This window comes from Erigeron canadensis, chromosome 7, assembly GCF_010389155.1.
Source record: "Erigeron canadensis isolate Cc75 chromosome 7, C_canadensis_v1, whole genome shotgun sequence".
Taxonomy (NCBI): domain Eukaryota; kingdom Viridiplantae; phylum Streptophyta; class Magnoliopsida; order Asterales; family Asteraceae; genus Erigeron; species Erigeron canadensis.
In genome coordinates this window covers 37,969,944-38,022,093 of record NC_057767.1, presented here as the reverse complement: position 1 = coordinate 38,022,093, position 52,150 = coordinate 37,969,944, and the positions used below count along the sequence as shown (strand labels likewise).

Here is a 52,150-nt window from a genome sequence, read left to right as displayed (position 1 = left end):
TATAAAGAAATTTGAAAAAAAAATACTCTACGTACAAATGTAAGTGCAATAGAATAAATTATATGTTCGTCGTGTTGGTATTTGGAATATAAATCAACATCCTATATAAAAAAAATGAAATTGTAATGAGGTTGTCATATTTGTAGTTTAAATGTATATGTTCTTTTTTTTTTCACAAATTAATTAACGACTAATATGTAAAAAAAATAATGTAATGACTCATGTATATTTTATTTTTATTATTGTTGTTGTTATATAGTATGAGTATGATATGATATTATATTCGTTAATTTATCCATTTGTTTAACGTGGATAATTCCTAGTCGTTAATTCCGGGAATCTTACGAAATTATTCCACCCAACTCTCAAATCTCAATGTATCTTAAAGTTCTAATATAGTCCTCCATCTATTTCATGTTTTCTATCACGAGCATAATACCCGCGCGATGCGGCGGAAATTTGTTTTAAAAATGAAATAGATTCGGGGGTAGTTTAATCCAACTGTAGAGGTGGGTATAGAAATATGTATTAAGGTGAGGGGCATTTTAGACTTATCAGGTTCTTAATGACTTAAAGCTAGTTTGCTTTATAAGAGAGTATAGATATTATTATCTATATCTATAAACCCTTATAAAGGGTATTGGGATTAAGTTTTAAGTACCTTTTTTTATTCTCATACTACCCTCCTTAATTACATTATATTTTACATCTTCTCCTCTAAATGCCAAAATTATCCTTATCAAAATTTAAACCCACAAAAAAAACCATATCAAAAAAATAAATAAAAAAATCACCTTTTCCAGCCGATCTCCCTATCGCAACCATTGCCATCAATTCATCACCATCAACAACTAAATCACAACCCTTCTCTTTCCGGATTCATCGCCCCAACCACCGCCGCTGGATTCCTCACCATCAACAAGGGTTTTTCTAATATTGACAACCGCCTTCTAGCCATCGCAATGCGCGGACATCAGGCTAGTCTCTTCATAAACTTTTTGTTCATTACAGGAGAAACAAGAACCAAAGACTTAATTAAACTAAACTTAAACCACCTTAATAAAAGTAGAAATATAAATGAACTAAGAGTTTTTTCATATGAATATAGATGGATAAAGGGGATACACTAGTTGCATTCAACTGCATATTTATCATTGCAGTTTCAGAGACAGAGATACATAAAATTACTATTTTACCTTTTATAAATTTTGATATTTAAAAAATTACTTTTCTATTTTCAACACAACTGATAGGTGCAGTCTACTGCATACTTTATTTTTCCATAGATAAATATATAGAATATGATACTTTTAGCCAAAGTAATAAAAACTGTATATTTGTAACAACAAAAATTAAACATACGTTTGACTTAACTAAGAAAAACCAATGGATGGACCAAGTATTTGAAGTGAATACAATTTGTATATATGGTATATTTAACATATCATAAGAGTATAAAATATATAGCCAAGCGAAAATATATGAAATATATCACTAAAGATGTAAGTTATAGCACTGATTTACATTTAATCGCAAATTTCCGTAGAACTTATGTTTTAACATGTTTTATTTTTGTATTTCGGTTACTTTTAATAATTAAGAAACCTTTATTTACACTTCTTATATGTTAATGTTTTGTATTACTATCAATAATCAAGCAATGCTTATTAATTAAGAATGTCAAAATCAATATATTCTTATTCTTAAGATATAAATTCAAATATTGTCTAATTCATATTTACAGAATATATGACACATATCTCATTGTCTCATTTCTATGTAAATATTTTATTAGATATAGGTTTAAGTTTTAACGCACATTTCATTCTAGCAATATCATTAAAAAATAAATGAAGAATATATTTTACATCTTACGTTTCTTTCAATTTTCAATTTTAAGTATCAACTTTCTTTTTTGTTTTTAGCATTCATGTGACATGTATTAACTCAAACACAAACAACAATATTTGTATATCAATTATCCAAACACAAACAACAATAACAATACACAGTTTATCAAAGGTGAAATATGGGAAATATACAACATCAGGGGGGTCTTAGGCATAAGGTGAAGTAGACAATCGACCGAGGTTCAACTTTTTAGGGGGTTGACTTTTTAATTTTTATATATATATATATATATATAACATATATATTGTTAAGTAAGCTTGTTACAAATTTTAATAAGTGTATAAAAACTAAACAATAGTACTTATCACGTACTAATTTGTTATAACATTTATCATTGTTTTTATATTTTAGTTTATATAATTATAATTGTTGCACCTATCATTCGGGCTTTTTTTTTCTCGGCTGAAATTCATAAATCTTTTAAGACGGCAGTGGACATCATAAACAGTCATATCAAGACAATATAAATATTGTTTAAAAAAATAAAACTTTAACCTTGAAACGTTTAAAATGTGAGTATTTCACATAACAATATTTCAGAGGGTGTAATAGGAAATAAGTAAAACCAAAAGGAATAAAGGACTACGAAATAGACAAATATTGGGGGGTTGAGAAGACTTCATCTTTCCATCTATATGTATAAACTCCATTAAATAAATCACAAACACATTACTTGAAAGCAATAAACTTTGTCAACCATTTAATCTTCTTTCTGGAAATTGTTTATTGCCAATCATTATCAATACTTCTTACACAAGGTATATACTCTTTCTTCATGTAGTTTTTGATAATTTTTATGATGAATCTGAATAGTAATTACGTTATATATATATGTGTGTGTGTATTTAGCTAGTTTTTGTATTAAGATTTATGGGTTGTTATTGATATATAATTATAATTGTTGCACCTATCATTGTTATTGATATATCATGGGTTCTTTTTAGATTTATGAACTATGCTCAAAGTTTTGATCTTTCTTGAATACAATATGTGCAGCTGATGTATGTTTATTTATAACTTTGTGTTGTTTGACTTTTTAGTTTTAAGTAGTTTTTGCTCCATGATTTGTGAATTAAAGATTTTGTTTCATCAATTCATTTGTTGATTGATTTTTTTTTTTCGGGTGTATTTTAAACAACCTATGTTTCTTAAACTTGTTTTCGATATCTGAATTTTATCAAATTACATCTTAGTATCAAAAATTGTAGATTTTTAATTGGGTTTCTGTATTTATGTGGATTTATGTATACAGTATACGTAATACGTATACTCTATCTCGAGAACTCATCAATAGTCCTCTGGGTGGTAAATCTCTGTTTTGTTATTCATTTCAAGTCTTAGTACAATATTCTAGACAGTCTTGTGATCAATATGAGTATGTTTTAGTTCAAGAATTAGTTGCATACTACTTAATAATGGATTCTTGTATTTAATGTATAATGAATTTAGAAGAAGTTTGTATTAACACACTTCAGGCACAATGAGTGGAAGAGTGGGGCTCATCTTTGTTGTCTTGCTGGCTGTTGGCTTGGCATGTGACGCTCGGGATTTGACTGCCACCTCAAGCAACAAGTTGTCTATGGTCTCAGGTATTTCCTTCAATTAATTTCAGTATGTTTGCAGTTTATCAAGTTTAGTAATCAAGTAATGTGTATTGGCCGTTTCTGGTATTGTTTATATCATTCCCAATATAATGGTTATACCATAAATTTTGTATGTTACACCACTTGTAGTACTAATATTAAATTGTAAGTTCTAATTATGGTACCTTAGAGTTAGATTGGGAGGTTATTTCACCTCACGATAGTGATAAGAATCATGTGGTCAAAGCCATGCTTTGAGAAAAGAAAAGGAATTGTTGAATGCATTATTAGTTTTCCTTATACGATCTACTTACTGACGTAATGATGCCTCTAAGGGGAATTTAGCTCTAAGAAGCGTTATTACTAATTTTTACATAATAAGTTGAGTAATTTGTTAGATTTTTGAAATACTCACTTCTTCATCCATCTAGTTTTGCGGTCAAGTGCTGAGAAGAGATTTAAAGTATTGGGAAACACCGGTAAGAATGACAATTTGTGCAGTTTGTGTGAAGAATATGCTAGTGAAGCTCTCATGTACCTTAAACAAAACAAGACCCAACATGAAATTATCTCCATTCTTCACGAATCCTGCTCCAAATTAAAGTCATTGACGAAACAGGTGTGTTTCTTAGTTATTTTATTTTATGAAGTTGACACGTTGTCCGAGCTTCATAAGGAAAACTTGTTTATGATATTTGATTACTAGTTGTGACATAAATTGTACTTCATCGGCTCATTATCGATCATACATTCAGAATAAGTATGGGGTGTTCTTGGGGGCAAATGTTGGCCGTTCTACCAGGGAATGCTAAGCTTTGCCATAACTGATTTTGTATTACAATTACGATCTTTATTTGTCCATTTTTAAATACCAAAAGTTTTTTTTCAATTTTTGCATGTGCCTACTTTAGGCACCAATGTAGGTATCATAGCAGTGGCAAAAGGGTGGGTTATACGACATGTAAAATGGGTCTGTTGGGTTGGGCATTGACCCACCAACACCTTTCAGTTTCTATTTGTAATCGATATGTTAAACATAATTGTATAAACTATATTATTACAATATTAATCAGATCATCTTTAATGAAGCGATTTAGGAGCTAAATGCATTTTAATACTATATGGACGTCTTTTGATCCTTTTCCTGAGCAGTTAAATCTTTAGCTATGACCCTATATGACAACAAAAACCAAATAGCCTTATTCAAAGATAAATGAGTCGAACTACCTCTAAAAAAATTGTATTAGCTATTATTCGTCTAAGTTTATTAGCTATAGCTTTTAGAAACATGCATTCGCATTAGTGTTAGAAAAGGATACTTTACGCATGCTAAACATTGATCTTCCTTTATTGCTTTTAAGTCGTAAAATCTCGATTGAAAGGTGCATTAGCTTTGTAAAGACTGTTTAGGAAAGAAAACATATGGTTTCCCAGTCAAAGCTTGAAATTGATGATATTCCATTCCTTAAAAGACGTTAACTAAAGTTAGTAATACGATAGCTACTAAAGCGTAAACTGCTCATTTGCAATGAAACACACGCCTTTAGGAACTCTTTTGTATATCTTAATAGAATTTGTATTATTATTTTAACAAGAATGCTTAAGTTTTTAAACATTTTTTGAATCAAATGAGCTTTAACTAGATGGGCTAAAAAGTTCCTATACACTATTTTTTGTCATTGACAATATTGGCTCTTAACATATGCATCAAGCATCATATGTTTTGCATCTTTTGAGGATAAAATAATTCACTTCTAATATGATATTATTTGGGTTTTGATTTGTTGCAGTGCATCACTTTAGTAGATTACTATGCTCCTCTATTCTTCCTTGAGCTCTCAACCATCCAACCTGCAGAATTCTGTGGAAAAGTTAATCTCTGCAGTGGAGTTGTTGCATACGCTCAGAAGTTCTCACAAAACAGCTGTGACACTTGCAATATGGCTGTTTCAGAAGTGATTAAGTTGTTAAAAGATCCTGATAATCAGGTATTTAGAAACAAATACTTCATACTATTAATTTTCATACGTCGGTAGGTAAGTAGGTTTGATTATCTGTATCAATACACTTTAATTGGCTTTGCTTAATTTATATAAAAGTTACAAATAAAACCTTAATTCAGCATATTCATCATAGTTGTTTTGTTATATGTCAGTTGACAATCTTGCAGCTGCTCTTGAAAGAATGCAAAAATGTGGAACAGTACTTGCCCAAGGTTTGATCGATTCTCAAAACTATCCTTGCACATATATAAACATTTATTCCTAGTGCTTTTTAGAAAGTAATGGTCGATATGTTGAACCCTTTCCATCATGTGTTTTGTTGCAAATCGAAATTGGCCATCCTTCTTTCCTAAAACTCATATATAGATGTGTTGGTTTTGTTTTGTTAGTATCTCTAACAAGTTAACTGGGTCGAAATTTTGGCTTTAAGTGTACTTTTAATCCATACAACTGCCAAGATTTTTTCATTTAATATATTAGGGTCTTCTACTCTTCTTCGAATAATATTCTTTATGTATACAAATTTTGTTGTAGCACATTAATCATTTATAAAAAAAAGATCTAATGGGCAAAAAGTGTTTATGGGGTCACCATCTTAACCTAACCGACGTTAGCACATACTAATTTGTCAATCTAACTGTACACGTTTTGTCCTGTTCTCAATCTATTCTTTTTCTTTGGTATAGGAATAGAAAGAAGAATAAAAAAACATTAGTTGGATCGATCGGTGTAGTTTTAAGATTTTGTATTTGGTGTATGAGTTTTGTATCGCCATCTTGGCTTACATTTGTGAATAAAAGTTACCTTGACTAATGAAATTGTATCCTTTTCAACAGTGTAAAGTGCTAGTCTTCGAATACGCTCCCTTGATCCTCACAAATGCAGAGCAGTTTTTAGAGAAAGAAGACTTATGCACCAAGCTTCATGTCTGTGATCCCCATGCATCATCCGTTGAAGAGGCTTCTTTGGTTTCTGACAACTAAATTTGATGAACACGGCGATTGATCCTTATGTGATTTGTGGAATGGATTTCATTTTCTTTTTATGTCATATAAACTTGTACATTTATGCTGCCAACTTTACTTTTGAACCAGATAATTACTTTATTACCAATCCTTGTAATTAAGAATTTATAGTTGTGTTTGCCAAGACGCTTGTTTCAAAAATATTTTCTTGCCCCTTTATTATGAAATCTAACTACCAATGGGTTGGTGACTCATTAGTAAGGTTCAGAGCTTAGAGAAATCTACCGAGTTTGAGTCTCACTTCTTACATTTATAGAAGTGGATTATTAAGGATTTTTTGAAGAGTCCTAATCAGTTATACTATTTTAGTATACACATGGGAAGGTTAAGGTAACGACATTAAAGTGTGAGAATAAATTTTCTTTGATAGTATTTTGAAATTTGTAAGATTAGAACTTGTTTAGGGAGATCTGTTCTTGACATTTGTTGGTAAAAAATAAAAGAGACCGGGTAACTTTCATATTTGATTCAAATGTAGCATGATCAAGTGGGTAGCACTAAACACTCTTGTTTTTGGAGGCATAGATTATGGTTAATACTTAACACTTTCAACTTTCTCGTCTTTGGAGGCATAGATTATGGTTAATACTTAACACTTTCAACTTTTTCTAACTAAATTTTCGGTAAATTTTTTTTCTAATTGTTTATTTCTCATTTATTTCTTTGACTCGATCTATTTGTCTATTTTATATTAAGTGTCTGATTGCGATTCCATACTAATATATGTGTGTGTGATGAATATTTTGATTTTTAATTTTCTAATTTTAATTATGGATGAATCTTCTCATTCTTTTTTTTTTTAACATCACATTCTAAATCAAAATATGTCTAACTTTATGTTTATTTGCTTTTTAGTTTATATATATAAAACTGTAAAGTTCATTGTTAGATGTTAAAAATAAGGATGAAGATTCCTTAAAGTTAGAAATAATTTTAGGGGTAAAGTTGAAAGCATCTTAACCTTTAGATTGAAATCAAGGGGGTGTTTTGTATGATGGAATGTAAAGGGAAGAAATGGAATGGAAAAGACTTCTTTTGTTTGTTTGCAATGAAGAAAAAGAATGATAACGGAAAAAGGGGAATCAATTCCATTCTCTCCATATTTGTAGAGAATGGCTAAGAATGAAAAAAAAAAAAAATTTCAAGATGTTATATGTATTTAATTTATTATTATTTAAAATTTTATTTTATTTTCATATATCCATTCTCTGTGGGTACCAAACAACATAATTCATTCTTTTTCCAAATACTTATTCTCTTTTTCACTATTTCCATTCTCTATTACATTTCCATTTTCTATGATTCCTTCCTACCAAACACCTCCCAAAGGTCAAGATTCAAAATCTTTGACCCTTGATTTTAATTCAAGGGTTGAGATTAACAACTTTGCCCCTAAAGTTATTTTTAACTTTAGGGAATCCCCATCCTAAAAATAAACACCTTTGCTAGTTTTTTTAATAAAAGGTTTGTTTTTTTTCATAAAATGGATGATATGATTCTTTAATATTTTTTGATTTTTTTCTTTTTTACCAATTTTAATATACTTTTAGGTTCTATTGTTTAGTTTTTTTATTAAAGTGAAAGGAAAGAAGTGAAGAGGAAAAAAAATAAACTGTATTGTTAAGTTTTTTTAAGAAGGGGGTAAAAGGATTGGGAAGGAAAAAAATGACATGGAAAGGAAATGAGAAGAGAGGATAAGTGGGGAAAGTTATAGTTTTTTTTTATTCTGAAGACTTTTTTCTCTCATTTTTGAGGTGATTAGGAAGGAAAACTTTTTCTCCCTTTTCCTTTCCTTTTCATCCTTAGTTAACTAAACAATATAGTATTAGAATACTAAGATATAGTTAATGTGTTTAAACCAGGTTATGCAATTAGTATTAATTTCATGACATGACAATCATTGAAGGCAAAATAGAAGATAAAAAGAGCTCTAACTGAAACATAAACATAATCCTGGGTGTAGGAAAAGAAAGAAGAAGAAAAAAAAGAAGCAATTCAAACCATCCCAAATTCATATTGGCAACAGAATCCTTAAAAAAAAATTTCTAGAATGACTGTGCATCAAGATCTCTTGAAGTTTTTAAGGTGAGAAACACCGTAAACTCGAATAACGGGATAGAAATACGCCTTTGCGATTCCACCTGTCCCATTGGCATCTTCAACATACCGTTGAACCCGTAAGTATCCATTGTCTCCTACCTGTCTTCCATTACTATATAGCCAAAGTAAGCACCGCATGAGAAATCTCAGCAATCACGGGTTGACAGGACACCGCTTCTAGAAGTCGTGCTTCATCCCCCTTAACCCACCCAACTCGATCAATCTTGGCACATGAAGCTCTTTGCACGACATACTTGAATTAAAGTAGGTTCAGTCCTCAAAAGATAAACAACTCAAAACTCACAACATGAAAGAAAAGTTTGTTGTCTTGCAAACAGAAAAACACTGATAACAATGAAAACATATGGGCTACATATAGCCCTACAAAATATCACGGGTAAACATTGCAAATAAAAACTACCCAGGCCACTAATTAAAACTATGAAAACATATGGGCTACATATAGCTTACAAAACATCACGGGTAAACATTGCAAATAAAAACTACCTAGGCCACTAAATAAAACTACCCATGTTCTCCTAATATATATATTAAGTCACTTTCCAACATGCTTTTTTCCGAGCTTGTGAGACTCTGTCAAAGTATTGACTCATTCTACAACTTGACTGTCCCCAAGTAATACACCAAAATACTACAATACTCAATCTTAACACTCTATAACAAAGCCAAACATACTAACTATGAAAATAAAGCTTCTGAAACACAACCAAATCCCACTGCAGCATACACAGAATCTGACCAGTCAAATAAGCTAACAAACCAAATTACCTCACCACTTATTCTAGAACTACAAGGTAAAAGTAACAAAGTAAAAGTGCAAACCATGCCACATATATATGTTACTTGTATTATGATGCTCAACTTACCCCAAAGCTTTTACAGTTTCCCTGACTGTCACGGTCGTTCGGTGGATAAGCCGTTGGACTGTAAAGGCGTCCCCGGTTCCTATATACAATGTAATGCAAGGCCCTGTATGGAGAGCCCCAGCATCCCTTGTTTGTTATGTATCGATCATAGCAATCGATGACATGTTGAATGCTTAAGAATTGGTACGGAGAAGGTCACTTGGCCAGGTTGTTTATTGCCTCACACGTTTCTACAGCGGCATAGCATCCTCGTAGTCTTACGGACTGGAGGCAGGATTTCATCTTCACGCCAATCTTTTGACATGTTGCGTGAAAGAAAACATCAAAAAAAGCAAATAAAAAGTGGGCAAATAAAAAATACAGTAAAACATCAATTTATATTTTTAAATAAAAAGTAAATAAATACGAGTAGTTAATTTTCACCGAGCGGAAACGGATATAAAATTATCATATTTAATATCAAAATATCGATTTTTTTTAATTGGAAACTATCAAATGTGTGATTTTTTTAACACTTCATAATCAGTTTTATAGTTTTATGTATATAAACTAAAAAACAAATGAACAAAAATTATTTTTTTCTTTAGAATGTGATGATGTTAAAGAAAAGGATGATAAATTCATCTAAAATCAATTTTATTTTATAGTTTTATATATAAAACTTAAAAAGCAAATGAACAAAAAATTGACATTTTTTCTTTAAAATGTGATGATGTTAAAGAAAAAGATGAAAAAGTTTATCTAAAATCAATTTATTTTATAATTTTATACATAAAAATTAAAAAGCAAATGAGCAAAAAGTTGACATTTTTTTTCTTTAAAATGTGATGATCATTTTGATTTTATATCATTTTGGTATCAGAGCTCCAATCACCGGAGATCCGATTCCGACCACCACAACTCCGATCAAATATTTCGATTCTAAATCCGATCGCTATTGATTCTCTTCTCCTAAAATCATGGCACCGGAAGCTAGAAATAAGGATTTTGAGAGGTTTCCAAAGGAATTCGGGCAAAATCAGAAGGATACAACTTCAACAATGGAATCGATGATTAGTTTGCGAGGCGTCATGGATGACATGGCCAAACGATTGGATGAGCTGCAAAATTGACAAACCCTAAATGTTCATAACAACGGCGAACCAATAACAAGTAATAATAAGCTCACAAAGCTGGATTTTCCTCGATTTAATGGCAATGAAGTTGATCAATGACTGTATAAGCGTGATCACTTCTTCAATATTGATGATACAATTGAAACTCGAAAAGTCCGATACGCCGCCATACATATGGATGGCAGAGCATTGCAATGACATTTAGCATATATGAATTCTAGTGAGAGAAGGTGAATCTGGTGGCTGACTTGGGAAGGCCAAATTGTAGTGAGAAATTTTTTTTTTACCTAAATTCTAGGGAAAGATTTGGATTGTATTTGCTAGTTACCAAGATAGGTGTATTCCTCTCCAAATTCACTATTTTGTATAATATTTGTTTTTATTCATTTTTAGATGGTGTAATAGAAAATTAGTATTGTATACAAAACATAGCCAAATTTTAAAAGGTGTAATAGGAAATTAGTAAAACCAAAAGGACTACAAACAAAACTATGAAATAGACAACGATATGGGTTAAGAAGACACTATTTTTTCCTCTATATGTATAGCCAAAACTCAATTTAATCATCTTTTTGAAAATTGTTAACTGCCAATCATTATCAATACATCTAACACAAGGTATCATATTGTGTAAAATAGTTTTAGTAGTAATTGACATATATATACACCAAAAAGTATAGTGAGTTTTTTCTATAAAAAAAATGCTAGAGTAAGTTTGAGTAACAATCATTACTCGTATTTATTTATTCTTGAAAACCACGTGTAGGTTTTATGAAAACGGTGGATGACACATTACGACCCATAACACATTAACACCTACCCTGATGAACAACTTACCAAATCCCATATTATAATTTAGTCTTTATCTATCCAAACCTCTCCTACCCTCCTCACAAAAAATATCCTTATTTTTGCAACAAAATCAATCACCATATCATTATGTCAAATTCTGTGTTGCTATCTGTGCCAAAATAAAGAAGATGGTTTTTCGTTTTCGATTTTTACGACGGTAAACGAAATTGCCGATGTTGATTTTCTCATTATTATTTTTTTGATCTGTCGATGCTCATCCGATTGTGAAGATTTTATTTGTTCTGGGACCGTCCTCATTTTGCAGCCGCCACCGTCATCAGTCTATCCCAGACACCCACAACTTAAATTTGTTTATGAGATTCGAATGATGTTGTATTATATTTAAGATTGTTATTATTGTTGCTTATTATTTTTTTTTGTTTTTGCTATTGTTGGAGTTGATTTGGAAGGCTATTGATTGTTTTAGCAAGGGAGAAGTTCCGTCAGTGGCGGTGGTGGTTAACGACAACATCAGAGTTTAGCTTAGGTTCAGCGGTTTGGGGTAAATTGATCATGTGTGTTGGTTAAGGTAGGTGGCCGGTGATGTTGCTCTCCAAATTTGGACTTGTATATGGTCTTAAGAATGTTGGTAGTGGTGTTTCGTCGGCGTTTTTATAGATGCAGTTCAGGTGGTTATCGATAGTGGTGGCCAAAGTTTTTACCGGCAGTTTTGGTGGTGGTCAAGGTAGGTGGTCGGTGGTGGTGGCCTGAAAATATGAACTTGGTTGAAGGAGATTGAAGGCTTACAAGTAAAAAAAAAAAGAGGAAAGGTTGTGGCCAAGTGTTGACCGTCAAAGAAAAAGTAGAAAGAAAAAAGAATAAAAAAATTTTGAAATACCCGTTTGTGAGTTGCACGCAAACTCACATTATCCAACCCAACTGGTTTTAAGTTTTACCCATTATCCATGGACAAAAGCATTTTACCCATTTCAACTGGTTTTAAGTTTTGACACATTATCCAACCCAACTTGAACCACTTATTTTGTTAAGTTTAGTGACATGGTGAACTAAAGATCCATGGACTAAAGCATTTTATATGTGTTGATCCGGATGATCATTATATGATATATTATTTGAAATGGGTTCTGTCTTGATGCTCTTTATTATTAATGACCATGCCTGCCTGTTTGTTTATTATGTGTTTTAATGATCCTTACAAGGTAACTATCAACATGATTGTTGTACCAATTTCTCCGGCTTCTGAGAAAAACAAGTGGACCAACTACCATCACAAACCCCACTAGGAATCCTAATCCAATACTGGATCATTATAAGGATCCAGATCCAGTATGCCATGTTTAATATTGTTTTGCATCTGTAAAAGTTTTGTTTTAATTATTCCATGAAACCAATATAACATATTATAGCAGTATGCCATGTACCCTGCAAAAGCCAAAGCATATAGTAAAATATAACATCATTAGAGTTTAAATTGTGTTCAACTTTCGTTTTTTCTTTAGACGGCAAACTCAAGCACTCAACCATGCATATTTAACATACATATCAACAATATAAATTAATGTATAAATTAAGTAAAATATTATGGATGATGATCAGTAGTTTTTTAGTTGTACACCTTCAAATATAATTTATATATAATTCATAGTATTGTACATATAGTACAACATCTTAAAACATATTTGGTGTTACATGGCTAAATAATGATAATATACCGATAATCACCATTTCTGAAACGTGAGAAATAAATATTTACTAATAGACATCATATTCCAAATACATTTACATAAATATCGTCAAAGTTGTTCTTCACTAAATTGTGATAGAAAAAAATAAGCGATTTGGTACAAATTGTTAATTTATATATTTTTATAAGTTAATTAATTATTTCATCAAACCAACATTCAATCATATTAATCTTAAAAAATGTGAATTTAAACCAAAAATACTACTATTCGTATTAAGAGGATGAGTTCATCACTATTAGTTTTAAGAGATGATGAGTTCATTAGTCTTGATCAATCCAAACGACATATATAAGGTCATGAAACAAAATTATATAAAAGAAGTTTATTAATTTAATCACATACTTGGTGCAATCGGTCTTGGGGCTAAGGTAAGTCATGTTAACACCACATTTCCCAGAAAGGCCGGCAACATTATCAGGGTTAATGTTAGAAGTAGATCTATAAAAGTTAATTAGACAAGTGCACGATTGTTGTCGATCAGGAGTTGTTCGTACAACCCCGTTCAATGACTTGAGTCCATCACAACATCTTAAAAATGGATCGTTCTTGCACAAATCAATAAACTATAGGGACCATCCTTGTATTTAGCTCTAAAAACAAAAAAAAATTGTCTTGTAAAGGAAGAAAAGGAAATAGGGTTAAAACCTAACTTTTACTGAGTTTCTAGCCGCCTCCTTTTTTTACAATTATCTTTAGCTACATTCTCACTGTTCAAAAAAATAAAATAAATCTTTAGCTACATTCTATATAGGTAATTTTCGTTTTATAATTTTCTTACCACTTGCGGCTTCATCGCATAATTTCAATCTATTTTAATATTTTATCACGTGCTTAACATTTTAATTAATTAATGAAACCTATGTTTTATTGGCCTAATTATTTTTAATTAATTATCTTTAGCTATATTATATAGGTAATTTTCTTTTTATAATTTTCTTACCATTTACGGCTTCCATCGATTAATTTCAAAGTATTTTAATATTTTATCAGGTGCTTAATATTTTAATTAATTAATGAACCCTATGTTTTATTTCCCTAATTATTTTAATTAATTATCTTTAGCTACATTCTATATAAGTAATTTTCTTTTTATAATTTTCTTATCACTTACGGCTTCCATCGATTAATTTTAATGTATTTTAATACTTTATCAGGTGCTTAATATTTTATGACGTGCTTAACATTTTAATTAATTAATGAACCCTATGTTTTATTAGCCTAATTATTTTAATTAATTATCTTTAGCTACATTCTATAGGTAATTTTTTTAAAAATAATTTTCTTACCACTTGCGGCTTCATCGCTTCATTTCAAGCTATTTTAATATTTTATCACGTGCTTAACATTTTAATTAATTAATGAAACCTATGTTTTATTTGCTTAATTATATTAATTAGTTATCTTTTTATAATTTTCTTACCACTTGCAACTTAATTTCAATATATATTTTAATCTTTTATCATGTGATTAATATTTTTAATTAATTAATGAACCTTATGTTTTGTTTGCCTAATTATTTTAATTAGTTAATATTTTATTTAATTTCTATATTTTCTTTCTTTTATATATATATAAGGGAGATGTCGTCGAAGAGAACAAAACGAAAGACCAGACCGCGCTTGAAGATTTTTGTTTTGACTGGCGTAAAGATGATGCAATAACCTCGGTTAGGAACATAACCACAGGAACAGGAACATGAACATGCTGGGCCGCTGCCACGATAGGAGCATGTGAAGCGATCGATAAAATAGCACACCCAGAAAAGCCATTACAAAAGCTCAGTATACAGCATCTTATAGATTGCTATGACCGTTACAATAAGACGAAAGATGGGAGAGAGAAATCTTGGGGACATGCCTGTAAGGCCCTACAATATATAGTATTTTGCAATCATGGGGCCTTATACACGGACGTTGATTATCCCCGTGAGCAATTTGATGCGAAGGGGCCATGTGCCGCTGCAGGGGTATTTATTTCAAAAACTTTTGTATGAGCTCCAAAATAATTTTTCAATCATCATTATGATTGATTTTTTTGTTTTTGCAGTTAAAACAAGCAACAACAATCGAAGGGGTGAGATGTGTAGAGAATGAAGAAAACCTCTTGGAGATCATTAAAGGCAAGCCAGTCATTGCATTTGTACCGTATTAGATTTTTAATGGTAAAAAGGTAAAAATCCTTTTTTCAATATATATATATATATATATATATAATATTTGAATATTGATTTAAATAAATTTTGACTTTTTGTATTTTGCCATTCAAAATGTGCTAAAAAGAGCAAATTAAAATATCGTTATATTTTTGCTAGCAATTTACACTTATAACTTTGTTTAGTGCCAAATAAAAGTCTTTTGAAAAATCAATGGTTAATTTGATCTTTTCATATATTTCGAGTGGCAAATATGCTCCTTTTAGAGTTATAATAGCAACTTTGAGCCTCTAAATATATTAGTGACAAATTTGTTTTTTCACATATTTTAAATGACAAATTTAATCTTTTAACTGTAATTTTTCTTTTCCGAAGGCAGGGGACATTATTATGTATGCCGAGGTCGGTTTAGGCGGTGGCTTCAATAAGTAGGAAATGGTCTTCTTTGTCTATACCTTATGTAACATGTTTTCTTCCTGTCAAATAGACAGCAGTAAAGAAACCAGTAAAGCTGAAATTTTCCAACTTGCATTAAAATTTACCCATTTCAACTAGTATTAAGTTTTGACACATTATCCAACCTAATTTGACCAACTTATTTTGTCAAGTCTAGTGACATGGTGAACCAAAGATCCTTGGACAAAAGCATTTTATATGATATATTATTTGAAATGGGTGTTGTCTTGATGCTCATTCTTATTCATGACCATGCCTAACTTAATTTGGTTAATTTGGGATTTGCGATTCCAACTAAGAAGTGAAGAGAGTTACGGGATCAACGCACTACAATGAAGACAGGAAGAAAGGATTCTAAGGGGTGTTTAGTAGGAGGAAATCATAGCGAATGGAAATGCAATAGAGAATGGAAATAGTGAGAAAGAGAATGAGTATTTGGAAAGAGAATGTATTCCGTTGTTTGGTACCCACAGAGAATGAATATATATAAAAAATAAAATTTTAAATAATAATACATTTATTGCATATAACATCTTCAAAAAAAAGAAAACAATTTTTTTTTTTCCATTCACCCATTCTCTACAATTTAGAATGGAGAGAATGGAATTGATTTCTCGTTCTCCTTTCTCATTCCATTTCTTCGTCGCAAACAAACAAGGGAAACCTTTCTCATTCCCTTTCTCCCTTTCCATTCCATTATACCAAACACCCCCTATAGTATAGGTTTTGATTAGCAGTCGTATTAAACATTCTCTGCCTCTATGAAATTTCTATCTGGTGTAAAACTCTTTTATTAGTATAATCATTCAGCTATGTAGTTATTATTAGTGTTCTTTATGGTTTGTTCTTGTATATAAATTGGCTACATCACAAGCAGATTCTGGGTTAGATCCGTTTATTGTTCATTAAGACGCTTGTACATAAGTTTATTTTACTTGTACAGTGGTAAAATACCAAAAATACCTTTCCTAAATGCTTATAGAAGCAGCCCTTTTCTGCGGGCAAAAGGAGCAGTTAACTAAAGTCATTTGTGAAGTAGGTTGGTTATTCATTATTTTATTCTTTGAAGTTGCTATGCTGTCCGAGCTTCATAAGCATAACTTGTTTATGATATTTGATTACTAGTTTTGACATAAATTCTACTTCATCATTTTATAAACAATCATAGATCAGAATAAGTATGGGGTGTTCTTGGTTGCAAATTTAGGTCGTTTGACCAGGGAATGCTCATGCATTACCATAACAGATTTTGTCTAACAATAACAAGCTTTATTTGTGTTCTTAAATACCAGCACTTTCTTCTCCTAATTTATGCATGTGCCTGTGTTATCCTAGCAGTGACAAAAGGGTGGGTTGTACAACATGTAAAATTGGGTCTGACGGGTTGGGTATTGACTCATATGTATTTATTGGTAATCAACATAATTGCATAAACTATATTAATCTGATTTTCTTTGATTAAGCGATTTAGGAGCTTTAATGCATTTTATTGATTTTATTTTGCCCTTTTTCTAAGTAGTTAAATCTTTTAGCTATGACCCTAATTGACAACAAAACCCAAACAGACCTATTTCTAGATAAATTGGTCGAATTACCTTCTAAAAAATGTATTAGTTATTATCCGTTATAACTATTTTAGCAATTGCTTTTTTGAAATATGCTGTCATTTTAGTGTTAAATATAGGATATATTACGCATGCTAAGCGTTAATCTTCCTTTATTACTTTTAAGCTATAGAATCTTGATAGAATGGTGCATTAGCTTTGTAAAGAAACTGTTTCGGAAAGAAAAGCTATCGGTTCCCAGTCATCTAAATAGAACAATTTTGATCTTCGTTTTAACAAGAATTTTTAAATCTTTAACCATTTGAACAAGAATGTTTTAATCAAAATGAGCTTTCACTAGATGGCCAAGAAGTTCCTATACATTTTTTTTCTTTTTTGACCGGCTATCTATCCTACTTCTACTCCTAAATTATACGTAGGTCTGGACTCTCGAAAAACCCCCTATTAAACCAAGAAGTTCCTATACATTATTTTTGTCGTTGACAATGTTGACTATCAACATTTGCATCAAGCATCATCTGTTTCGCATCTTTTATGGATCAAATAATCCACTTTTAATATGATATTTATTTGGTTTTTGATCTGCTGCAGTGTGTCACTTTAGTAGATTACTAAGCTCCTCTATTCTTCCTTGAGCTCTCGACCATCCAACCTGCATATTTTTGTGGAATTGTCAACCTCTGCAATGGAGTTGTTGCCTATGCTTAGAAGTTCTTATAAAACAGCCGTGACACTTGCAATTTGGCTGTTTCAGAAGTGATTAAGTTGTTGAAAGATCCTGATACTCAGGTATTTACAAAAATAAGATACTCCATAATATAAATCTTCGTAAGTAGGTAAGTTCGATTACCTATATTAAGTTGTTGAAGGATTCAGTTGACAATCTTTCAGCTGCTCTTGAAAGAATGCAAAAATGTGGAGCAGTACTTGCCCAAGGTTTGATCAATTCTCAAACTTTCTTTGCACATACATTAACATTTATTCCAAATGCTTTTTCAAAATAATGGTCAGCATAAGATCTTTTATAAATGTGTTGTTGCAAATTGGCCGCCTTTTATAAATGTGTTGTTGGTTTTTGTTTCGTTAGTATCTCTAACAAGTTAAATAATGGGTCGAAATTTGGCTAAAGTGCATTTTCAATCCATACAACCTCCAAGTATGTTTTATTTAATAGATTAGAGGCCGGTGTTATTCTAAGAATATACTATGTATAATTCTTTTAGCACATTATCCATTTATAAAAAAATCTAATGGGCAACAAATGTTTATGGGGTCAGCATATCAACCCAACCCACTTCAGCACATACTAAATTTACCAATCTAAGTTTTGATCTATTGCCTTACCAGTCTCCCCTTTAATTGTACTTAACATCATGTTGGAATTCGTCATTCTAGCAACATGTGTTTTTTTTTTCTTTCACTTGTGCATTTTCAGAGAAGTGATCGTTTTGGTGATGACTGATGAGGAACCAAATGCTACTAATCAAAATATTCAATTCTTGATTTCTTTCTTTGACTTTAAACTTTATGTATTAAATTATGATGTAACCTTATGTTTTTCAACAGTGTAAAGTGCTAATTTTTGAATACTCTCCATTGATCCTTACAAATGCAGAGCAATTTTTAGAGAAAGAAGACGTATGCACCAAGCTTCATGTCTGTGATCCTCATACATCATCCGTTGAAGAGGCTTCTTTGGTTTCCGACAGCTAAACATGGCGGTATCTTTACGTGATTTGTGGAATGGAATTCATTTTCTTTTTACACAGTGTGTCATATAAACTTGTACATTTATGCTGTAAACTTTACTTTTGAATTGGAGAATCACTTCATCACCAACCTTGTAAATTTGTAATTAAGAATTTCTACTTGTGTGTTTGCCATTACGTTTGTTTCAAAAAGATTTTCCTGCTTTAATCTGAAATCTGACTCATCAAATTGTAAAAGGTTTATCTATCTAGTATAGTATTTTAAGAATAAATTTACTTCGATTGTGTTATGAAATTTATTAGAACTTGTGTAGGGAGATCTGTTTTTAACATATGTTATTATATATTTTTTAAAGAAGGAGCAACTCTATATAAATCTGAAGTATCCCGTATTTGATTCAAACGAGTTTTATTTTTATCCGTGTTTTACATTCGAATCAAACCAACTGGCTAAATGTTTAGTTCATAATAATAGGATACAAAAATAGTACTCGCATAACATGTGGTGGTTAGTGGTGGCTGGTTGCTAGTTGCCGGTGTTGTCAACCGTGGGTCTCGGGTTATTCAACACACCGGTATTTGAATTGTGTTTTTTGTTTGTTAGTGGAGTATGAAAATATTAAAATTTGAACAAACTATAATTTGATCAAATGATTCATGTTGTAACATAATTATTGTTTTTTTTTTAAAATTTAAAACCCTATAAAATGTGACAGATATTCAGATAACAAAGCAACTTGAGTCTTTTTCTTTCCTGGCGGTACTAAGATTTTAACGCGTTTCAAATTGGCACATTACATTCAACTCATGATCATCTTTTGAATTTTTTTTCTTCCTAAAAAATAATGAAGAAAAATGAAAATTACAAACAAACAAGGCAAGAAGAAACAAAAACGGACGTGCAATGTTAACATGGACAGTTGCTAAATCCTGCAAAATTTAGGCATTATACGATGTTTAGACATCTCAGACATTTGGCGATGGACTCGGATATTTCAATAACATCATCAACTAAGGTATTATCTTAAAGTTATTTGGTATATTTTGTGGCATGGCAGGATGTTATTAAAACTAAAAATTTTATTTTTATGTCATTCTAAAAATAGAAAGGAAATATACATCGTAGGATTCAAGAGTGGAAATAAAAGTTAAAAGGGGCATGATTCTATAATCTAAATATAAAACCCAACTTAACAAGACCCGAAAAACATAAGTATGACCAAATTTCCAAGCTTAGAAGTGCAAATTCTATTACCCAATCCGTCCCGTTTGCCAATTCTATACATTGTTATAAAGCTAGAGTAGCCGAGTGTACAAAAGGCTTGGTTATCAGAAGTGTTTGGTATATTTTCTTTGGTTAAAATGAAATAAAATCCCACCATTACAAGAACTACCATTAGTACAAACAGGAATTGCACCAAGGCCTTCAGGGCTCCAACCCATGACCCTCCACTCTTCACAGTTTGCTCCAACGCAATGTGTAAAAGTAAGAAGTAAATGGACCTGCAGGTCACTTGTATTGATTGGTGTAAGAGAAAATGTAATTAAATCTGGCTAATAACGAAGAGAGAGAGGAGGATACAATATATGCATCCAATATTCTAAACTTTCCTCCAAACGAGGCTCATTCATTTCCACTTCAGAATAGAAAGAAACAAGTCCCTCATCGTACTCATCTTTACGTATTTTAAGTTCTTCCTTTTTCTCTTCGTTCATATGACCAAACAGACTGTACATCTGGGGTGGAGTATAGCCCACCAACAGCTCTTGTGGTTGATGCACTTCCTACTTCAATTGAAACTGGAACAGCCCTCTCTTTACTGTTAAAAACGAAACAAGCGTAATCAAAATTAGAACACCCCAAGAAAGTAATGTATATTGTAATAAGCAGGCCGAAAAGGAAACATTATATACGTTACACATGTATATGATAAACATATAGATTTATACATAAAATCGGCTTTCACTTTAGGCTTAATTATCTCCCAAAATTAAGAACGTCCTTGCAGAGATGTTCAATTATGGCTGTGTTGCATCACAAAGGTTGACGTGCTAATAATAGCAATGGTGGACGATATGGCATTTGCACAGATCTTAAATGATGAACAATACGCGGTTAGCTGTTCTGAACTTTTGCTAAAATACTTTTGCGACAAAACAGTGAGTTAAGAATAAAAAAATTAAAAAAGTGAGCTACTTCGTATAATGATGCACATGCAGGCCAGATACAACTATACAAGGGCCTTGAACTATTTCCCGTTCTAAATGGGGATTTGGAGAGACCACCTTCATGTGCACTCATTATTGGTTTTTTCATACTCATGCATGCATTTTGAGATGAATTCTGGGAATTACTCTATTGATATTCCTGGATTGAACGATACAAGCCACATGTTCAAAGTAGTCTTCTAATAAAAAATAATTTAACTGTCACATAGATGTTTCTATTGTAGTTTAACAGCTAACAAGTCCCAAAATTGGTTTAAGAAAACTGTAAGTATATTGATTTAATACATGCAGAGTTGTATATATTCATATAGAACTATATAAGTAGATATACGAGTATAAATCACTTCCAAACTATTTGCATTATCAAGGGTTCTTTACTTGGATAGAGGGGATTTGAACAGCTATTTGTTATACACACGGTTTCATGGAATAATTAAAACAGAACTTTTACAGATGCAAACAATATTAAACATGGCATACTGCTATATATATCTATTACGAACAGATCCGGATCTAGATCCTTATGCTTTCCAGTCTATCCCTAGGTGTTTAAGAATCTTATAAGTTCAATCATTTAGATTGTGAAAGTAATGTCACAAATCTGAAAGCATGCTGGTGATGAAGATGAAGAGAGATGACATATGAATACAAATTATGTACAATAGATTAAATGATTAATGTGTGTTAATCTTGAATAGTGAGCTTCCTTTTAGACTACATTCTATCAATAATAGATGTCGAGTGAGATTAAAGCAGTGATGGTACTAGTTCAAATTTGATGGGCGGTCTCTGTCAAAGTCATGACTCATGACAGTGGGGAATGTAACTACAGCTTTCTTATCTAATTTTGCAATACTTCCAATTCAAAACAAGGTAACTTGGTTTAACAAAAACTTATAGTTTATCCTAAATATAGCTTTTCATCCGAAATAATGAGAGTGGCAAAGTTATGATTCTTACTTGGCCCAAAAATTGCCTTGAGACAGCTGAAATGGATGGTTAATAGCAGATCCATTCGGACTCCCATAAACCAATTCATTCCGAGTAGTATGCTTGTCACTTTCAGACATCGAGCCATAAGTCATTGGCATCCATGGATCATCATCTGTACCAGGCACATAATGGCTGTATGTTTTTTGATCATCTTTCTTGAACAAGGAAGCCATAGTTCTTTGAGGTTGCGGTCCAGACAGCTCTGCAGGTAAAAGCCAGCTTGAAGGGTCACCTGCAGAACCAAGACTATCCCATATCTGCCACCCTCTTTCACTTGCCTGACCTTGATCTTCAATTGATATACTGTTCATATCTTGAGCTGTCTGTGTACTGGTAGAGAAGAAAGAATTGGCATGCCTCTCAATGGGCGATGGCTTACTCACTTCAGACAAATCGGACATATGTTTTATTGGATGTGGCTTCTGAAACCCTAAATCAGGTACAAACCCAAGCGACTCTGAAACTGGTCCAATCAATGACACGGGATCAGGAACATAACATGGGTCTTCAAAAATATCTGATTCTTCAGGTAAAAATTTATCAGGAGCTTCTCCAACTCGAGGAAATACAGAATTGGATGATAGCTGAAGACCCGTATTAATAAAAGGATCTTCACAAGCAAAATTTGGTAGAGTATTAGGAAGTCCAAATGTAATGGGGTTATCAAATCCCTGAGTCACTGAAATATGAGATGAAATGGGACTCTGAACCTCTTTCTGGGAATTTCCATTAGGCCTACTTATGACATTTGTACTAGAAGATGACGGAACAGTTGATGTTCTTGTAAATAGCTGCTGCCATGATTTTTTTGGCCCTGAAGGCTGGGGCTCAACCTGTACCTGCAGAAGTAAATATCAACTGAGTAAATAATAAGGTGCAATGTATGAAACATCCTAGGACTGTAGAACTTATATACTGTTAATTAAATTGCAACTGCGTTGCTACTTTAGACTATTGGCCAATATGACGTTTAATTTACATTTATGGAAATAGTATTATGAATCAAAATTTACTTATAGCACATTTGTATTTAACTTTATCATCAAATACGATCTCACGGGTGGACTAAAATTATTGTAACTTTTTTGAAAAAGAAAGATGAGAAACGATAATAGAACCTCCACTTTTATATCACATTCTATTTTGACATCAAGAAATAAATTATAGAAATAGAAAAGAATGTTAAAACTTCAAATTAAATAAAGTTAAAAACTTATAAAATAAAACTATGCAAGAAGAACTTACTGGACGAGCAATGTTCTTATCATCTGTAGAAGCATTTGATTTCCCAGGTGGCTCAGACTGAGTAGGGTCTCTCCTGCTGGAAGTAGTATTCTGTACATGATCAGAAGCAACGCTAGATTTGAGTTCTCTAGTGCTACTAGTATTTGCACCGGTGCCTTTACCAAAAAATCCACCACCAGTAAATGCTCTAGAGGATGATAAAAAGCTACCCCTCATTCGATCCAAATATCTGGTGCCAACGCTTCCAATGTTATTACTTTGTGTAGTACCTTTTTGATTTTCCCGGCGATCAGTTTCAAGTTTCTTGTTTCTTTCGCTTTCCTTAACTGCTCGTTTTTCAAGTTCATCTGCATCCGAGTTGCTTTTACTAGATCCCCTGTCTTTGTCTTTCTTTTTTTCATGTCGTTTCTTTTCAACTTCTCTTTTATTGTTTTTTTCACGTAGTGATACTTTACACCGATCTTTTTCAGCTTCAGTTATTTCATCTCTTAACTTCCTACGTTCTTCTACCAACCGAGCAACCTCCTCCCTTTGTTTTCTTTCTTCTTCCTCCAATTGTTCCTTCTCTAATCTAGCTTGTCTTTTCTCTTCGGCTTTTCTTCGTGCTTTTTCGCTTTTACTTTCATTACAATTCATTCCATTTTCACCTTTTTTAGCCAGGTCCCTCATCTCTCCATCTGACAATGCATCCTCATCAGATGAACCAACCCTAAATACCTTTCTCCAAATCCACATAATACTCATGAAAACCGATGCTAAAATCTTGTATATAAAAACAACAAAACTTGAATAAGACTTCTCCGCAAAACAATTGTCATCGCCACCACTAGAATACCCATTATTATTCCCACGAAAACCAGACTTCCCCGAAAAAGACCCACCAACCCAACTCCCACCATTCTCCAACCAATCCTGCCCACAAACCCAACCATTATCAGACCAAACCTTCCCATTCAACATCTTCCCACCTTTCCCAACCAAATCTTTCAAAATCCCACCGTTCGTCAACCCACCCAACCCAGGGGGTAAAGGCAAATCCAAAACCGGTCTCTTCGACACATGCCCACAATAGCAACACATAAACTTCCCACCCCCTGGGTTCTGATCCCGATACGCCGTCAAGCAATTCCTACACCTCCTCGTCGCCGTTTTCCTAAGCTTCTGCATTTCGATCGCTTCAAACCTCTTCCTTTCCCTCAACCTCGCATTCCTCCTAACCCTCCATGCCGACAACTGCGGCATCAATATCTCGTACCAAAACAACGTAACCAACAATACCAACACGCATGCCAACCTCGGCGACGTAATCTCAAACCTAAACGCCGGTGGCAAGAACTGCGACAATAACCATAGTCCAATCAACGGTATCACTAACCACGGTAACATCGTAGCGATTTTCCGTGACCACTTCTGAATCACACACAGTATACACATTATCCTTCACAATTCCACCCTTAATTTAACCCCACCACGATCCCGGCCCACCCAATATCCACTCAAAACCTAAAACCCCTGATTCCAAACCCTAACCCTAATCTCATAATTCCCCCAAATTCTCAAATTAACCTAATATTTCATCAAATTGAAACAATAATCAGTTACATAATACATTCAATTAGGGTTTTTGAAGCTCATTAACCTAACTAATCACAACAATACATACAGATACATGTATATATATATGAATATATATCCATGAAATTGAAACAATAATCAGGTATACAATACATTCAATTTGAATAATAATAGATAAATTAGGGTTTTGCTAGCTCATAAACCTAAGTAATTGGGGGAAAATATATATAAATACATATATACATATACGTACAGATATATGTATGTATAGGTTTCTTTATAAGGAGAACAAATAAATTAAAAAGGGGGGCAAATAAAAGAGTTGAAGATTAAGAGATTTATAGTTAATTACCGGTGGATGAAAACGTCGTCGTTTTTTCAGTTTGTGACGGTGATGAAGATGATATGAAGATTTTATAATATTTTTAATAATAATTTACAGAAATGAAAATGGATAAAAGAATACAGAGAAAGGAAAGAACCGGGTTTGATACTTTTATCTCTTTTGTTGATTTAAAAGGAAATAATATAAATTAAAAAGCTTAATAATCTAAATTCTAGAAATCTTATTAAATGATTATGTTTTTTGCTAGATTTTATTTTATGTAAGTATGAAATGTTAAATTTTTCCAGAACATTCGGTCGGTATTCGACATCAGGGAAACCTCACCGTATAATGGTGAAACCTTACACGTATCCTAGACAACGAGATGTTGACCATGGAGAGTTACAAGTATTTAGAGGAAAAAACTCCAAAACTTGTCATCCCTAAAGATCGAATTCAAGACCTTGGTAAAACATGAGATGCCTCTGACCAGTTATACTAGTCTTCATTGGCTATATAATGTTAATTAATATCGATTGAAGGTTAATAATTTTGCTATATTCAATGTGTATCTGTAGTAAGTTTCATCACATTAAGTTAATCATCATCTTGTAACAATTTACGTATTACAAAATACTAGATGGGTGTTTACGCGTTGCAACCATTTAAAAAGCGATGGTTAAGTGTGGTGGTGATGGATATAAAAGGTGATGGTCGGGGTATCGGTGATGATGGACACTAACACATTGTCACACTGTAAAGTGATAGTATGAAATAAGAGAATGAGACAAAGAAGTGATGTGAAATAAACATATGTTACTTAATTAGAGTTAGAGGTATTATAAAAAATGCTTAATTCTTAAATCTAATTCTCTTTGTAAAGGTTGATTATAGATAATAGATATAGATATAGATGATGATTAAATGTTATATTCTAAATATCGTCGCTGGAGTTAAAATTGATAGGATAAAAGTAACACGTTTAAAGAAAATATTTTCATTACATTAGCTTGTCGCTTGTGCAGGCTTTTTGAAAATACGAAAAGCCTTAACAAAAAAATAATATACATACAATGGAGAGTTAAAAATATTATACGAGTATCTTTTTGTTTGGCTTATTTAATTACAACTTTGTTTACAAAAGTAATAGGTATATAGGGGTGGGTTATTTCGAGAATTATCAAAAAAAAAAAAACGCGAGAACCAATCCTGGCCATTGATTTTCAAATGGTTTTATCTCACAAACCGTACATCGTTAAACGAAAAAAAAAGCATGGGTAGTCTTAAAATTTCGTGCTCTTTCATTAGAGATGCGACTTGATATACTTTTGACAAACTTTTAAATTTCGATTTTTTTTTAATTTTTTTTTAGCGATAATCCTACACATGTGTAGGATGTATATCCTACACATGTGTAGGACGTCCTACACATGTGCAGGACATGTGTAGGGTATACATCATACACATCCTACACATGTGCAGGTAAAAAAAAAAATTCGAAAAAAAAAAAAAAATTCGAAATTTAAAAGTTTGTCAAAAGTATATCAAGTCGCATCTCTAATGAAAGAGGACGAAATTTTAAGACTACCCATGGTTTTTTTTTCGTCTAACGATGCACGGTTTGTGAGATAAAACGTTTTGAAAAATTTGGATGAAAGTGATAAGAGAGAAAAAAGGAGATGAGATGTGTGGCCCAGATTGATTCTCGCGTTTTTTTTTTTTATGGTTCTCAAAATAACTTTCCTCTATATATATAAACTCATACTTTGATTTAAATTCAAAATTTTTTTTCTAGATATACGTATGTCTATAAATATTATAAAGCAGATTTCTTTTATATTTCAACATTGAACTTAAATTTACAATATTGATTTTAAATATCTGCCCAAAATGTCCCTCATATCTATTATATATTTACCTAAAATAACTATAATACACTTTCTCTCTCCTCAAATTTCAACCAATCATTTTTTCCCTCTCCTCCATAAATCATTTTATTTTTTTAATTCATTTAAAATCTTTTGTCTCAAAAACCGTACAGGCGTACATCGATAAATTATAAAAATTATATGGGTGTTCTTAAAATTATCTCTTTCATTAGAGTGGTAATTTAATATACTTTCAACGAACGGCAAAAGACGGAGCCCGTCAGATATATCACCCAATAACTGCCACCGCCACCGCCGCTATTACATCACCACTCCGTCATCACCTACAGGCTACATCACCGCCGCAACGTGGGAGTACCGTTCTCGTGTGTATAAAAATGTGGTCCTTAAAAAGTTGAAAACCTAAAGACTTGTTTTAATAGTTTTACGTTTGAGACAAACACATATCAATCGGTTCGGTTTATACTAGTATTGAAACCTTTTTCTTTTTTTTTTTTTATGTTTGGGACAAATATATCAGTTGATTTCGGTTTGTGTTAGTTCTTTAAAATTTTTGTGGCATACAAAAATAATATATACATGCTATTAAGTATTAACTAACATAAATATAAGGATCTTAAATAATTATTAAAAATATTAAAATATTTATAAATCATAATCTTAGTCTCCATGTGCAAACACTTTGTATCTTTAAAATAATTTCGCGTGCGCAAGTGCAAGTTTTAATCATTTATAAATTCTAAATACTTATAAAACTAAAGTAAAGTATTCAATCAATGTATACGAATGCGTAAAAACTAAGTGGTAGTGTCACTATATTACCATATGTCCCATATATAAAGGTTACAGGTCAATATATTGTGAAAATGGTAACTTATCAAGCATGAATGTTCAGAATACCAATACTCTTCATAAGACCAGAGGTATCTCACCTATTTACCATTTTGTTTTATCAATATATTGTTTAGTTTTTTCCATGTCATGAACTAAAGCTAGTTGATATATAAGGAGAATGAGATTGAGATCGATGGCCGAACTCAACGAATATGATGCCAATTTATAGCATTATATAATAAAGACATTATATACATCTAAGTACAATATGTGATGCACTTTTATCATTCATGTATCTATTGTTAGTTGTTACTTATATATTTTATAAGATTTAAATTTATAACTTCTGGTTTTTTATCTCCCACAGACACATCGACAGTCTTTTTCTGTTTTTATGCATTCAAGGTCATAGTCATTGTATCCTGCAAAAGCCAAAGCATATAGTAAAATATAACATCATTATTTTAAATTGTGTTCAACTTTCGTTTTTTCTTTAGATGGCAAACTCAGGTACTCAACCATATATAACATACATACCAACAATATAAATTACTGTATAAATTAAGTAAAAAATTATGGATGATGATCCGTGCATCAGTAGCTAGCTAGTTTTTTAGTTGTACATATAATAAAACACCTTAAAACATATTTAGTGGCATACGGCTAAATAATGATAGTATACATATAATTACCATTTCTGAACATGAGAAATAAATATTTACTAACAGATCATGACATCATATTCCAAGTTATACATCTACTGATCTAGATGAATATCGTCAAAGTTGTTCTTCACTAAATTGTGATAGAAAAAATAATCGATTTGGTACAAATTGTTTTATATATTTTTATAAGTTAATTAATTCATCATGCCAACATTCAATCATATTAATCTTAAAATTTGTGAATTCAAACCAAAAATACTATTCATCATATTAAGAGGATATATATATGGGTTCATCACTATTAGTTTTAAGAGAGGATGAGTTCATTAGTCTTAATCAATCCACACGACATATATAAGGTTATGAAAAAAAATTATATAAAACAAGTTTATTAATTTGATCACATACTTGGTGCAATCAGTCTTGGGGCTAAGGTAAGGCATGTTAACACCACATTTCCCAGAAAGACCAGCAGCATTATCAGGGTTAATGTTAGGAGTAGATCTAAAAAAGTTATTTAGACAACTGCACAATTGTTGTCGATCAGGAGTTGTTCGTGCAACCCCGTTCAATGACTTGAGTCCATCACAACATCTCGGTGGTACCTCACCACCGCTCGAGATTAGGTACTTTACGCATGGAGCAAAGTAGCTTGATACGGCGGGACATTGAATAGCAGCCTTTGTATAGAGCATCGACATCATCGTGGAAGCCACTATGATATATAAGACGTTTGTCATCATTCTTTCCATCGTAGAGAACAATTAACTTGTCACTTTTCTTTATTCTTTTTGTATGCATGGTTTTGATGTAAGAAATTTTTATGAAGAGCAACTTGGATTTATATATAGGCGAGAAATTAATGTGAACAACCGAAATATATACATTATGTTGAAATAATATATGCATATCGTGTATCAATGAACTATAACAATAAGATAGTTAATTACACTTACTTATATTATTTTATCTGTATACATTGTTGTATACAATAGGCGTGAGAGCTCTATTTATAAGGTATAACGTGTTATAAGACATATTGCATGTTCTTCAAAAAATTTGTTAAGAGCTTTGGCTTTTAGTTTAAGTAACAAACTATTATTATATTTTAACTAGTTAATCAGTTTAACCCGGACATATTAATTAAAAATTTAAAATTATAATGTTTACATTATAATTTAATATAACTTTAATAATTCAACTAACACGATAATTATATAGTCAGAGCCGACTTAAGTTATTTGGAGGCCTTAAACGAGATTAAATTGGAGCCTAAATGATCAACATACAAATTAAAGTAAACAAAAGAAAACAAAAAAAAAAGTAATTCATCTTATAAACTAGGTTGATATATGTGAAAAAAACGCAAAGAAGCAAACTTCTGCACCATTTTTAGGAGAAAGTCTTTCATGTAATCAAGATTTAATCACTAACTCATTGTTGAAAATCTTTTTTGAGAGTGAAAATCGGCTGACGAACTTTTCGATTTCTTAATAGTCGTTTTTTTTTTCCTTTTTTTCCTTGAAGGTTATAAGTTCATTTGTGTGGTGTATTTTTTTCTAAAGGTTAGTCATAAGGTCATGATGTTTATTTGCCTATTTGTTTTTTTTGGGCATTCTTGTCACCCTTGTATAGTAATATTATCTAACACAAAAGTCTACAGTCTAAAACATCAAATCCAAAATATGGAAGCCTTTGTATTTTGAGGGCCTTAGGCTCATGCCTAACCTTAATACATAGTCAAGCCAGCACTGTATATAGTTAATAAAACTAAATAAAAAAGACATTTTATTTGTAATATTATATAAGAGAATTTTTATTCTTTAAATAAATTATTAATATTTTTAATAAACATGTAAAAAGCTATTTCTATTTTATTTATATATGACATCATAATTAAATAAAAAAATTTTTAAGGTGAAATAAGAATTTGCTACATAAAAACTTTATAAAAATACTTATAAGAAACAATCACATATAAACGCAACAATCAGTTCGACGTAACTGACATGAATCACACAATATAAAACGTGTTAGATTTGACCCAGATGAAATATATACATATATATATATATATATATAATACCACATAGGTTGGTGAGTAACATTGTTTCAAAAACCATTATGTTCTTTTGTGCTTTCTTACATGCTATAATTAGTAGTTGTTCTAGTTTTGTTTATAAAGTTAGTTAAGTGATTTACTGCTTTTGTTTGCTGGTTGATTTGGTTTGCTAATTATAAGATTAACTTTGTTGATTTGTTTATATAGACTTGAATCTGTGTTAGGAACTTTAAAATGTCGGGGGAAAATTTAGTGCTCAAAGTATGAGACACAAAACTTAGGTGGTATTATAAAATTAAAACCTTTGTACGAGGGGAATAAAAACAAGGGAGCCTAAAAAGTTAAAAACCCAAAAATTAAAAAATAGTATATACTAAAAAATTTGATGATAAAATATACAAACCCAAAAAATTTTAAAAAAATTAAGAAGTTCGTGGGAGCCAAAAATTAAAAATATAAATGATGGTCAAAAAAATAAAGATAAAAACTAAATTAAAATGTTGATTGGGAAATAATAATAATAATAATAATAATAATAATAATAATAATAATAATAATGGTTAAAAGGTAAACTATACTATTAAGTATTTCTTGAACTTTAGTTTTATCAACCCTTTGCATGAAGTATTGTGTTCAAGCCTTGGAAAAGACATAGAAATTAAGTCCTTTTATGAAAGCTTGGTTTGGGCATACCTAGGTTCAAGTCTGAGGGGGCAAGGTTTACTCTTATTAATCGTCGTGCCTTCGGGCGGGTTAGTAGGGGGTTTTCCCCCATCGGGTATTTAAAATAGACATTTCTACTTCGAGGGAGCTCTCTAACGCAGACCCAGTTAAAACAACGTATTCTAGACCTTCCGCCGTCGAATCGCGATACGAAATTTCGAACGAAATTCACCTTAAAAAAAAATACTCAAATGATCAAATCCTTTTAATGGTTGTATGTAGGATATAATGGTTTATCCACTATTATGTCATATGTTTTTGATATGGGTAGTGATATTTCTAACATTTTTTTTGTTATTCACAACAACTGTACACATTATACTGTACAGTGTACAACTGTATAAAACAAGCATTGTTGTGGAAAGCTAAAAGTTGTTGTAAATTTATTATTTTCCTTTGATATTAACTTGTATACGCATTCAAATTTCAGTTATTGTATGTATGTTAACTAAATTTTCCTTATTATCTCATTGTTCTTCTCAATTTCACCTTTTAACCAGACAGTAGCATATTAACAAAAATAGGGACAAGACAAGGTAGTTTTTGGTGTGAAAAGAGACTTTGTTATTGTTTTTTTAAGAAAACGAATATGGACCGAAACCCGTGATCCGAACCGGAACCGGCTCATCTGAAACACTAACGGGCCGGGTCGCGGGTAAAGCCAAAAACAAAAAAATTGTGAAGTAAACCCGTGACCTGTCCGGACCCGACCCGAACGTTCACAGGCCGGGTCACGGTTCCATTTTCCATGCTTTCACGGGTCACAGGTCGAGCCGGGTTTTGACCCGTGCATATCCCTAGAAACAATATCTAAAAGTAACATTTTTTACTTTTATGACACTGGTAACCTACAAAGGATAATCGTATGATAGATTGGCAAAGGGGAGGTTATAATGTACTCGAAAATCGAAATAGAAGAGGAATTTATGAAGGTAGATTGAATGGCTTGCTAATTTTGGATGCTTTGTTATCTCCGAACATTTAGCTGTGCTTGAGCAACGTAGGTGAAGTTAAATACTTCCCAACCCAAGTTCTCCGGCCTCCAAGTTGAAGTATCACTACCTTTGACATTAAATATATTAATATGAGTATCGGTTAATAATAAAATTATTCAAAAAGCTAATATTCTTTTATTTATTAGAGGAGACAAAGAAAATATTTTTTTATATATAATTTTATGAAATCTCTTTTTATGTTAATGCAATTGATACTCTTATTTATGTATTTTTGAGTTAGTCGATTCACAATCTTTATATTAATATCAAGATAATATACAAATAACGATAAAAGTTATATACATTATATATTTTTATTTTGTTTTAAAAATTTTAATTAGAATACAACTAGTAATCCAGGATAGAAGACAAAATTTTATTCTATCTATTATATAAACACTTTACACATGTCAATATTTGAGTGACCGAATTTTTATATTCAGATAATCTTGATACTTGATTTTCAAATTATCAAAAAAAAAAATCAAAAATTTATTTCCATAATTAATAACAATCTAATGATATTATTTTTAATTTATTTTAGATAACTTTTATATATGTGTGTTATATTTAAAAATTTATAGAATATTTTTTATTACTTTGTGCAAATAATCCAAACATTTTACTTGAAAATGATTTATGCTCATAAAAAATAGCTTAAAAATCTTCTTAAAATTATTAAATGGTGACATATAAATTATACTGATATTCTTTCTCAATTTTATCACCAGATTTTTTTACCTGTATTCATTTAATAATTAAAAAAAATTTAGCCTATTATTTTAAAATGATTTATCATTTCTCCATTTTACTCGTCGTAATTTTTGTAAACATGTAGGACCACTATGATCCCCAAAGGTCGCTATGACAAAGCGAATGGCCTCCAATTATAAAAAAAACTATATATATATATATATATATATATATAATAACAATGTTATGAAATTCCACCAGTAAACGATTGTACTTATCACGTTAGGTCCATCGTCAGCACCATCTCAAACATCTACTTTGCTTATTATTTAGAGCATCTTAACCAGGAACTTTTACAATATTTATAACTTTAATAGTAGTGATAAAGTAGAGACAAGTACATACTAAAAGATGGGTTATTATTAATCCCATAAGAAAGATACTTTAACTCCACTAGTTTATCAACCAAAAGCATTACACCATAGTCATAAAGTGGTCAATAATGCAAGAGTTTTCATGTATAAAACTTCAATTTGGTGCCAATTATTGTGTGTATATTTTCTAGTGACAAAAAGTAGCTTATATTTGCCCCCCGTTGTCCGTACAAGCTTCTACTGGATCTAGGAATTTGATTTTTAGCTTATGATGTACCTCAAGGGCCATGCCTTATTTAGTTACACTACGATTTTACATATTATGTATGCAAAGAATCGTAAGTAACCAAGTATATAGTTTTTATTCAGTTAACACACATGATTGATTTTTATTTAGAAGTCGTCACAAACTCACAATCTTGTTGTTTATCTTTATCAACTTGACCATAAATATTGTAAAATCTTGATTTCCATGACAACAATAGTGTAGGTTTTGTTTGAAGGGAAATGATAATAGTACCACAAATATTGATAAATTTATCATACAGTACAACTTTTAAAACACACTGTATAAGCCAATAAAACATATGTATAGTAAATTAATTGATATATGTGGTATAAATATCACTTTCCTTGTTTGAAAGCTCATGATTTTGTACTTGACCCACGTCAACAATTCTTATGAATCAACCATCATTGTATTATTTTCATTAGTAAATATCACTTCAGTTGAAGACCGAGTCAAATCTGCCATGGGCATTACAGAACATCGCCTTAGGGACGACTAATCGTCAATGAGGCTTCACCCCATAGCCGGCTCAACAATTATTAGCGGCTAAAAATTGAAGGCTTTAACTTTTTATATAATAGGATCAGTGTGAGAAATTTGAGTCAAGTTCCATTATATATATATATATATATATATAATTCTCTGTTGATTTTTTTTTTATCAACTTCTACACATATTTTTTGTTAGTTGAGCTAATTTTTTTTTCTTGTGTTTTTTGTTTGTTTTAATTTGAATGCTAATTAAGTATACCTTCAAATTTGATCTTGCTTAAAGTCATAAAAACTTTAAGTCAGCAGTACTAGCTTTCCCCAACATCCAGAACATCTCGACTATAATGACTATATTATTGTGTTTTTTTTCATAGGCTCGTCACTTTGTTCATATATACAACGTGAAAACTTTCTAGTGGACCATCCATCATATTAGTACTCCTATCCGAGTACGCTTGAGGAGTACGCTTCTAACTACACGAGATGGGTACCCACACAATGCAGCGGTAGTGGCGGCAACGGGGGTGTTAATGGTGGTGATGGTAACGATGTGGTTATTAATCTAAAAATAATTGACATAAATTGTAGTGTAGTTATTTTATGGTTAAGAGATGTATCTTTTGTAAATAACTTTATTAAGAATATTATAGAGATACCAGGTGGAATATAATTAATAAAGGAGATAGATAGTTTGGATAACTATGCGTGTAAAATATTTTAAGGATATATTTGGTAGATTTAGTGTGTGATTTAGGAATGTGTTGAAAATTAAGGGTATTTTAAAGGTAGAGAGTTGAAAAGAGTAGATGGTAGTTTGTTTATTAATATAGTATAGATATCGATAGTTCACATTGAAATTTTTTTGAACGTTGAATGGTTAGAGCTCGTTCATCCAATTTATCGGTCCCTACATCCTTCGGGCAGGATGTCATTCAAATTTTCAAAGAACCACATGGGAGAAAAACCTTCTATTAATCCATCAAATGACCCACAATAAATATAAGTAAACTTTACCTCCTCGGGCTTGGAACCTGAGTCTCCCCGGTCCCAAGACCAATTTGTTTTGCTAGCAATAAAACAAAGTGTTCTATATGCATATCGGAACGTAAGTACATCATTATTTACATTTATAATCTACAATTACAATACATATATGCATATGATAAATATAATTACATGCAAGTCATTTTAAGCAAATAAACACATATTAAAGTCAAGTGAAACATATAACGAAATAAAAAGAAGGGTTTACCGACTATCATAGTCAACATAAACAGAATAAAAGTTTTGGAGGTTACAATTGAGCTTTAACGAAACTACCCTTTTAGAAATTTCATGTAAACCTTTGATTTTAAGATGGGTTAAAAAGTTATAATAATTTGACGAAATGTCTAATCCACACGTACATTTGCTTCGAAAATATTGACGCTTCCCAAATTTTAGTTTTTCGCGTAAAAATTGGATTTTAAGCAAGTGGAAAAAAGTAAGTTACCTCGAATTTCCGGCTATTTTATAGAACTTGATCAATGTTACCTAGAAATGTTTCTAGATGTATTATATACCAAGAAAAATTTATCGATAAATGGCTTGCTTAAAAAAGGCTACGAAAAATGTCCAATAAAAATTGAATAAAAAAAATATCTTGGTAAATTTTACAATGAATAAAGATCAAGAAATGTTTTTTTCCGGTAAACCTACAAGTTTAAAGTTTAAGAATCAAAATGATAGACTGGCAAATATTTTAGTAAATCAAGAAGTTTTTTAAATATTTTCACATCAATCACCTATACCACTACCACCACTATCAATGGTCGCCAACACCATCATCATTAATTTGTCGTCACCATCACACCGTAGCTGTCGTCGTATTACGTGAATATCATGTTAGTATTTAATTAATTCATCCACATTGACATACTATACCAAACGTACCGTAATATCATTTACAAATAGTAGAATATTCTTGGATCCTAGCTAATCTCCATCTATTGTTAGTAACTCATCAACTTCTTAGTTTGGATTGTAACTCATCAAACTAATGATGTGGGGAATTACATGTTTTCAGGCACATCATATCTATTGGACCAAAGTGACCCCATTATGTTACTCGTATAAAATAATCACATCATCATACATCCATGTTATTTGAGCTACCAATTTAACCGATTTGAAGGACTACTAGTCTAGACAGACATCCCCTGTTTGAAGGAGTATAAGAACATAAGCCACTTACAACTAAAGTTTCTTAGGGTATCTCCAATGTTAAAAGTGTTATTAGGCGTCCTTCAACTTTCATATTTTATTCTTATAAATCTTTAAAAATCTTTACAAATCCTTATAAATCCATCAAATCTATTAATTTACCTACAAACATCGTTATATGTTCTTATATACACAAAAAAAAGTCATATCTTTATTACATTATAAAACATTTGTTTTCTTCAAATTTTTTCATCTATTTAACAATGTACACCTACTAATACATAATATGCAATACATCTATATACATCTCAACCACTCATTTTTCTTTCCCCTCAAATATCAACACCCATTTTTCTTTCTCCTCCATAAATCATTTTATTTCTCTAAATTATTTAAAAAAATTTATCTCAAAAACCGTATATCGATAAATTATAAAAAAATTATATGGGTGTTCTTAAAATTTCATGTTCTTTTATTAGAGATATCATTCGATATACTTTTGACAAATTTAGTTTTGAACAAGTAAAGAACATGTCTTTAAGTAAAGATATATATACACAAAAAAAAAACTTTAGTTTTAAACAAACTTTAACCGCAAAAAATATCCATAGATAACTAAAAGCACGTATGAGAGCTTCTCATTAGTCTTAATAAGTTATTATCTCAAATAGTCAAATGCAATTTCCTTTTAGCATTTTACTTTTTCTTTGTATATATAAACCTATTATATTTAAATAACTTTGCATAAAGTTCATAAAAAGGTGAAATCAATGTATGCTCTTGTCCAGAAACACAGCTAGTTTATATGTATATGGATTTGCTTAGTTAAAGACATAAAAATTTTTTATTATTTATTTTGAAAAGTCATATTTATATAATACGCACAAGCACACTTTATTTCTCTCTTACAAACACATATATTTATACACACACATGCATACACGATAAACATATATGAAACTAGCTAGCTAGCTAGCTCTCACTACTACTCATCATCATCTTGTCTGGAAGACTTCATGGCGAATGCATGAAGAATAAGCAGTATGCAGCCAAGAATACGACAATAATAACCCACGAAAAACTGTTAATAAAACATATTAAGGTTGAGTTTTAATATATATATATAATCAATCTATTATGTTTTATATGCATAGTTTCTGCAAGAATACCTGAGTTTTTGAAGGGGATATTATTTTTAAAAAGTTCCTACACAAGTACGTACAAACAGCCCATGATTCAAAAAGGAATACTTTTCATATAAATACAAAGAAAAAAATACTTGTTTTTTGGTTTAGTTCACAATAACCAAAACTCTCCATGTCCTCTACTCTTTTGAGTTTTAATGATTCTCTCTCTCTCAAGTTTGTGTTTGTTGTATATGTATGTATGTGCGTACAGAGTGGCCGGGCATGTGAATAATGGACGCATCTCGAGGACGAGCTCATGGAGATAATGTTGATGAGAATATCATTATAAACGATCACGAACATAGTCAAGTTAAAGAGTTGTCTAGCAACAACGACAATGGAGATGAGCTACAAGTTAACTTCTTTCGTGGTCTGCTCCGGCGCATACCGGTAAATAAGGTTCCTTTTTCCACTCTCGCTTTAATTATATACTGTACGTATAATACAGTATTTTACTACGTTCGAGATAATAATAATAATAATATATACTCCTAGTTTAAGAGAAATGCCACACTTACAAACAGTTCACATGCAATATTTACAAACATACATGACATATGAGATGATCCTATTAATAACCAAAATGTAAAAAGAGATTGATTTGATCGGTCATGATATACATATATTTGTGACAATACGTTTATAATTTACGTGTATATATATATAGTAAGAGTAAAGCTAGATTTAAGTACAAAATGGTTTTTCTTAACCAAGGTGACAAGTCTTTGTGTTTAATTAGCAATATTCTAGCTTCAATTAATTAAGTGATATATTGGCTCTCTCTTTGTCTTTGGCTCGATCATTTTGTTCGGCAAGTTTGTGACTTAAGATTAGATCTGTCTTTTGTATTAGTTACACTCGCTCTTTTATAAAACCATGTTTGAGTACTCGTTTTCTAGAACTATACAACTTATATTGTTCTGATGAAACAATATATATGTGTTGACAAAAGATAAAAATTTTAACTAATTAAATCATATAGAAAATATGCAAGCAAGCTAGCTTTAATTTGTATTTAATCTTTTTTTACGACATTTTTTTTTGGTTGTCTAGCTTACGTACATTGTATCACATTTTATTATCTAGTAAAACGAGGTATAATTGTTTACTATATATGCAATATGTTGGATATTTAAAGTTTGCAAATAATATATGAAAAAGTGAATATAAGGTTATACGTCACTTAAGTTTAGGTGTGATAGTATAAAACCCATCACATACAAATTTTTTAATATTTATTAATTAATGAATAAATGTTTGGGCCCTATGAATTTTATGGATTAATAAAACAATATGTAAGTGTTTCATCATACCTAAACTAATTAGGTACCTAAAAATCTTATATTACCATCCCTATGATATATATATATATATATATACTACTGTATGTCTTATCTGTAAGTATGGGTCCTCATTTTTCTAGGGGTGAAGAACTTAAGTGTGTGATCTTTCATTTGCTAGTAAACCACAAGCTTTTCGAATCAATGTGGCAAAGTTTACACTCAATTATCAAGCAACATTAATAAGAGAAAGAATATACAAAGACAGCATACAACAATTCTGTCAAGGCAGGGTAAATTGGTTTAAGAAAGAATTGAAGTATTAAGAAATTGTAATAAACTTCTGGCTAGAACAATTAGTTTTAGTAATTTACGTAATTTCTATACATAAAGACTAGCGTTATACCCGCGCGATGCGGTGGCGGTTTGATGGTAACGACGATTGGTGGTGGTGACGGCGGTCGTTGTGGTGACGGACTGTTGTTGGTGGTCGGTGTAAGTAATTAATTTAATGTAATTGATGTAAAGGAGTAGTGAAGATATTTTAGAAGATAAAGGATTGATCATGTAAATTAGTTTATTAAGGGGAAAATGATAATTTTGAATCTAACATTTTTATGAGAGAAAGTGAAATTATTATAATATAATATGATGATAAAAAGAAGTCAATTCTTCATGTTATTAAGGCCCATGCCAACGGCTCATCGTTGGCTCTTCCTCAGATTCGTCCACGAAGGACTCCATTGGCAGGGGTTGTTCTTGTGGCTCGTCGATGGGCATCCTTCTTTGGGTCGAAGTGGAAGGACGAGAGAAAGGTGGTGATTATGGGGCCAAATACATTTTTTATTGTTTTTGTTTTGTTTTTTTTCTTGGTTGGTAGTTGAGGAAGAGGTAGGGTTGGTAGTGATTGAGGAAGAGGTGATTTAAGAGAGAGAATAACTGATGTAACAGTGATGAAGAGGAAAGATAAGGTTCATGGTTGGTAGAGGCCTAACAAATTAACATGATCCTAAGAATATTATAAATGCAATATCTTACATTAATTTTTACGGGTTTCAATAAATATAATGCTAGCTACTTAAGATTTTCTTCTGATAGTACATCATTTTCTTGTTTGAGTGAACTTGTATTCTCGCTACAAATAGCAAACGTTCCCAAGAACATTAAAATTGAAATCATATGAAAATTGAAAAGTAATTAAGATGGTACGTACCATACAAATTAACGTTAAAGACGTCTACGTAATTAAGTTATTAAAGATATCACAAGAAAGCTAGCTAGTGGAAAATGATGAGCAAGACGTAAAGAAACAAGTAATCGTGTTTATCTTGAAATTAATGTAGCATTTTCTTGTATTTGGTATTTATTAAAGAAAACATTAAACAAAAACCACATTTTTTTCAATATATTTTTGTAATAAGTTGTAATTAACATGCATAAAATAGTTATATTTTACGAGAGAAAGTACTCACGCATTGCGGGGTTATAGAAGGTGATAAGTCATAGAATGTGATAGTCGTACATGCTTTATCCTCGGATTTAAAAATTTGTCGAAAGTATATCAAATAATATCTCTAATGAAAGAACATGAAATTTAAGAGCACCTATATAATTTTTATAATGTATCGATATACGGTTTTTGAGATAAAAGATTTTGAATGAATTAGATAAATAAAATGGTTTATGGATGGGAGAAAAAAAAAATGAGTGGCTGAGATTTGATGAGAGGGAAAAAAAATGAGTGGTTGAGATTTAAGAATATCATAGATTTATAGATATATTAGTTAGAGATTTTTAAATTAATGAATAAGAAAAAAGGGTTATTTCAGTAATTCAAAGTTGTAACTTGAAATTTAGAAAAAAAAAAGTAACTTTTTTATTATATAGAGTAAAAATAAAGATAAAAATTACAAAATTCAGAGTTTATATCATGTTAAAATAAATCACGTGGTTCACGTGAAGTCATACATCACTCACATTTTTCTTGATTTTATTCATATGTATATATTTTCTTTTTCCAATCAATTTGTACGTGTGTTTGGGGAGTCTTTCTCAATTGTTTGGTGCACTAACAAATGTTTACCTTTTTCAAATAGAAAACTTGTTATTTGTATTGTTTGGTGCTTCATGAGTTCCTTCTTATTACTAAAAAGATGGTGTTTATAGCAAAGTTTTGTATTTGTCAACTTCTTCCTTGATTGTCGTACTTATATTTTTTGTCAAACAAGTTTTAAGACTTTTTCAGTTAAGTGTTTTCCTATCGACAGTCGTATATACTATGGATTGTCATTAGCATATATAAGATTTTATATGATTTTTATAATAAAATATAAGATGTGACTTTTTTATATGAAAAGTATAAACATTATATGCATTTTATTAACAGCTCCCATGTCCTACGATTGTCATTATCAAAATTTAATTGCTAAAATTGAAGATTAGCGTACTTGTATATTTTTCACACCACTAAAAATATACTCGTACAATATGTGGTGATGGATGAGTCGTTAGAAATAAAAATTAGATATAAAATTTAATATAGATCGATTGAATCTAATATGTTGACATTAATTATTTGACTTAATTAATCACGAGTTAATAGTCCAATAGTAAGAAAATTTGTCTGTAAGAGCTTGTATTTGAGAAGACGAGCATAGTGTCCGCGCGTTGCAGCGGCTAAAAGGCGTAGACTATATAAAAGGGAGGCTGTGGTGGAAATCGAGGGGGCGGTGGAAAAAGAGGACGGTGCGGAGGATGATAGAAGGTTGATGAGAGCGTGTAATGATTAGAAAGAATGGAGAAAAAGGATATATAAGGGTTTTATGTTTAAGTAAGGGTGTAAGGGGTATTATGGGAATACTGAAAAATGTGCTTAATTTCCTAAAATAGATGTCCAATATGCTTTATAAGAGAGTATAGACTAAGTTCGAGTCTAAAATGGCCAAGATTTTCCTTTAATATGTTGTCGGGCTTTAGGGCAGACTATTAAAGTGTTTTCCTCCTACTAGCTTTTGGGTGAAGAGACTCTCTAATGTGGATCTGGTCAATATAACATAGTCTAAACTCTTCCTTATAATATTCGATCTGTCAAATAACTTTACACGAATTAACCAAATAACTTTACACGAATTAACCAGAATATTTTCCAAAGTTATAAGGTCTCTACCAACCCAAAACACCATCATTTTTCTCTTCCTCACTGCACATCAGTTTTTCTTTCTCTTAAATCACCTCTTACTTACTCACTGCCAACCCTACCTCTTACTCATCTCTTTCTTATCCTTCATTAACTTTTATTTATTCTTACTTTATATTTAACAAAATTATATAATTATCAGATAAACCCTAAAATTATATAAACACTATAAAAAAAAAAAAAGAATGATTTTTTGGACCCCACACACAAGCCACCACTCCGTCCTTCCCCTTCGATGGATCGAAGGCTTCCATTGATGACCTCCACGAAGCCACCCCTGGGCAGTCCTCGTCGACGACCCTCACGAAGGAGACCGTTGGCATAAGCCTAAAGATGGCATAAATTCTAATTGAAGCAACGCCACTAACTGTTTACAATAGGTGACCCAATAGCCCATGTGACTTATCTCAAACTCACAGTTGAAATTGATTTCTATTTTGTCCACTTGAGCAGAAATTGTACTTTAAAAGTTAGTTATTCTAAAAGTCTTGATACTCAACCTCAAAAGTTCAAAAATATTTATTGAAAGTTTGAAACCAATGTCATGACCCTCACCTTCAATATCACGTGCCATTGTTATAAGGTGATTGTCACCTTTTTAATATCTTAATCATGTAAACAAATGCATGCGCAATCGAATGGTACCATAACCACAAAATTAATTATAAGGAATAGATAATTGTAAAAGTAGATATTATATATAATCACACCATTGTTAAGTAATCCTTAATTCAAGTACAAGTTTTGTTAACTATAGTTAAGAATATAGTTAAGATTAACATAAATATGAAAATTATATATATATAATTGTAAAATTATATATACTAAAAGGCAACTGACCTAATTAACCTCAATTAACCAATCATAGCCCTCAATTTATCAATATTAATTAAATCAACACATGTCAAAATTAATTTACACTTTTTGGTTTTCGATTACCAATTTACACTTTAACTCAATTTATATCACTATTTTACATTTGTATTATTAATTGTCATAAAACTATTGTTGTTATTAGTAACTTTAATAAACTATAACTACGATAATTATTGTTGTTATTAGTAATTGAAATCAAACTATATTTATGATACAGATTTTTCTTATATAAACTGAACCCTACAAATAAAATCACAAAACATGAAATCATTGAAAACCCTACGAATTAGTGGCTATTTTTATTGTTTTTAACAATTATGGATAACGAAAATATCTTTTTTTTTTGGCAAAACATCAATGAGAACTCGATCAATTGTGTAATCAAAGTTAAAATATCATTTCTCTAGAGGAGTTTACATAAAGGAAACTCTGCTACACCATCCAGTCTTGATATGATTTAGCATTCAGTATTCACATTGGAATATCTCAATTCTTTTTTAAGTATATTTTACATTTAACGTATAAGTATTTTTTTTTGTTCAATAAACTAATTTATATATTAATAATGTTGTAAAATATGTGTATTTGATAAGGGTCTACAATCTAGTAATAATATTAGGGGTTTGATAAATACAGCCCTTAGGGCTGTGTTTAAGGTGTATAAATTGTTTGTACATTTACCATGAAAATCAGGGGACAGACTTTTAATATGGAAGGTACAAGCTTTTTTATGCACGTTAAATACTATTTAGCATTTCCCATAATATTATAGCATGCTTAATTAACAGTGAAAGTAAGTTTGAAAACGACTTATAGACATGAAAACTGAAGTATTGGATCGTCCATAATCTTTATGCCCCTTTGAGTAAGTAATCAAGTTTTTTGCAACGACATTTCAACCTATAGATAGTGATGAAATCTAACGTTGCAAGAATCTAGATATATTATATCGAATTAATCTAAAATATTCTGATTAGATAGCGTACATAGCATCCTTAATACATATATAAAATGGGTTCTGCTAATTGAAGATTTAAGAGCTTTCGTGAAAATGCATTAAATAGTTGAGTTGTACACTTACTATTAAATTCAGGGGTGAATTTTTGATATGAAAATGTACAATTTTTTTAAGTGAAACCATAAGGGTTTCATTTAGCGTTTTCCATATAAAACACATACCAAATGTATATGGTTGAAATTAATGTGTACTACCGTTTCTCATGAAGAAAAAAGAGCATAAGTTCTTTTTGTGGCTAATTACAAGTCATATTGGTTCATGCATATATACAGGTAATAGAAGAGATGGGATTACTTGGAAAGGCAGCATGTCCAGTAGCAACAACCACTTACCTTGTGTTTTCAAAGTCCATAATCTCCATGTTATTTTTAAGCCACATGGGGAAAATTGAACTAGCAGGAGGTGCTCTTGCCATAAGCTTTGCAAATGTGACAGGTCTTTCCATCATGAAAGGTTTATGCATGGGCATGGACCCAATTTGCTTTCAAGCCTTTGGTGCCAAAAGGTTTTCAGTCCTCAACCAAATGTACATCAAAACCTTTATTCTACTATTGCTTACATCTATACCTATCACCTTCTTATGGCTAAACATGGAGCCTGTATTCCATCTGCTTGGCCAAGACCGCGTGATCACTAAGGTAGCAGCAATGTATTTAGTATTCTCGTTACCGGAGTTACCAGCCCTAGCCCACATCTCACCACTACGGTCCTTTTTACGTGCACAGGGATTGAACTCCCCTGCCACCATGGTTGCAACTTGTGCCACCATCTTGCATCTCCCTATAAACTATTTTTTGATTTATTACTTAAAGATGGGGGTTAAAGGTATAGCTATGGCATCGACTTGCTACACCTATAACATGAATATCGGATTGTTGATCTATCTTTTCATGTCAAAATCCGCTATTAAGCCTTGGGCTGCTAAGAGTAGGGCTAGTTTGTCTTCAATTTTTCATGGTTGGGGGCCATTGTTGAGCATGGCTATACCTAGTCTACTCTCTGTGTGTTTGGAATGGTGGTGGTATGAGATCATTCTTTTCCTTAGTGGACTATTAGAGAACCCCCAATCTTGTGTGGCGGCTACTGGGTTAATCATGCAAACTATAGGCGTCGTTTATGTCATACCATTTGCTTTAAGCCTTAGTATATCACAACGTGTAGGAAATGAGCTAGGTGCAGGCCACTCTACCCGTGCTCAAATTGCTGCAATCACCGGGGTATCCATTGCTTTTATTTATGGATTGGTGGTCTTTGCATTATCCGTTGCTTTAAGAAATGTTTATGGAAAGTTGTATACAAGTGAGGTCCAAGTTCTCACCTTGCTTTCCTCATCACTCCCATGGACAGGTCTAGCTGAGGTGGGTAATGCACCGCAGACTGCTGCCTGCGGTGCATTAACAGGCTCAGCTAGACCTAAAGTTGGGGTTAGAATAAATATTGCAGCATTTTATCTCATAGGACTCCCGATGGCAATAGTTTTGGCTTTCGTTTTGAAGATAGGTTATCGAGGCCTATGGTTAGGCCTAGTCGCATCACAGTTGGCTTGTGCATCATTAATGATGTATACATTGGTGAAAACCAATTGGAGAGATCAAGCTAAAAGAGCAGAAGAACTGACTTTGGCTATGGATAAAGATGATGAAACGGAAATGAATGAACTTGTGCCTTGATAGTCATTTGCTTCACAATTTTCCTCTCCACAAAGTAGTCATTTTAGGATTCAATTCATCACGAGTGAATACCATATATAATTATTCTTTTTCCTTTTATTTAATTTATTCTTTTTAACCACTCAATATTTGTTCTTTCTTTTGTTGAGAAGTTTTTGGCATTTTTTGTGACCGAGTACGAAATATGTAGAATAGTAACCAACTAGCCATCAATACTAAATTCGAAAGAAAAACACATTTAGTTGGTATTAATTTGTATACTTTGATCATCGGCTGCGTATTGATGTATATATTTGATCATCGGTATGCGTATTGAAAGATCTGCTGTTGCTTCACAAGGTTGCGTCTTCATCCCATTCCAAGCAAAAAGTCACTCAGGTTATCTTTTCAACCTACATTTGGGTAATCTGGAAGCTTCGGAATGATTGTATCTTTTCAGCCAAATCACCATCAATACGGTTCGCGTTCAAAGAATTGAAAAGTATAAGTTATCTCTGGTTATCTAGTCGAGCTACCCGCTCTTTTCTTACCTGGCAGCAATGGTGTAGTTTTAATTTTAACTTTTGATTTCTGTAACTCTTTGAACCTTGTATGTATTCTCTAGCAGCTTGCTAGTTTACATATCAATAATATTCCTCCTTTGATGTTAAAAAAAAAAAAAAAACTAGTTAAACACTCTTAATTATTAGGTGGCTCTTAAAAGGGTCGAAAACAATTACGAGTTACGACATATCCAGCTTTAGGCAAGTCTTGTATCTAAGTCAACCACTCGTTTTCCATTTTTTTTTTTTTTAAAAAAAGAAAAAGAGAAAAAGAAAACCTTTTCCATTTATCCACTTATGGGCCGCGACTAAGTCATTCTTGCAAACATCGGACTCCACCACTTACTGACCCATTTGAATTAATTATGACATTCATCCATTTATATATACGCCATGCTTTTCACTTTTATCGTTTTCTATCATAATCTTGTTCTTCTCAATATTTCATGACTAATCGATCGGTTAATTAATAATTTGTGCCATCATGTTTAGCTGCCAAAGATTCTCTACGTCTCCTCGGACCACAAAACGACTAAGAAAAGCTTCCTCACTGATTCTTTTATATATGCCTCCTTCGACGACAAATTAAAAGACTTGTATTTAAATGGTGCCAAAGAATTCTCCAATGTCCTTGGACCACAAAGGATTAGAAACGGTTATCAAAAAAAAAAAAAATAAGCAGCTAAGCAATTTACCTTTGTCCCAATTAATTGTTAATAAAGAATTAAAGATACTTTTGTATGAGTGTGTGTATATATGTATATTAAAAAAGTGTATGTTACAGAAAATAAAACACCTACTTGTGAAGTATTGGATTTATCTTTGGCAAAAGTTATTGTAGTTGGTGCTTGGTAGTAGAAGATTTTAATTGGCCAAAATTGTTAATAGAACTTTTATATTTTAAAAGGTTTTTAGTACAGTAGTTGTAACTTAAAAATGTAAAATGACAAATATCAATAAAAATTATGAAAAGAATTCTTTTGTAGTTTTAGAAATAAAATCTCCCAAAAACCTACTTCAAGTAACTTTTTATTAAGGATAAAACTAAAATTTATGTATGTTAGACCTTCAGATATTCACCTTAAAAAAGGTAGTGTATCATTTTAGAGTTTTTTTTTTTCTCAAACAAAAACTCTAATTGTATCCAAACAATATTTTTAACAAACTTGTTATTATTGAAGTAAAGTTCCCAGAAAACTTTGAAAAAAACATCCCACTAGTTATTCGAAATTTCCTTCTCATTACATGTTCCCCGACCCCTGCTATTTTAAAGTCATATACTCATACGAGCATGGTGTCCGCGTATTGTGGTGGCTAGAACGTAAGGACAATATAAAAGGGAGGCGGTGGTGGAGATCGAGGGAGGCGGTGGAGAAGGAGGGCAACGGCAGAGGGTGATAGAAGGTCGATGAGAGTGTGTAATGATTAGAGAGAATGAAGGAAAGGAGAGTATATCATGGTTTTATGTTAAGTAGGGTATTTTGAGAAGAAAAAAAATGTTTAATTTTTTAATTTGTATTCTCTTTATAAGGGACTATAGATATACTCAAACAGTCAAACCCAAATCAAGCTTAAGGTTGCCAGAACTATCCATATTTCAGTTCTGGATGATGGGCTGACGTTATGCGTAAAGTTCAGCCCAGCACAAACCCAAGAGCCCAAGAGCAAGCTGATGAGATGTATGCGTCTTTAGGCTTTGATTCGATTCCGAATGTCATGAATCACATAATTTGATGCTAAAACAACAAAATGCAAGAAATTTTTAATAACAAACATGTGTTCACGCGCATTGAAATATCCCTCTCTATGTGTTCGCGTAAATATCTCTTTCTCTCTCTCTTAAAGATAGGCAAATATATATAAAGAAAAGACTACTGACAAGCCATTAAATAGTCTGAAAAGTACAAAGGATATACAAAAGGGAAAGCTACAATGTATTCACCCTATTAGTCTGGATCTTAACCGCGAAGGATTTAAAATGGATGAAAAAATCGCTGAGATTATGGGCCACGACACTGGTTAATTTAAACCCTATGTAGCTCGTTTTTTCATAGTACCCCATTAAGACCCGGACCACCATGAATCCCCATAGACCCAAATAAAACATCCACAACTAAACAACTATTACAATATCAAATGACCAAATGATAGGAATTAAGATCTCTGACCGAAGCGATAAACATGATTATTAAAGCTTGAATACCCTCCATCTTTCCCATTGTTAGCTAGGTCTGTGAGTTTTGCTCTATTTGTAATCTAGTGGAAGCTTAAACTTTGCACCTCTTCCTTTAGCCGCTGCCAAGAGGAGGTTGCACCATTGAAACAAGCTTTGTTTCTCGATTTCCATAGACACCAACTATTGAAATCTTTTACTTAGTCAAAATAATCATAGAAAGTCTTCATATCCTTTACCCGAATCATCCATTTCACACCATTCACAGGACAATTAATGGGAAGTGGATGTAATACTTTTTGTTTTTTGCAAAAGAAGCGTGGTCTTCTTTACATGAACAATGTTTTATTTACAATGACAAGCTAATTTACTTATATCCTTAAACTACACGTAAATTGAGATTGTGTTTTTATAGTTAATCAATATCAAAATGATTTAGTTAATAGTTATCCTGATGTCCTTTTCAAAGGGTCTCAAGTTCGTCATAAACAATTAAACATCATGAGTGACACAGGGAAAATTTTAAAAGGTCATAGTTGTAATGAATGAGCAACATAGTTATATCACTTGCCTCTGGAGATAGAGGTCATGGGTTCAATAGATCCACATCCTGTGTAAAGGTTGGAGGACATTTTTTATAATTTAATTAGTTAGAAAATGAAAACAGACTTTCTACTTAAGGTCTGCATACGTCTTAACCTTCATTATACACCATTGAGATATTGGGGCACGAGACTGACAAGTTTCTTTCTTTCTTTATAATGAGCATGGTACCCGCCCAATGCGGCGACAGTAGTGGGAAATACGGTCTGCTTTATTAGGGATTTTGGGTAGTTACGTAAAGAAAAAAAACCAAAAAGTCCAAGGACAAATAAAGTATTTCAAAGACATAAATATTTAATGGGGGGATTTGCTTTATTAGGGAGTAGAGATTGTAATGAATGAAATTGTGTATTATTGTTGTTGTCACTATTTATAATAAGGTAAAATATAATTTACAATATCTAGTTATCTATAATATAACTAAAAGAAGGGGTTGGGGGTACACTTGGCACTCCTACTCTTCATCCTTTAGCTTAATACTCCATCTTTATTAATCTTCTATTTTTTAATATTTATTTAATAAAAAATGGCCAACCATTAATAGAAAAAGCTTATTAAAAAAAACCTCACATATTCTCAACCCTAAGAAAAAACCTACGGTAAAAGAAAATTACGGTCGACTACCAAAAAGGTTTTTTTATTTATATACTTTGTTCATATTTAATCATTATTATTATTATTTAACATTGAATTCTTATGTTATTGTTATTATTATCTCTTTTAATTTAGTTTGTTGTCCATTATAGGTTCATCATGGCTTCTTAAACCTCACATATTCTCAACCCTAAGAAAAAACCTACAGCCAAAAGGAAAAAAATCAAAACGTTTGAGATGGTCTTTATTGATGAATTGGTATGTATTTTTCAAATTATATACTTAACACTTTTTGTTTCTCTTTTTATTTAACTAAAGTTGGGAAAAAAAAAGATAAACTGAAATCAATATTTATATCGAGTTAAATTTTCATATGTTTCTTCTTTAGCATTCGTATTGATTAAGTTGTGATATCAATAATACACTTTTTGTTTATCTTTTTATTTAACTAAAGTTGAGGGGAAAAAAGGATAAAGTATAATCAATATTTACATGGATTAATTTTTAGATGTTTCTTCTTTAGCTTTCCCATTCATTAAGTTATAATATTAATTATACATTTTTTGTTTCATAATTATTATAAAATTTATATAACTTGAAACTAAACATCCAATGAACGGTCTGGACACTAGTTTACTTATTTACTTTATGTCAACTTGTCAAGGCTAAAGGTGCAGTTTGACGCACACAACATTTTGTCTAAAGGAAAATAGGATAAAATTACATGGCTACATGCATTCTTAAATTATAAAACACGTGATTGACATTCACCACACGTGGTGGAATAATATTGTTGAATGGAGCCAATGTAGTTGAAAATATACATAGAGAACAAGTGGGGACATACATGAAAACAAAATAAACTACCCATAATTAATCTATTTTTAAAAATCTTCATTATTAATAGAAAAAATTGTTTTTAAAAGAAAAAGTATGATGTGTCGTTTTATAACTTTTTCCTATATATTTTATAATTAAAGATGGTGTCATGTTACAAAAATACATTTATTCTAATTTAGCATATATTTTCTTTAGTCTATCATAATTCAAAATTTTCATTTAAGTATTGATGAAATATTTATAAATTTAAATTAATGATATTTTTTATATCTATCTTCAAGTAAAAATTTATTTTGGAGTTAAAATACATAACTACATAAGTTTAGCTCTCTTGGCAACAATTTTTATTAATTACAAATTTACAATAATGATTTAAGTCTTGATTAAATATTTATAAATTTAAATTAATGATATTTTCTATATCTATCTCCGTAAAAATTTATTTTGAAGTTAAAATACATAACCATATAGGTTTAGCTCCCTTGATATTTCAATTTTATGGTTATAGATACGTAAATCGTGTTTTGCTTTTATAGGTTGCAGGTTATATTATAATTATTATCTACTGATTATAATATTAATATTATTCTACGACTTTGAAGTTTCAACCTTATTAATATCAACACTTACAACAAATTTTTATTAATTACAAATTTATAGTTATGATCTTTTGTTTATTATTAAATTTAATGATTGGTAATGTTAAGATCAAAGTTTGTATCTTATTACAATTTATATTTAGTATTTGTAATGAAACATATTTACAACGGCCCGGATTGAATTCGGGTTGATTAGCTAGTAAAAACAGTATGATAATACATTAAAGTGTATGAAATAATGAAATATATAAAAAGAAAAATTCAGATCCTTCGGTTCAAATGTCTGGTTATATATATATAATCGCTGCCTAACATGGATTATAAAATGTTATCTTAATGATATTTGTACGTTGCTCGAACATATATGTTATTTTATAAATATTAAAAACAATGTAACAAGACTTAAATAATTAATAGTTTAATTCTAATAATAATAGATTAAAATACTTTAAATGAACAACATCGGAATCAAAATCCAATATAAACCAAATATATAATGTCAATATGGCTTGATGGGAGAGTTTCTACGCTTAGAGCAAGGGTATAGTGTTAAAAAATTGGCAAATTGGCAAGTTTCGGCCAATGATAAATCCACACGTGGCGTTGCCAAAACTAGCCAAAAGTAGTAGTGTATCAAACAAAAATAGTTAAAACTTGTCAATTTGATAACATAGCAAAGGTAACCGGAATATAATCAAACTTGCCGGAAAAATAAAAAAGTGATCTTTTTTGTATTAAAAAAAACTTGGGCTCAGAACTTGGGGGTCGGGAATTTCAAAAGTCGGAGACGCCATGGCTGATTGGCTGCTAACCCGAAGGTTTACCCCGCCAAGATACACCTCGGATCATCCGAGTCCCATTTTTACAAACATTTGTATCATCATCGCCCATTTAACTGGCAACCTAAAACTGTTCAACAATATC

At 31.3% G+C, this 52,150-nt stretch overlaps 3 protein-coding genes and 1 pseudogene across 3 annotated transcripts; 3 read left to right on the top strand and 1 right to left on the bottom strand.

The window, feature by feature from the left end:
• The first annotated feature begins 2,528 nt into the window (after positions 1-2,528).
• On the top strand, positions 2,529-6,646 carry LOC122607247 (prosaposin-like). Its single transcript, XM_043780184.1, has 6 exons — positions 2,529-2,669; positions 3,387-3,500; positions 3,926-4,113; positions 5,285-5,482; positions 5,650-5,709; positions 6,334-6,646. The coding sequence occupies exons 2-6, from the start codon at positions 3,392-3,394 to the stop codon at positions 6,478-6,480; spliced, it is 702 nt and encodes a 233-aa protein (XP_043636119.1). The 5' UTR covers positions 2,529-2,669; positions 3,387-3,391; the 3' UTR covers positions 6,481-6,646.
• Positions 6,647-16,762: 10,116 nt separating this feature from the next.
• Positions 16,763-19,223, top strand: LOC122609489 (annotated as a pseudogene).
• A 1,167-nt stretch (positions 19,224-20,390) lies between these two features.
• Positions 20,391-25,539, bottom strand: LOC122607677 (stress response protein nst1-like). The gene is made up of 4 exons (XM_043780696.1): positions 25,459-25,539; positions 23,532-25,097; positions 22,254-23,125; positions 20,391-20,884 (listed from the first exon to the last, which is right to left on the bottom strand). The coding sequence occupies exons 2-4, from the start codon at positions 24,963-24,965 to the stop codon at positions 20,752-20,754; spliced, it is 2,439 nt and encodes an 812-aa protein (XP_043636631.1). The 5' UTR covers positions 24,966-25,097; positions 25,459-25,539; the 3' UTR covers positions 20,391-20,751.
• A 12,518-nt stretch (positions 25,540-38,057) lies between these two features.
• LOC122609487 (protein DETOXIFICATION 53) lies at positions 38,058-45,875 on the top strand. Its single transcript, XM_043782532.1, is given in 2 exon segments — positions 38,058-38,234; positions 44,478-45,875. Coding segments are annotated over 2 exon segments (1,575 nt in total).
• The last annotated feature ends 6,275 nt before the right edge of the window (positions 45,876-52,150 follow it).

What these genes read in the sequence shown, in the direction of transcription:
- LOC122607247 (XM_043780184.1), top strand. Translation starts at nt 3,392, where the DNA reads ATGAGTGGAAGAGTGGGGCTCATCTTTGTTGTCTTGCTGGCTGTTGGC. An exon ending in CAAGTTGTCTATGGTCTCAG is followed by an intron (nt 3,501 to 3,925) that starts GTATTTCCTTCA and finishes TCATCCATCTAG; the next exon opens with TTTTGCGGTCAAGTGCTGAG. An exon ending in TGGAACAGTACTTGCCCAAG is followed by an intron (nt 5,710 to 6,333) that starts GTTTGATCGATT and finishes CCTTTTCAACAG; the next exon opens with TGTAAAGTGCTAGTCTTCGA.
- LOC122607677 (XM_043780696.1), bottom strand. Translation starts at nt 24,965, where the DNA reads ATGTGTATACTGTGTGTGATTCAGAAGTGGTCACGGAAAATCGCTACG. An exon ending in ATAAGAACATTGCTCGTCCA is followed by an intron (nt 23,126 to 23,531) that starts GTAAGTTCTTCT and finishes TTACTTCTGCAG; the next exon opens with GTACAGGTTGAGCCCCAGCC. An exon ending in CAAGGCAATTTTTGGGCCAA is followed by an intron (nt 20,885 to 22,253) that starts GTAAGAATCATA and finishes CGTTTTTAACAG; the next exon opens with TAAAGAGAGGGCTGTTCCAG.